General features: G+C 38.0%; 2 protein-coding genes across 2 annotated transcripts; one reads left to right on the top strand and one right to left on the bottom strand.

The window, feature by feature from the left end:
- Positions 1–2,553: 2,553 nt before the first annotated feature.
- On the top strand, positions 2,554–35,718 carry LOC139708025 (carbohydrate sulfotransferase 14-like). Its single transcript, XM_071620014.1, has 6 exons — positions 2,554–2,791; positions 3,634–3,877; positions 19,065–19,204; positions 20,818–20,912; positions 22,557–23,077; positions 35,334–35,718. The coding sequence occupies exons 1-6, from the start codon at positions 2,554–2,556 to the stop codon at positions 35,716–35,718; spliced, it is 1,623 nt and encodes a 540-aa protein (XP_071476115.1).
- Positions 35,719–42,817: 7,099 nt separating this feature from the next.
- Positions 42,818–53,531, bottom strand: LOC139708023 (serum paraoxonase/arylesterase 2-like). Its single transcript, XM_071620012.1, has 9 exons — positions 53,467–53,531; positions 51,846–51,916; positions 51,314–51,369; positions 50,199–50,370; positions 49,677–49,800; positions 46,896–47,096; positions 45,481–45,565; positions 44,369–44,509; positions 42,818–42,997 (listed from the first exon to the last, which is right to left on the bottom strand). The coding sequence occupies exons 1-9, from the start codon at positions 53,529–53,531 to the stop codon at positions 42,818–42,820; spliced, it is 1,095 nt and encodes a 364-aa protein (XP_071476113.1).
- Between the last annotated feature and the right edge of the window lie 6,345 nt (positions 53,532–59,876).

Here is a 59,876-nt window from a genome sequence, read left to right as displayed (position 1 = left end):
ACACACACAAATACATTCCCAAAACAAAAACAGGATATAAATGTTAGTGGCGACCACAATGAAGGGATAATCGGATTAAGTTTTCTTTATTTACCGTTTTTTTCTTTAATCGTTCAGCACATTATATTCATGAATGGCAACAACTTTTAATGCAGTATAGCGTCATCCTTTCTAGAGTTAAAGGAAAGAATATTTTTATTACGCAATGCGATGCCAGAATAGCGGACAACCTGGTTCTTTTTCGCTATGTATACTCCATGTACACTTTATACGTTCTATTCTTCTGTTTTCAGGCTACTGCATTTTCAAGGTATTTGCTTATCCGACAGAATGCTGCATTCAAATCCCAAAATACATTCTACCCAGTCTGATCATTGTTTGTTCCGTTATTCTGGATAGTTCCAAATCACCGAGTTTTTTTAATCGGTTATCCGTCTATTGTATACATTTAAATGTTATGCTATATTCGAATCTACTGACAGTAAGCCTTATATTGAGGTGAACGTTGAATGCAGAACATTCTGAATAAATTGAATTTGAACAAAAAAAACTATGAAATCGGAAAGCGTGTAAAAATTGAGGAGGGATCGCTGTATAGTATGCCTAATCACACTATAAAAAGTGTTCAAGACAAAAAAAAAAAAAAAAACAAACACCAACAACAACACCCCCATAATTTCCTATAAAACAGTTTCACGAACCGTCTTTAAAGTGTATGCCCAAAAGGAAACAAATCATACAGTAAGAGAGAGAGAGAGAGCAATATTTCTTTGTTTCTCCGATTGTGTATACACACTACTCGAGTGGGTTACAGCTCGTTATTCCGAAGGTTCGTTATTCCGAAGGCTCTTCAGTCCGAAGATTCGTTATTCCGAAGGTTCGTTATTCCGAAATTCATTTTCGGATTAACAAATCTTCGGAATAACGAACCTTCGGAATAACGCCACAAATGTTCGGATTAAGGAACCCTTTTTCATTTTCGGATTAACGAACCTCTAGGTATAGGGAATTTGTGTGTTTCGGATTAACGAACCTTCGGAATAACGAAACTTCGGAATAGCGAACCTTCGGAATAACGAACAGCACCCCTCGAGTATGTGCGTGCATATTTTATCATATTTCCTCTCAATAATGATTACAAGTCTAACAAATCATCACATCATTTATTTTGTTACCGTAAAATGCTGTGGCTGGTCTAGCTGGATTTCTTTTTAGTGGCACTTCTTTGAAGCCATGTTATTCTGAATTTCTTGAATGGTAGTTTTCCATTGTACAAGCTGTATGACATAGGCCTACCCATTGCACCTACTAATTCGTGGCCGTGTATTTTGCTTAAGCAAGCCTCTATGCCTTCTCGGGTTCCATGAACTTAGTGCAAGCGTAGCACCTTTAGACCTGTTTATCTAGCATGGTCGTCCTTATGCTACAATCACACACGGCCGGGTCACAAAACGGATTTGATCCGGGTGAAAATAAGCCGGATTAGTCCCGAAACGGAGGGTAATTTATGCGACAGTCACACACGGCCGGATTTCGAACCGGGTCCATTAGGAATTAAAACCGTATCGACCTGGTTCGAGGCGTAGAGACCCGTATTGACTGGTATCGAACCGTATAAAAATCCGCTTTAAATCCTTAAGTGAATACTTTTCGACCCCTATCGACTCGTCTCAACCCGCTTCGACCCGTACAGACCCGGATGTAAACCTTGTCATCATCCGTTGCATGAAGGCAATGCGGTATACGGCAAGGGTCCATACGGTTTTAATCTGCGGGTTGCAGCGGGTCGATGCGAGTCAATGCGGTTCGAACCGGATCAATTCGGATATCAATACGGAATTGAAATCCGTGAGACAATTTTGAACATGACCTAAAAATTTTCACAGCCGTATCGTAACCCCGGGAATCCATCAGGAATTGACACGGGTTACGATGCTGGTCAGTGCGGGTCTCTATGGCTCGAACCGGGTCGATACCGTTTTAATTCCTTATGGACCCGGATCGAAATCCGGCCGTGTGTGACTATAGCATGAGGTCACTATCATAGTGGTCCGACTTTTCCCTCTCCTTGAACTATGACCCGAAAGTTGCCACATAGAGTGTGAGGGAATTAGCAAATAAATCAGCCTGCCGCTCAGCGTCCTGGTTGTTTTCTCATGTATGTGTTTATGTGTGTCAAGCGCCATAACAGGCTGCTGACCTCTCTCCTCTTGCACATCTTTATCTGCTGCTTTGGGTCAACTTCTTCTGTTCATTTTGTTACCAAACTTTGTGATATACCACACTGACTTATCTGGACAAATTTCATTGGAAATTGTGACCTGGTTGCGCCACATTTTGTGAAACTGATTCTTGATCTTGGCCTTCTTGGGATTCTACTTGAAGTGGGAATCCATTCCCCACACACAACCCCTGCCTAGTCAACTGTGCAAAGGGAGCCTACAGAGACACCATCTTGACAATGGAAGTTGTGCCCTGAATGGACAATGGCTTCTATTTACGTTCTCCTGTTAATCCTTTGTCTCCTATTCATCAGTGATGGGCAGGCATGTCATGACTGCCCTGCCCATGGCTCTGCTGAATTCCACCATCATGCTGTCACTGGAAGGAAATATGTTGGCCGGAGAATACCTTACTATAGACAGGCAGAATGCACATTTCAGGTTGAACTATTGCTTTGTGGCGATATTCAACCAAATCCGGGTCCATCTTCAAATGCTGATCATGTCCACACATGCAATCCTCTCCATGACATTTTTCAACCAGGTGAAGGTTTCGAGAACAGATTTCGGTATGACAGTAGATCACTGCTTGTATTGAACAATTCCCATCACTGGGTGGACAGGCTTGTATGGCAAACAATCAACGAGCCTGGCATATCCTCAAAGCCTCGCACCAGAAGGGGGCGTAGGGGTGGAAAACCTCGTAAAGTGAAGCCAACCCCACAAGTTGTTATTAACTGTTATGATGCACAATCAAACTTTGCACTATGGAATGCAAGATCGATTAAGCCCAAGATTTCAATGTTATGTGATTTCATTGTTGATGATCATATCGACATTTTAGCCGTAACAGAAACCTGGCTTTCAGGTGTTGATCGGGATAATCCATCTGTGGCTGATTTGACATCTACTCTCCCAAACTACCAATGGCATCATATTCCACGCAAGGGTCGCCAAGGAAGTGGTGTTGGTGTGTGTATTAGGAAAGGTTTCAAAGTCCGTGTTTATCCCAGGTGAGGCGTGCTCTTCTTTCGAACATTTGGACCTACTGCTCACACAGCTCATCAGCATTTGCCTCTAGGATTAGTCGTAATCTATCGCCCACAGCGTACATGTACTGGGGAACTGACTGACTCCATTTTCTTCGATGAATTTTCTTCATTCTTGGAACAAGTAGTGACATTTAAACACCATGTCTTGATTGTGCGGGACTTCAACTTTCACGTTGATGATTCAACTGATCGAACTGCTGCCAGATTTATTGACCTCATCACTTCTTTTAACTTCAAGCAGCATGTGAATGTTCCTACCCACAGAGACGGACATACAATGGATCTCATATTATCTCGTGTAACTGATCAGTTTTTGAGTGAGATCACCACTACTCATTATCTGTCTTCTGACCATTCAGCGGTGAAATGTTCCCTACGAATCGGTCTGCCTGAACCTATAAAGAAGGAGATTAAGATGAGGAAACTACAGGAAATCAACATGGCATCTCTTCGTGGAGACATCATGCAGTCCGACTTACTTCTATCGCCTTCTACTGATGTAGACACCCTTCTAACTCAGTATGAAACTGTTCTTAGGAGTCTTCTGGATAAACATGCTCCGCTGGTGACTCACACTATCAGATGTCGGCCCAACTCACCATGGTACAATGATGAGCTCCATCATGCGAAAAAAGAGCTCCGCAGACTTGAACGAACTACATTCTCACGATCTGGTGAGTGCCTGGAGGTACATCGGCAAGCATTAGAAAGCAAACGTCATCAGTACAAGATAGCATTAGCATCCTCCTAAAATTAAGTACTATCGGGAACAGCTATTAAACTGGAATGCTCGTGAGCTGTTCCGGAAAGTAGATATGCTATCTCAACCACGGTTCTTAAAGCAACTTCCAGATAGCAGTGGACCATTCAATTCTCTCCCTGAGCGTTTTCAATAATTCTTTATTAATAAAGTGAAGACCATCACTAATACTCTACACTCGGAGTCCGGTGACACCAATTTTCCCGATTTCCCTGATCAAAGGCAGCTTAACTGTTTCTTCTTCAGCTTCAGACCTGTCACCGAGCTAGAAGTCACAAGGATGATAAGGAAATCACCTTCAACAACTTGCAGCCTTGATGCCGTTCCAACTAGTGTTCTGAAGCAATGTCTTGTAGAGCTTGTTCCGACCTTGACTCTTCTCATCAACCAATCCTTTCAATCGGGATATTTTCCAGGATTGAAACATTCTAACATCTCTCCTATCATTAAGAACCCCAAACTAGATAAAGATGATCACAATAATTATCGTCCGATTGCCAATCTCAAGTTTGTTGCCAAGACGGTCGAGAGAGCGGCTGTATCATAAGTCCAGAAGTATGTGTCTGAACATGATCATCTGCAAGAAAAAAGACAGTCTGCGTATCGTCCTTTCCTCAGCTGTGAGACAGCACTCCTGCGTGTGTCAAACGATATTCTAATGTCTCTAGATAAGGGCCAGGAGGTAATAGGGATTCTTCTCGACTATTCATCCGCGTTTGACACTATTAGTCATGACGCCATCATGCAGAGACTGCCTTAGTGGTTTGGAATCCGAGGTTGTGTACTTGAATGGTTTCGGTCATATCTTACATCTCGCAGACAGTCTGTCGTCATCAATAGGATCCAGTCATCACCCCACACACCAACCTGTGGGGTCCCACAAAGATCAGTTATTGGACCTTCAATCTTTACAATGTACACTGCTCCTTTGGAAAAGATTATTGAAGCACACGGTTTCTCTAAAATGTTCTATGCAGATGATACACAAACATAGTATCTGTCACTGCATCAGACATGTCAGAACTACTTCCCAGAGTAACAAACTGTATTAGAGTAGTTAAAGAGTGGTCACGGTTGAATGGTCTCATGTTGAATAGTAAGAAAACAGAAATTCTTCATATCACGTCCAGATTTCGTTCTCATACGTGTAGTTCCTTTCCACCCATTGATATTGATGGCTCACAGGTTCTCCCTGTAAAAAGGGCAAAAAATCTTTGGGTCGTGTTTGATAATCATTTCACGTTGCATGAGTATGTTACCTCTAGGTGCAGGTCAGCCTCATTTGCTTTGCGTAAGATCAACAAAATTCGACCATACATTGACAAAGGAATCACTGAAAGATTAGTTCATGCATTTGTAATGTGCTACATTGACTATTGTAACAGTCTTTTGTATGGCTTACCAGACAACCAACTCCAGAAACTACAAGTTATTCAGAACGCTGCTGCAAGGCTAGTGACAAAGACCAAGAAATATGAGTCAATATCACCTATCTTACGTGCCTTGCATTGGCTTTCTGTCAGATCACGTATTTATATGTCGTATCTGATAAAAGATAAAGAAATATCCTCAGCAAAGTCAAGGTCACATACAGGTGGAGCATGATGACTTTGACGGAGAACCAGTGGTTTGAGTTGGTTTGGTTTTATTTCTGTATTTTCTTTCTGCAAATACAATAACAAATGAAAACAAAGTGATACAGAGTATGCCAAAAATAAAGGGAGAGTATAACATACAAATGAATACAGGAATTGTCAATTCATAACAACATCAACCTTTAACAACATAATATAAATAAGCAACATATTAAAGGGATCTTGTAGTTTTGGTTGAGACCAGACTTCAGGTTTCTAACACGTTTGTTAAGATGATGAGAAACGTCTTACGAAAAATATGAATAAGCATGCAATTCCCAGAGGAATTCAACGTTTCTTTGATGAAAAATGGGTTTGAAATGGCTAAGATATCCAAAACATTCCAAAACCATTCCAAAGCCATACCAGAACCAATGTTCATCAAATAAACTTTAAATTGCTCTTAGAATGGAATGTTCTGTACTATTTTATAATTGGTTTCTTGGTATCTTACAAAAAGTTAAGAGTTAAAAACCCACTCCTCATCTCCACCAATACTATAGCATCCCTTTAAGGCATACTGTTTTCATATGTGAACAAAGGACAGGGGACCATCATTATAAACAAATCTTAACGCGGATGAGGCTCTATCTTATACGAATATAATTGATTGGTTGATTGATTGATTGATTAAAAGGTCTTTATTCAGAAAATCTGAGTGGGCGACTAAAAGTCGAATTACACAGATATACAAAAATTGTACATTAAAATAAACAGAATAATATCATAACCATAATAGGTACAAAGAAGGCATCTCATTAAAACATACTGTATACACAATTTATACGATTTTAACACTACAAATTACCATATAAATCCTGAGTACAAAAAGGGAAAAAAAATACATGTACATTTTGTATACAGCAAGGGTACAAACCTTCTTAAAATTTTTCAGAAAAAAAGAGAGAAAGAAGAAGAAAAGAAAAGACATAAACAAATAACCCACTCGGAGCTACACAACACATCACCAAAAAATTGTATTCATCTTCAACAGATAAAGGAGGATATGATACATCACCAATAAACTTACACAAAAAACATAATTCGGTAATCCGAAAATGAAATAAGGTTCGTGACTCGGAAGGTTCTTTAGTAAGCACCCTATTTACATTTTTTCTGAAATCTATGAACACCTTCAAAATCCCATAACTTTCTCACATTATGTCCGAATTAATGAAACTGCTGCGATTTGATATCATGATTTATTCATTTTTTTCCTTTGACTCTTTTCACAAAATTCAATTCAGCGTGAATTACCATTGCATTTGAATAATATGACCTAATGCAACAAAACGTTTCAAAAATTGAGCAAGCAATTAAGTGTAAAGTGATCTAAGAACCATTTGTCACATATACATATCGATTTTGAGTAATTATAATGCTTTTTAGTTCATTGAATGAAAATCCTCCTAACTTGCGATTTAGTATGTTGTTATCTTCGGTACATAATTGCTCTAAAGTCAGTCCAAACGATGGTCGCGAAAAGGGTCCAGTCAGAGGAGAGAGACTGAGCCACTGGAATCAAAGGTATGGGAGAGGCAATGGGTCAAATGTATTTCATTTCATTTCATTTATTTCCACATTAAAAACAACAATCATTACATTTCAAGTCATAGTATAAACATATTCATTGTGGGGGACGAATTAAAGCCTTCCAGGCTTGTTGGGAATAGGCCCCGAAGTAAATACAAGACTTTCTCAACTTACAATATATAGGTACAAAATATATAGAACACAAATGGTGCACAATCAAAGCAGGATGAAGAAGGAAAAAAGAAAGGAGCAAAATACAGGCAGAATATACAAAACCATGTTGCTATTACATACGGAAAGTGCGTCTAAAATTGTTTCTGAACTGCTGTAATGATTTGCAGTTTTTCAGTATTCTAACGTCTTAGTGGTGACTGCCATTAATATGGATCTAACAAAGTCCATCTCTAGTATAGCTTTCTCACTTCACTTGGTGCATTATTTCACTATATTTCACAGTTGCTGTTGTGTTTTTTTTTTCTGCCGTAATTGCTGATTTTATTCCATAACTACGACAGTCGATATATAGGGAGAACATGCATGCATTCCTATCATATATTTGAGCGAATAAAATTTTTCTTTCATTACCTCTATCTTCACGAGGCAACGATTTATTGTGGAACTAGACTACTAGGAAACGATTTCTTCCCGAAATGGCATTGGTGTGTCTGCTTGACAAGAAACCTATCTGTAGCAGTCTGCTGAAGAACCGAGTTTGTGCGCAGGTAATAGGATGCGCAGTTATTATCGCACGCGCAATGCGTGCATTTAAAAAGTACCGCACGGACAATGCGTGCGCTGCAAAGAGATTGAATGGCTTTGGTTCACCCACTGAGTATGGAAAGTATTTTGCTTCGCACGACAGCCACTCTGAAGATCCCATTCGTCACCATTGTCAGCCCCAAGACAAAAATAAGGATTTTACGCAGCGAACACTGGGTTTATTACTTGGCTGTAAAGATATTAAGAAACACCACGGATTGTTCCTTTGGCGACATGGCGACTCGCTTCTGCTCCCTTCGCGGCTTTCTGTACACATTTCGCCGGAGAACGCTTTTGCTCCTCTTTTTTACCACCTTATTTCTTGCTTCCTGGCGTTTACATCGTGAGTATAATCTTATCTGATTATAACGCTAGATTTTCCTCTTTTATCAAGACAGCTCTGTCGTGTGGAAATGAAAACGTTGACATGAAAACCCGAAGAACAATGAAGAGTCAATGTAGAGTAAACGGTAAATATTTCGTCACGTGGAGATTTTTGCGATGATTAGTTGAATTTTCTTCACTTTAAAGACTCATGCAGGTTACAATAAAATGCTTTTGTACATTTCAAATACACGGCACCTCTTCCATACAAGAATTTTGCCCCTCTGAATCTGTTAAAAAACCTGAAAGTGAAAATTGATTCTCTAGTCTCCTACCATGACTTGGTTAATAAACTTGATGCTCAGACACAAACAGAACAATTTTCCCTCGAATGGATTACTAACTTATCACAGTCATTTTAATTACTACCCAGATTGGTACTTCTACATTATGGAAATGAAGTGTAAAAAGAAAAGAAAAAGCAAAGGAAAAAGGGAAAAAAATTACCAAAAGTACGACTGATCAAATCTTGTCTGTTTATCTTAAAGGGATTAGATAGTTTTGAGTTTTGGTTGACACGGGGAATCAGCTTTAAGTTTTTATGAGATGTGAAACCACTTATGAAATATGAAAGGACATGCAATTCTACTTACGAGGAATTCAAAGTTTATTTGCTAAAAATTATTTTTGAGATGGCAAATATATCCATAAACTAAAGTAGAACAAAACAATCCTAACAGGGTCCCACCTTCTATTAGGATGGCCTTGTTTTGGATATCTCAGCCATTTCAAAACTTATTTTCATCAAATAAACTTTGAATTCCTCTTAGAATTGGATATGTTTTTTGTATAATTTATTAGAGGTTCTCACACACTCAAAAAGATGGAAACCTGAATCTCTTTCTCAACCAAAAACTGTAACATTCCTTTACTTTAAAGGGATGGTACAGCATTGGTGGGGATGAGAATTGAGCTTTTAACTTTTTGCGAGATACCAAGAAAACACTTTTGATATAATACAGAGCATACCATTTTTAGAGGAATTCAGAGTTTATTCGATGAAAATCGGGTTTGGAATGACTGAAACATCCAAAAACAAAGTAAAACAAAGCAATCGTAATGAAGTGTGGGTCCCACACTTTATTAGAATCGCTCTTTTTTGGATATCTCATTCATTTCAAAACCAATTTTCATCAAATAAACGTTGAATTCCCCATAGAATTTCATGATCTTTCATATTTCATAAGAGGTTTCTCATTATTTCATTAAAGAATATTAAAAACCTGAAAAAAAGGTCTCCACCAAAACTGTACGATCCCTTTAATCTGTGCATTAATAATTCTGAGTTGTAAGATTACACCCGATTTGAGGTTGCCATTTTGTCTTCCATGGTGCATCAACGTGACAATGTATGCAGTAGTATTTTACGGATATACTCAGTTGTTCTCAAAATCACGTCTTACTTTGTTGTATTCTTGCTGGTCCTTCCAGCAAATGAAACGACATCATACATGATACATCTTGGCATACAGAATTTGTGCGTTTCATAATAACAAACCTTCGGAATAACGTACATCACCCATCTTTATAAGAAAATCACTAAATAGAAGAACCCACCTCTGACCAGTCGTACGTCGTCCATTGTTGCACGAAGCGATTATTGTCTTGATTTATAATCTGGAAAGACATAACTAAGACATTATTTACGAATAATTCTCACAGAAGTACCCCTTGGTTAACTGCCTCCCTTATGGAATTGTTGGTTTGTTTTCTTACATATTTGATAGGATACATACGGAGGGCTGTAAATAACAGCAATTTAGTGATGCATGAACATAACACAGGAGCGGCGGAATGTGTATGTGTGTGTGTGTGTGTGTGTGTGTGTGTGTGTCCCCCCCCCCCCCCTCCACGAGAAGAACCTCCCGGCGGAACCCTCGTAGGTTTTATGAATTTTAGAGTTGTAGGTTTTATGCTTTTTTAAAAGTGATCCGAGAAGCTCTAGGTCTATTTAGGGTCTAAAATATAAGACATTGATTCAAACTTTTGGTACTGTTTAGGCAACACAACTTCTTGGCATTATTATCACCAAAAGCAGAGACAGTATCTACTGTGATAAGGTATAGAGGTTAAGTTCTCTTTTAAGTTGATATGTAATTTTCTACCCATGATCTGTAGAACATGCACTGTGTTCGGACGAACAACAATTAATTTAAGGTTGGCAATTGCATACTTTGCCAACGATATAGGATTCGCTTGATAAGAAGATAAGAGTATATAGTGTTCTTAAAAAGTGATACAAATTTCGATTTGAATATCAATTTATTTTTATATTTCTCAATGAAAAATACATCAAATGTAACAAAGTAAAATAATACATGATATTCAGGTTGGATGCACAATGAATTATTTTGCAAACATAAAGATCATTGTGGATAATCTAAGAAAGGTTGGATTTAAGTATAAATAGTATGGAAATAATCATGCTGGAACCTACTTAACTCGTTCCATACTGAATTTTGAAATCCCCATATACTTGAAACACAGGCCATCAGGTTCCCGTATGGGACGGATTTTAAGCAAGCTTGGACCGAGTGTAAAGATCAAGATAAGGAGCATTGATACGACTAAGACCAAAATATACAAAAAAGGAAAGACAAACACATGGATATAGCATATTCTTCTGGAATACAGATAAGGAAAATATAATATAAAATGTCATATACATCATTCATGTACTCACGGTCAGTTTAATTTTTACAGGACCCGTGTAAATCACACCTTTTCGGATATCAAAGGCGTAAGTTACCATTTGCAGATGAAACCAAAACCAAGCATTGGTGCTTTAGAATAGTTCTAAAATGTGAGTTAGGGATAGAAACAACCACTTAAAAAATGAATTAGTAAAATCAATGTAAAGTATTGCTAAATACACAAAATGTGAACAATTATTTATAACAAAAATGTTTCCTGACTAAACAGTGTACAGTTACGGTTTATTGAGATAAATACTGATATCTTCTTATTTTTCAAGCTTTCTCGCGAAAATTGTATATGGTAGGATGTTTTGTGGTACAACAGACCTACACATAATGCCTCAATGTGATATCTTAAACATTTTTGAACATCACTGCTCTCAAAGGTAAACGGGGCCTTTAGAGAAGAAAATGCTAACCGTCACTTCTATGGAGTTAGTAATCAGAAAGGAACGCCGGGATGTCTTAGTCACGAGTATAAGGATCAAGGGTTAGGTCTATGTGAATCATTAACAACATTTTTTTTTTCTGTTGTTTTTATGGTCATCAAATAGGCCAAAGCACAATACAAGATTTTAGTGTGGAATGTTATTGTTCATTATTTCGCCCCTAACGGAGTTTGATAAATATCATTGTGCTGTGTTCCCCAGCTCTACAACACATGCATGTGACAGATCCTCAAATTTTATTTGCCAAGGCACTTAAAATGACTGTAACTTGCCTTTTTGTTTTCCGCTTTTAAAACAAATCAGGATTAATTCAGCTAATCCTTTCAATCCGAGCATTAATTGCGCCAAAGCACCTCGGTCCAACGGGCAACACAAAAGGGATTTGTACAATCCCTATTCATTTTCCAGAAATTTTTTCTTCCGCTCCACCGACCGTTCCAATCTGTGAACTTATCATACCTTCTCCCAATATACCCTTTATAAGTGCATGCCTATACCGTAAGGAAGGGGGGGGGGGGGGGGGAGGGGTCATAAAAAAGAAAAAAGATGCCTGAAATACAAGCTGCACTAGAATCTCCTCTGTGTCTGCACGTATTGGTTTGAGTTTGAATTTATCTACTTAACCACGGTAAAAATCTTTCTTTCAGCTAAAAGCTGTTTTACAGCAAGGTCGTGAAAATGATAAAATCTAGAAATCGTACAATGAAGGGAATGCAAATAAAAACATGAAATAATCATTGCAAACGAACGCCAGAAAGGAAACAAAAAAATGAAAAAGTCACTAAGTATTCAAAGTGTGACATGAAAAGTATATACAATGAACAAAAGAAATCAAAATGAGCACTAAGGAAAATAATTATACAGAATTATACAAAGGTTTGAAAAATGGACAATCATACTATCAAGTGCAAACAGGTTTAGACGTTTCAAAAATAATGACAGACGAGCTTTTAGCGAGACGGTTTGGGGCGGGGGTGTCAAATGGTAGGGTTGGGTTGCCTTCTGACTCCAACTCTTCTTAGTTATCATTACATCTGTCAAGTGCTTCAAGTTAACAACACACTGAATGCTGCACATAATCGATGTGAATTATTATTGTCACACCATTTGGCTGTCGAAATTGTCCCCTTTAACCCATTTTATACCAATGAGTCAAATCTGCACAAAATGTCAAACATGTTCCTATGGACAAGAAATTAATGTGAATGTGACACTCAGAGCGTTAAACTTTAAGCAGTCCATCATACTTGCCGTTATTATTATACATTGTCCCTTCAGAGAGTCAAATCACCAGTAAAGATTCATCGTTTTCTCATCGACAATGGACTATGCAACATACGCTGGCTTTTCTTAGGAGGTTCATTACAATGCCGTGAGGACGCACGAGGTCCACTTATTTGTCATCTTTCAGGGTTAATAACATATCCACTTTTATCCAAGAAGATACTTACCTTGCTCTTACCGCACATATCTATAGCGTCGTTAGCACATAACAAGACTGCTTAGCTTGATGATTTTGCATTACGTCTAGAAGACAGAATGTTCAAAACCTTCGCCTTCCCCTTAAAAAAATATCAAAAGCAACCCCAATCTCCCAAAACAAAGGCTGAGTAAAATGAAAATCAAGTCAATGAATTAGAAAATGTATATATCATAATAAGCTTTTCGAATATACATTTGCGTGTCGCAACCATCGTTTGACTATTACATATTTAACGCCACATAGTCAGCCGGAGTAATTTCATGCAATTATTGAAATACGAACAATGAAGAGAGATTTTGAGTATTCGAATAATCAGAATTCAAAATAAATTTCTCACTTAAGTTTAAACAATGACTGCTCGAACGGGATTTGCTAGGTATGCAGAGTGGTTCAGATATTTCCCTGTATAAACATTACCCTATGACTGTATGGCATGGCTTTGATAATTGGGGCTGTGTCTGTTAACATCTGATTCTCAATAAGCGGCTTGGAGAAAGAATATAATAATCTGAACAACAGTTCAATGAATTCAAGTTACTACAAGTAATATCCTAGTCAGTAGAAACATGATTAACGTTCAACAGGGAAGAATCCAGGAATTCTGTAAAAAGGGGGCGCCTTTACAAAATTAAAGGGGATGCACGCACCCCTCCCCAATTTTTTTTTTAATTTCTTTTGATTTAACAGAAAAATAAAGGGGGGGGGGGTACGCGCTCGGTGCGCTCCCCTTGGATCTGCCACTGGTTCAATGCCGATATCTAAGGAGTACTGTTGAAGATCTCCTTTTACGAAGTGAGCAATTTTTCAAAAGTTGAAAAAAAGATACAGACATTATACCAATCCTTGCACCCTACTCAAACCACTGCTGATCGTTAGATTTGCAATGATCAGTATCAATGAGTTCTCATAATTCCGATTCTGTTTTTTCCAAAGTCATGAAATTCTTCCGTCGAGATGTTTTCACTGCAACTGATTGACAAATTGGCCTACATCGACGTAAATAAGCACTGAATTGATCAGTGTGTTAGTAGTAGCCATGATAAAAAATCATGGGCGTACATACTCGAGCAGGATTCGAACCCACGACCTCCTGATCACCGGACAGGCGTCATCTCCACTAGACCACCGAGCTTCCGTCCGACTGCATGCTAATAAGGATTAGAACCAACACTTGCTGTCGGGCGGATGCTCGGTGGTCTAGTGGAGATGACGTCTGTCCGATGATCAGGAGGTCGTAGGTTCGAATCCTGCTCAAGTATGTACGCCCATGATTTTTTATCATGGCTACTACTAAAACACTGATCAATTCAGTGCTTATTTACGTCGATCCGATTCTGTTTTATGGAAAAATTTTCACTGGCAACAGTGTTGGGTATTTCGGTGCTTGATAGTTTCCACTGTTAACATGTTGTTGCTTTTGCTGCTTGTTGCTCTATGCCGAGTGCATAACTGGAAATGACCTAGAAAAACTTTGTAGACTTTTATGTCACTTAAAGGGTGTATTGATATGTTGTGTATTAACAGGCGCACTTAAACATCCTTCTTTGCAACTGATGTGACAATGCTTCACGAAACCACAAAATGTCGCCAGACATGGATCTTATTTAAGGGCATAATCTGAAAGAACATACGCTACGCTTTAAAACGATGTATAACTCAGTACACGGTACAGGTGAATTTTCCTAATCTATCTAAACAATGGAAAGACAGAATACACACACACTGAAAAGAAAAATTCGGAAAAGAGGATTTCAAGGTAAGAGTGTATTGAAGCTCCTAATATATATATATTCAAGATAAAAGTCGTGCTTAGTGCAATGAATGGGACAAAAACAACAACGACAACAACAAGAAAACAAAAATCAAAAGATTAAGTAAATCTTCGGAAACCACAATGAAGGCATTATCAGATTGAATTTTTTTTGGGTGTTTTATTACTGTCATGGTATACCCTACTGTAAAGTCATGTAATGTCGTTGTGTTTCTACTGTCTTGTTCTGTCCTGTCTTTGTAAAAAAAAAAGTTAAATGTATTCACAAGAATCCTTTGAGTGGTTCACAATTTACAAGCATGCTTCTCAGTGAACCTCTCAGTTCTTTTTTTTTTCTCCAGACATAACTTTGTATTTTGCCGGTATGCATGTATATTTCGTATTTGTTAACCATTATCTACCATGTAAAGTCGAATACATGCCTATGTTATATCTTCTGATTCATTTCGTATTATGTTTGCCGAAAAAGAAAGAAGGAATGAAATAAATAAAATGAAATGAAATAAAATGAAATGAATTTTTGCACACTCCATTTAAACAACAGCACTTTCCTACCAAAACTTATTTGAGTTGAACGGAAAAGTGTATGTAAGGATATCGTAAGAAATGTAAAGGAGTCTGTAAGACACACCTATTCACTATGTTCCTAATGTTCTAAAAAACAGTGTTCTGGAAAAACTGCAACTGTATGTGTGTATGTGTGTGTGTCTGTGTTTGTGTGTTACTGTGTCATGAATACTGACGAAGAATATCGCAGGAGGCAAAGTTGTCTTGATATTAAGCTTTTAACATTAACTTTTTTTTTTTCAATTTGATTGATCAGATGAAGTAACAAGAAAAGCATGATGAAAAGTACGTTATATATAACATATTGAATAAAACAAAAAACTCTTATCAATAAATGTTGAGTTAGACAATGTGTAGAAAAATTGATTGAAGAGAGTATAATTGGAGTGGGAGTAATTTCAACATAACATTTTATCTAACATAGTTGAGGAATATAAAAAAAAAACTGACGGGGTAAAATAAGTAGACATGTATGACATGAAGACATGTATAACGGCATGGAGAACGCAACATGAAAGTGCGTGAGTAGGACTGGCGTCTCATTGGTGGGGATATCGGTTGACAGGGAAGGCTGACATCCGTTTTTTTGTACTTTCATTTAAACCTTCCTTTAATTGACATTCCATGTTTTTAACGAATGACTCCCATTCTCTATTCTTATACTTCATTCTCCATTCTCCTTTCTAATTTCAATTTCCATTTCAATTCTTCCCTTCCATTCTTTCTCCTTCTCTTCATCCTCCGTCCTTCTCTTCTATTCTAAATCTTTCCCTTACTTTCTCCATCATTCTTCTACATTTTCATTTTCAGTCACATTATCTATCTATCATTCCATTCTATTCAGAAAGGGGTTATAAATTGTATGGCTTGCCTACGGTCACGGAAGAAGTGTTTTGTCCCGTCCTGTCGTATATCATATTTGTCACAAGTGTTTGTAAATAAGTAATTCATAAGTTTTATGAGTGGTTCACAATTTACAAGCTTTGCTTTTTAGTGGATCTCTCTATTCTTTTCTCCTTTTTTTTCAACTGAAGCATGACTTTGTATTATTTTTTTTTGCCAGTATGCGCTCTTATGTTTATCGATATTATTTATTTATTGCAAAGGCAAATGTTTTTTGTTTATGATGTATAATACCTGATTTATATTGTGTTATGTTTTTGTTGAAAGAAAAAAAAAAGAAGAATGAAAATAAATGAATTGAATTGAATTGAATTGACGGCAACCTTCAAAAGGCTGAAAAGATATATTTCTAGTGGAAAACGATGTATTTACCTTTTTGCAACAGACATGACATTGTAAAATGATACGATTTGGAAAAAAAAACACAACACTGTTATCCACGAAATTGCTTTCTTTGGTGCTTGTATTATTATTTTTTGAAATCGCACAAGCGTTTAATAAAAGAGCTACACAACTTGAAGAAAGCACGCAGTTTCCTCACTCTTTTTTTAAGAGGACGGAGGGGGGGGGGGTGAGATGGAGGAAAGTAATGGCTGGCTCACGAGTTACATTGAAATATATGTTTTTATGTTTAAGATAAGAAGGTACACAGTCATGCATGATAACCCTTTTCTAAGAGTAGTAAGGTTCAGGGGATGTTATTCAGATAGTTATTTCAGTGTCACTAACCCTTCAAGGTTACTTAAGTTATCACTGATATGTCAAACATTTTTTTTTTTTTTTTTTTTTGGCGCATCATTTCAATTATGGATGGCCGGTCTATGATGTGGTCCCTAATACCTATCAGGTTCGAAAGAGAAGACAGGCATATAAGGTTCTATCCAAAACAATGAAAATATGATGGTCATGTGTTAATCATTTTCTGTTACATTTTTTTTTTACAGTCACTAAGAAGAAAACGCCTCCCCCCGCCCCCTATGGTAATTTTCGTGAAGTTCAATATATGCTGCATTTGCTTACTGACTTCAAAAATTCGAGCCTGTCACACGAAAGGGCTAGAATTCTGAGATGTGCCCATTCAACGAGTTTGCAGGGTTGAGGGTTAGATTTGAACTTCATCTACACCTGAATGAACTGTGTTAAAGGGATGGTACAGTATTGGTTAGGGTGAGGATTCACCTTTAAAGTTTTTGCGAGATACTCAGATACCACTATATGAAATATTAAGAAGCATACTATTTTCTAAGAGGAATTCAAAGTTTATATGATGAAAATTAGTTTGGAAATGGCTGAGACATCTACAAAACAAAATAAAACAAAGCAATCCTATTAACAAAAGGTGGGTCCCATCTTTACAATCAGGATCGCTTGGCTTTCGATATCTCAGCCCTTTCAAAACCTATCTCCATCAAATAAACTTTGCATTCCTCTTAGAATTATATATTTTTTATATTTCATGAGAGGTTTATTACTATCTTAAGAAATCACCATCAAAACTGTTGGAAACATGAAGCCCCCTCTCAATCAAGTTAAGCATACTAGGATATATATTTTATTCATTTTCATATCATTTCAACACGGTAATACAAGGCGAGCTTGCTCAGCCATAGGCTGTTATTCTGCAAATCCGTGCATGTATACAATATAACAGAACAAAAACATATATTCAGCAAATTTAGCGTAAAATAATAAGAAAAAAAAGAGAGAAAACACAACAACAGAGAGAAAAGAAAATATTATCTACATATAACAGCACATGAAAAAAATACAGACATTGACGAGAGATTGACATAAAGCAAATCTCAATGATACACATCGCTTAGTACAATAGGAAACTTTTATGATAATGATATGATTTGATATGATATATAATACAGTGAATATCAAACTACAACTGCTGCTGTTTTAAATGAAACCTGAAATCATCAAAACTCATAATCTTGATATTATCTGGAAAATTATTCCACACTCTACATCCCCTGTATTGTAAACTTCTACGTCAAGAATTAGTTGAAAATCTGCATAAGTCAAATTTTAACATGTTGCATCTGAAAAGAAAAGAAAAATTGTTTATGGAATCAACTCAAACAGACTTTGGGGATAAACCCTATGAGCAATTTTTTTCATGGCATGTAACATTCTGTGTCTCTGTCTTATTTCAATATCAAAAATACTTAATTGATCATAATTATATTAATTGTGTTGGATACCTCCAATTAACTTTCAGAAAGGTACGCAGTTCCTGAATTTATGAATTAATATTTTACTGCAATTTGACCACACCATATCACGGTAATCAAATCTTCCTTGTATCATACTCCTAAAGTATGTCAATGCTGTCTGTTGTGTTCGATAATGTCGTATCCGTTTCAATAAATATATTCTGCTTATTACTTCCTTTGGTGATTTTCCAATATGGTGATCCCAATTTACATGTTCCTCAATAATAACGCCAAGATATGTGATATGTGTTACTCGTTTAATTTTACGTGATTCAATATGCACATTAAAATGCTTTACACTTTTAAGTCGTTTTTTTTTTGGTACCAAGTAATAAACACCCACATTTATTTACATCAAGTACAAGTTTATTCTCTTTTAGCCAGTGATTTACTTCTCCCAAATCCTTGTTAAGAGTATCGACCACAGATTCAGCATACTTATGTGCAGTTTACATACAAGTGTCGTCAGCATACAAAGACCCGTTGCATTCATTACGGTATTCCGCTAGGTCGTTGACGTATATAACAAATAGCAAACGACCTAAGGTGTGATCCAGGAAAAGACAGCAACGCCGTGATTTTCCCATCGTTTGTCCAAACTCTCTTCCCTTTTGATTTCTGCTTGGCAGCGTTGATCAGTTCCCGTCGATGTTGAGTCAGGTCTTCTTGGATGAAGATTCTTGTACCAAGAAGTCTGGCCTTGGCGTCGAACACTGCTCGGTTGGTGTTGTAAGTGTTGAACTTGACAATGAGTGGTTTGGGAGCTTCAGTAGATCTCGCTCCCGGTCTCGACTTCGTTGTGATCCTGTGACTCCGTGCAATATCTGACGAGCCAAGCTCGATGTCGAGGTGCTCTTTCACAACACCATGAACTACTACATCTGTTTTCTCATTTGATTCCGTAGGTCCTAAGTGACTTTAGCCTGATGTACTATTCCTGCTCTTCCTGCATGTTTGGCACATCAGCAAGGGATTTCTCCAGAAGATTTTTCACCTTTTTCTTGAGTGCAGATCCTTCGTTCTCTTTTGCAGCTATATCATGGTTGAGAGCCTGGTAGATAATAACTTGCTCAATGATGGCGTCGGCTATGAGGGCGCCGAGGTTGTTAAGAATCGGCTCAGAGGAGATTACCTCTTTTACATATAAAAACAAACAAACAAACAACACATCGCATCCTATTACATTCATTCATAGCTTGAACTGAAAAGGGGGGGGGGGGGGGGGACACTGTCCATATTATAACGATCCGTTTCTAGTTACTCCTACTTATACTCTACATGCTAGTAACACATGATATTTGCATACTCAGTTGCCATAATCAATGTCGGACTTCTTATTCATTTGTTACGTCGGCGAACCACATGACAATAACCTCTTCTTCTAAATGTAATGTCACCCGTCATTTGCTTAACACAGCTTTCATATTTGTTGTACTCGTTCTTCTCATCTTCATACACTCGATTTTAATACTAGGACCTACCCTCGACAAGCCAGTTTGCTTCTAAGTAGATTCAATTATATTTCTTTAGCACTAATTCTCAGATTCCAACTTTCATAGAACGACCACTATGTTCTATATGTTTGCAATATTCTATTATGTCTCCTAGCTGGATATCATGCACTATTTTATTTTGCAATATATATATATATATATATATATATATACATATTAACATTGAGAAATTTCAAAGTAAACTGAGATTTGATTGAATTAAGTATTCGATTTAAGACAGTTCGTCATTACACAGGCACCGTGTATAAAATAGTCAAATTCACTCAGTCATTTCTCCGACCACAATTAGGTGCGGTCAGACTGGCAAAAGATCGAAAAGTTTAAGATCGCGAAGTCTTCCCGATCTTTTGTCATGCGGTCACACTGGCAGCCAAAATTGTCGATCCAAAGATCCCGAAGTTTGGCTGACATTTTGTGCACTTGTTTGTCTGGAACTAAATTCTGCTTCCAAATTGTGTCAGGGGCCACCAAGTACACTTAGTCCGTTGCAAGACACTCTTCACCTACATGATCTACATTGTATTTATTCTGTGTACGTCGACGACAAAATACCTTAATGGGGAAGTTCTTTTTTTTTTTTCAAAACTTCAAATTGAATATGTGATTAAGGAATGGTGAATACAATACATCTGTTCGATCTATTTTTTTTTTTTGTGTGTATACAATTTGTTTATGTAAGTGAACGTGACCGAATCATTTGATCGGTGACAGTGATACGGAAAAAAAAAGTAACACCAAGCGCAAAATACAATAAAATCGCGTTTGTGCTGCTTTGGGGTTTGGGTAGATGGAAAACGAGTAATTTATTTCACTTTCATAATGCTAAAATACTGTGATATACTTATGTGTTTTAATGTTTGATTTGCAGATTCCAACAATCATGTCGTGGTTAGGTTTGGAGTACCTGATGGGATGAACGGTGAATCGGATGAACAGACTGAACGGGAGAATTCATCAGATGCGGTAACAGTTTCTTCTATACAACTTTTGTACTAATTTAAGCATTGTCCTATGTTCAATGGTAAGATATGTAGGGGGTGAAGATTCAGGTGTGAGTTTCTTCAATTTGTCTCCCTCTACAAATCAAAATTTGTCCTACTGGTTCCTCCCCCCCCCCCCCCCCTCCCGCACATGTTTGTTAATTCATAGATCAGCAGTTGCGATCTTAATAAATTTCATTTGTAGAGGGAGACAAATTAAAAGTGAAGAAACTAACAACTGAAAACTGCACGCGCAAATCGGAACTTAGAGTGAGTTTTTCAGACCTTTTTATTTGGCTACCTTTTTCTGTTGTTGCAAAAAATGAAACTTATAGCCTTAACACTCGCAATTTTTCCTTCCATATGACAGCTTATTCGTGAAAATAAACGTCTGCTATAGAAAACTTAATTCAAAAATATGCTCCAATTTGATACGGAGTGATGGACAGTTAAAGGTACTTGTTTACCTTTAGGAGCAGTGATTTGAAGAATGTTCGAGTTACCACATTTGATGCATTGTCAGTCAGTGTCAGTTGTATCACAAAACATCCTACACCATAAAAAGATTTTGCAATAAAGCCTAAAATACAGGGAGATATCACTATCTTTATCACTAAACCGTACAGTAGACGGTTTTGAAATAGTCTAGAAATAAAGGTATCATAACTGACATTGTTTCCATTTTTTATATTTTACAATACTTAACATTGATTATACTGATTAACTTTTTTTTTTTACACAGGTTGTTTCTATCCCTGACTCACATTTCAGAACTATTTTGAAGCTCAAAAGCTGTTTTTTTTTGTTTCATATGCAAATGGTAAATAATGCCTTTAAATGAGAAACCATTTTACTAGCTCTCGCGACTTGGCAGATTAGAATGGCCTTCATGCTTCCATGCTTTTACACACACATGGGGGGGGGGGGGGGTAAAAGGGAATTCACTCGCGCAGATACTGAGCCCATTGTCTAGTGCTAAGTCGGGAAAGCTGAATGCTTGTTTTTCAAAAATCCGTCAAATGAGTAGAAATAAAGCATAATTTTATGAAACTCTTTCTTGAGCCTGCGTCATTCATGCTTAACTCTTAAGGTCTCAAGAGATTATGAAAGAAGGAAGTATGGATTTTGTTATGAATTTCGTTTTCGAAAAGATAGCGGTAAAAGTCTGGAAAACTCACCACTATGGTGGTACCACTTGGTAGCACCACTTTCCATTGTTCTACCTCAGTCATGCATGACTTATGGATACTGAGTTCTGCAAAGAGAGGCCTATCTTTCTTTTGATGTTGAACTCATGAAGCAATTACACTGATGTAGAAGGGGCTAAAAAAGGCTGCAAAACTACACCAAGGGTTTTTTTTTTTATTTGTTTGAGAACATTTCACCCGAATCTTGTCTGCGTATCGAGATAAATTCCAATTTCCTTCAGTTGAAAGCCTCAATAGGAAAAAATAGATTTGCGTCATTGATATCTAGGTCAAAGAGGAAGCGATTCAAACAAAATGAAAAAAAAAATCAAATTCGTCCGATGTTAACAGTGACGCGAAACCCCTTATGCCTATTACGGTTTTCCCTGTGTCAGTTCAGTCATCTTAATAAAATTTATTTTGTTTTATTTGATATGCAGATGTCTCCATCGGATTCTATTCTGGACCGTCAGTATCGACGAATTACACATCTACGTGAGACATGCACACGTCTTGGTTATACGAACACTACTTTCGAGACTAATAGTCTTAACAAACAGTCGCTGTCACGTATGGATCATATCTTCGTGCTCGATGAATTAAAGACACTTTTTTGCTATGTCCCTAAAGTTGGTTGTACTGGTTGGAAGCGGCTTTTCCTGCTTCTAAGAGGGGTAATAAATTCAACTGAATCCATCAGCCATAACAATGTTCATCTACTTGCTGAGAAACAATTACTTACACTGCGCAGGTTAGATGTAGAAGGGGCTAAAAAAAGGCTGCGAAACTACACCACGTTTTTATTTGTTCGAGAACCTTTCGCCCGAATCTTGTCTGCGTATCGAGATAAATTTCAATTTCCTGCAGTTGAAAACCTTCCTATGAAAAAGAAATTTGCGTCATTGATATCTCGGTCAAAGAGGAAGCCATTCCAACAAAATAAAAAAATACTCTCAAATTCGTCTGATGTTAAAAATAAAATGGAGTTCCTGTTAAGGTGCATTTCACCGAGTGAAACCATGATTCAAAGTATCAGGATATAACTGCTAGTCAGTATGATGCTTAGGGAGCATTATAACTCATGTTTGATTACTAGAACGTCAATTTAGATGAGAACTGCAGTAGTGACTCTCGCAAAATAACGGCTCGTTTAAACGGAAGGATTTGGTCTCGAGCGCATGATTCACAACGCCCCCTTGCGGTCCCGAGAAGAAAGTCGGTTTTCGGATACTACTGATACTATACTACTTACAGAAGTCTTGAGAGAGCTCTGTGATATACTACTGAAGTGTACTGTACACAAGCGCGACCGCATCCCAGAGGCTACGATCCGCGATCCGTTTATAGCAGAGCAAGCTGTCGACAACTGCGTACATTGTGTGTATAGCCACTGTGTGCGTTTTATGTCCGACGTCCAGTAGTGTACGATCGAACGATACCCCTGCTGTGCGGTGTATGTTGTGTGTACGTATCATGGGGGCATGGATGGGCCAACCGTATACTGTGCATGTGGGTGGCCATGAGCATGCTATCTAGTACCCATATTGTACACATGCCCCACGCGCTTTCCCCACTCTTTGCCTTCCACCAGGGAGGTGAGACCTCCCTGCTTCCACCAAAAAGTCGATACTCTTTGCTAGTCATGCTTCCACCAAAGAGTGGATTCAGTCCACTGAACAATGTAGTCCGTGGCGATATCGTACTGGCTTCCGTTCGCTATGACGATGCCAATCACTGTACTAGTGGATGGTACATGCGTGGCCATGGCAAGCGAGCTGGCTTCGTTCGTTCGCCCCGTTGCAAGCTACTACCGTATTACACGTATTATGTACTTGGGTACTGTTAGTATTCATACGACCAGCTGCGAGCTGCGTGTTAGTGGACTGTTCTGCAGATCTATATAGAGGCGGTCCGAAATGCATGTTCATTTGCCATGTTTTCATGCTATAATAAACAATAAGATTCTCTCGCCATATTATGTGTTGACAAGAACAGATAAAATAACTGAAACAAACAATCAAAGGTAGCCCTCCCATTTTTCTTGTTTTTGTTATTCTGTCGATAAATGAGCTTCCAAGTAAAAAAAAAAAAAGAGAGTAAACAATAGTGGGCCTGTACGTTTTGTGAAGGACATGTTTGTTGTTCGTCGGGTGATTTGTTGACAGGCCATGGACCTAATATAGGCCTACTAGTACAAGGACATTCATCGTACACATTTTTGCACACGCATAATACCTTCCCTACAGGATATACCTGTCCTCTACGATTACCGATCCTTTTTTTTTCCTTCTTTTTTTTTTGTGCTCTGGAATATGCTACGGAAAAGTGAAATATTGAGATCACAAGTGACAATCATTCTTCCATCATTTCTTTTAAAAACTGCCTGCTTTTCCCTAGCGAAAGTGTTTGCTTTGAGGTATGATTTCCTAACATACACCTCAAGACTGCACATTCACTTCATTTGATTTTTCTGCGTTATTTTCTTCTGCGCATATAGTTTTAGATTTATCGAATCTCCATCTTGTTCTTCTCCCGGCTTGCTTGCGGTGACAATCATGGGATCAAAGCAGTACCCTAAAGCATGCTAAAACTGTCTTTGAGACGCTTTTGAGATGTATAATAGGCCTACAGGTGGCCGTGCATGATTGACACAAAATTTCTCATGATCTCAGGTATTGCTGCTCCTCATCATCTGTATCTATTCAAAGACATTTCTGTCTGAAAAAGGCACATCTGCAAAACAAGACTGAAATGAGGGAAACGATCCTTTTGTTAGTGACGATACATGATCACACAATCAAGTAAAGAAAAAATGCCAAGTAAACCTAAGAAAGAACAACAGCTCTCATGTATTTATTACTGATGATCATCTACACAGCCAAAGTTGCCATGCAGTCGGTAGATGTTGACGCTTCCGCACGTACCACATGCTGTTCATTTCTAATCTTAATTTTTTTATTTATTTTTTTAGTTGCATAGGCCTGATTGTCAGAGAAAGACATAATCCGAAATCGAAAGGATTTTTGTTTTGCTTTTTTTCTGTTTTTTTTTTTTTTTTACTGATTGTTTGTAATTTTCAAATTAGTGGGGCCTATTGAGATACGTTTTGCGATTGTAGGACATGTTTGTTGTTGGTCAGGTGATTTGTCGAGAGAACTGACAACCAAATTTGCTAATCCTGTTTGTGTTGTTGTCGTTTTAGGGTTTTGTTTTTTTTTTGTTTTTTGATTTGTTTGTCCAGCATGGAAGGGCCTACCTGTGTTCTGTGCGTAGTTACTGCGGCCGGCGTGTAATGGCGACAGGGTCTTGTTCAATTTGCCATGGTTTTTACACTATATCATTTATGATGAAAGAAAAGCAATTCTCTCGCCGTAAGTGCTGACAAGCCAAATCAAAAAATCAATAACAATCTTTGCATCGTTTTTGCCAACTCTGTCCATAGCCTAAATGAGCTGTCCAATAAAAAAAAATGCACTAAATATCGTCAACTAAACCTACAGAAGTAAAAACAGCTTGATGATCTACACACGGTCAACGTTGCCATAGTTGACGCTTCAGCCTGTATATGCTGAGCATTTCTTTCTTAATTTCATTCCTTTTCTTCTTCTTTTTTTCTCAGCGTACTTTTACTGATTGTTTTTCAAATTAGTTGGGCCTATATGCGTTTTATGGAAGACGTGTTTAATTGTGTTTTTGTTTTGTTTTGTTTTGTTTTGTCAGGCGATCTGTTGACAGAATAATATTGATGACCACTAATCCTGTTTTGATTACTATTAATATTATTTTGGGTTTTGTTGTTTGAAATCAAAAATTGTCTGCACTTTTTTTCCTTTTTTTGGCCGATTATGTCGATAAATCAGCTGTCAAGTAAAAAAAGAAAACAATCGCCGACTAAACCTAACTAAAACATTAACAACAAACCAACAACAACAAAAACAAACCCAGCTCGGTTGTTACTGATGATCGTCTATACACTATACGTTGCCAGAGTTGGTGCAGTACACGACGCTTGGCACGAAGCATTAATTTTATTCAAATTCATGAAATTCTTCCGTCGAGATGTTTTCATTGCAGCTGATTGACAAATTGCCCTACATCGACGTATATCAGTTGCAACGTAGCATTTATGCTTGACATTTTTCCATTTGTCCATTTTTTCTTAGCGTAAATAGCATAGGTCTGAGTGTCAAAGAATTATATGGATTCCGAAAGGTTCGGGTTATTTATTTTGTTGTTGTTGTTTTACAGATTTAGTAGGGCCTATATGCGTTTTGTGCAGAACGCGACAATGTTTTTTGTTTGAGCAGATGATTTGTCGACAGATTGTACAGAAATGCTAATCCTGTTTAGATTATTATTGTTTTAGGGTTTTTGTTTTCGTTTTTGTTTGTTTTTGCTTCATTGCTCCATTCACGTGGTACCTGTGTACTGTGTGCAGTCAAAGAGTGTGTAATGGAACTGTGCTGCATGCAAGATGGTATACATGTAGCGTTCTTCTAGAATAATGTTCAATTGCCATGTTTATATGCTTATCGAAGAAAAACACTTCTCTCGACATATGTGCTGTCAGGTCAAGATTTAAACAAAAAAATGAAAGAAATTATTTTTAAAAAAAGTCTTCACAGCCTTTTTTTTTCTTTTGCTCATTCTGACAATGAATGGGCTGTCTAGTCAAAAAGAAAAAAAAATCGCTAACTAACATAATATAGAAAATCCGATTGTTAATGACGATTATCTACATGGTCAACGTTGCCATCAGAGTAGGCATAGGCCTATCATGGATATTGACGCTTGGCATGTAGCATTTTATGCCGGACATTTTTTTCTTATTTTTTTTTTTTTCGTAGCGTAGTATGCGCAGGCCTGATTGACCAAGAAAGACGTATTCCGAAATGTTATGTTTTCTAGTTGTTTTACTGACTGTTTGTTTTTACAATTAGTAGGGCCTAATATGCGTTTTATGTATAACATGTTTGCTTGTTGTTTGGGCAGGTGATTTGATGGAATTGATTACCACAGTCATGTGCTGGTTCTGTTTGTATTATTATCATTTTTTGTTGTTGTTGTTTTTGCTTAGCGGCCAATTTTGTGGAGAGAATTGGCAGAAAAAAATTAATGTGAAGAGGACTGGTTTGTTTGCTTATCAGGTGATTCTGTGAGACAATTTTGTCAACAACAACAACAACAAAGCAAATCAAAGACCTCTTCCATCTGTGATTGTGCGACCGTCTTTTCCCTTTTTTCATGATGACAAATGTCATGACAAGAGCATAATCTTATGCAATCTCTTTCACATAACACAATCCCAATGGAGATCGAGGGGGCTTCGTGTTATAGTAAGCTATAATCAGTAGTGATCGAGGTGGCTTCGTGTTCGACCGGTATAACAAGCAACGGTGGACAGCTCTACATGTATGCCATCAGGTATGTATATATATATATATATATATATATATATATATATATATATAAGATATATATATTGCATCCTTTCTTTTTTATTTCTTTCTGGTGCCCCACTCGGGATTAATCGGCTGAATAGGAAAAAAAGGCTCCCCCATGCATTTTTTCCCTTTCAGTTTCTCGTGCCACCAATGCCCCCTCGTTACGGGGTTGTTTCCTTCCTAAAAACAAATATCAAAAAATAATATACCCGTGGTCACTGCAGAACCTTGATGATATACATTTTAAAAGAAAAGAGAACTAACTATACCCTATAGGGGGCATGGGGGCAGTTTTCTTTCGTTATAACGAAGTTTCGTTATAACCGAACAAATACAATATTAAACGAAAACAAGGAAACCACGCATATAAATTATGATGTTCTGTTTGCTGAATACACTGGAAAGCTATGTAAAATGGAATGGGACCTTTTAAATTTCGTTTGAATATTACAATTAAAAGAGAGCATAAAGTTGTTTGTAATGTCCGAAGGTTCGTCGATCGGAAATTAAAATGATCAGGTTCGTCATTCCAAAGGTTTGTAATTTACTAACTGAGAAAGGATCACTATTCCGAAGGTTCGTTGTTGCGAAGGTTTTTTAATCCGAAAATGTAATAAAGTTTGTCATTCCGTAGAAGGTTTGTTAATTAAAAAAAAATGACACAGGTTACGTATTTCGAAGGTTCAGTTTTCTTATAAGACGGTTATAAGGTTTGCAATTCCTAAGATTTGTTAGTGGACTTACCTTTTATTTTCTGGATTAACGAAACGTTTTTTGTTTGTTTGTTTGTTTTTGGGGTTTTTTTTTTGTTTTGTTGTTGTTTTAGGTTGTTTTTTTTTAATGTTCCAATTAATGAATGTTTGGAATTCCTATCATTTTCGGACAAACGCACCGTCGTAATAAGAACCATTTTTTTTTTTCGGAATAACAAATCTTTGGAATAACGCCAAAATGTTCGTGAACAAACACTGTTTCATTTCCGAACTAACGGACATTTAGGTGTATCAGAATCTTTGTGTTTTGTAATAAGGAACCGTACTCAATTTCAGATTATTGTCAGATTGTTTAACAATAATGCAAGTTCTCCTCGAAAACTTGTGCGTGACACACGGATCGAAAACGCAGTATTGTGAAGCATTCGCCCACGCAGAGACGCTATAAATGCTTGTTCAGCTACGTATTTTCGGAAGCGATCCGCATTTCGTTATAACAGAGCACATTTCTTTTGTTTTTCTTTGTCAGTGGCGCTCGGAAAAGATTTCGTTATAACGAAAATTTCGCTATAAACGTGTTCGTTATAAGCGAATTTTTTTAACACAGACTTTAATGACGAACATTTTGGGAACAGAAGTTTTGCTTCGTTATTACCGTGTTCGTTGTAACGGGAGTGCAATGTATTGCAAATAAGCCATAAACATCACATCTCATTATTATTGTCATAAATTATGAGAGGATTGTAATTTCCTGTGCACATATCGTTATGTATGTTTTTTATATTGTTTTTAACAGATTGAACAACGCTCCGTAAAAACATGACATGCTGTCCCTATATAGCACCAGTAAATGAACGTCACTGGAAACACGTCCTGATGAACTTCAAGATGATGTCAAGTCAAGTCGCATCAATGATCATTGATGTACCGCAAAAAATGTGAATAACACATTATCCCTTCCCACACATTGTCATAATAGGAAATTAATCATGGTGACGTTATTTTGTTTTTCTTTAATCCGGAACAACAGAGAAAACGTAAACTTTTCACCTTTGTCACGCTGAGTGAAATAGGTCAGCTTCTAATTATCTTCAGCATCCAGAAATGTACGGTATGACATTAATTTTGGTGAATGTATGTTACTAAAATTTGTAGATTCTTTGCAAAATGGTAACATCAAGGCGATGGAAATGTCCGACCACTATACCCTTTATACCATTGGCTAATGTTTCTTTTGTGTCCATGAGTATATGTATGTATCAAAGAGAGGTCAATCTTTATGCTCCACTGACATTAATTCGCTCCGCGAGAATGTGCTCCACAACATCACCCCAACGACATCTGCTCCGTCGACAATGATTGCTCCGCCGACGACTGAACCACCAACACTTGCTCCGGTGATGTTTCCTTCGAAGACACCACACTGAATTGTCCCGCGCCCCGGCGACATTTTACTCCAAGGATACGGCAATAACATTGATCTACCATTAGTTCCAGTGGAAATGGCTGCATTTCATTTACCCAAATTCTGCTGGCATGTCCTCATGAACGAGATCCGAAGATATTTTATGACATCTGCTGAACTCAGCTCAATATTGAAATTGTTCTTATAACTCACAATCTCATGTTCGCATTATATCTTGCCACATTCAAAAAATATGCAGGAATTGTTTTGCACAAGACATATAGTTGTTTCTTGAAATACTTGAGGGGTGCTGCCGATTATTTATAGGCAATTATTAATTCGTTCAAATGTTTTATTGGTTATTTAGAAGGCCTAGCTAGTATACATATGCTACGATTGTTTTGGTTTATAGGTAATGTTTAGGCACTAATCTTCAACATATATCCGAAGAGTGTTCTTCGTAAAATAGCATTGCGTAAGCTTGTGATTCTAATTCATCGGAGTATCAAGCCTTTGTACTTCATTGTCGGATATCACCTTCGGAATAAACATTCTACATCCGGCACTGGTGGATGTTTCAGAAAATAATTGTCAGACGGGAGGGGAAATCTTAAAAGCAAAAATGAATGTCATTCTTCGTTTGATATGTTTCCCCTTGGGCAGTGGGAGATATTTGATTGTCTGTTAATAAATGATTCACCTTAAAGTCCCAAGGTAACAATGATACATTTCAACTGTAATAACATGGTATTATAACCAAAGGTAAACGTATGGATTGCCCTGCTCGCAACTCGGCATTCATGGTCGTGATGGTCTTCCGAGGAATCCAATTTGACATGAATAATTAAATTGATTGAAACTCCATTCAAAATGAAACTCTTATTATACGCACATAATCTACACATAACGAAATCATAATTATACAAAACAGTATTCGAATACCACCCACTCACAGCCCTCTTCATGTAACATAATCATTTACATTACGTCGGGATACCAGATCACATACATTTTCATAACATCCAGTGCAAAACATAATTATTAATTGCTTTCTTATATAGGAATTACACGATGGTGAGGGTGAGGATATCATCCAAGGTAACAGTATTGCATAGATGCCCCACGATAGGCGAACATGCGTTTATTCTGTTCTTGTTTATTTTGACGTTGTTCATTTCTTTTTCTTTTTCTTTATCGAGCAACGAGACACAGACCTATACTTCCGAAGTAGGAGCCTTAGTATTGACGGAAGGGGGAATTGGCGGGAAACTAATCTCCCTTTTTGACATCGTTGATTTCTTTGCACGGTATCCATTACTTTGGGGGATAAGTACACGTCATGTATAAGGTTCGTCAATCCGGGTCCCCAAATTCCTGTTCCAGATCCATTTGTTGCTCCGAATATGAAGGCGTTAGTTATAATCCGAACATTTTTATTCTGAAAACGAATTAGGTCCTATACGTGGTACGAAATGTATTTCCTTTCAGGATGAACGAACACCCGTGTTCGAATCAAGGAACCATAAAAATAACGAAAGTGTTTCTCTCTCAGAACAACGAACTTGCAGAGTGACGAACAGTAACATGATGTTCCCTTTTTACAATCAAGCACCTCTGAGTCACCGTCAGAAAAGAAAGAATAATGATAGAGAATCTTCCCCCTTTGGAGGGCAGTGGGATATATTTCAGGAAAGATATAAAGAAAATAGAAAAAATGACATTATTTTACGTCAATTGATTGAAAGAAATGTAGAATCAGGTAACGATTGCAATCCTGCCAGTGGTCTTCCCCGGAGTCTTCGACTTGAGCTCGCTTCGAAACATCCTTTTCATTCCCGCAGGCCCCAGACTGTTTATGACCTCAACAGGAATGCGCCACCGCGCGGATTTGTGGTTTACCCCCCGCCCTCCCCCCTCCCCCTCCCCCTCCCCCTCCCCCCTCTTTGCCAAGTCTGTGGCACCTTGCTATCGTGGGATTTTGCTCTTTTCTCTTTTCTCCGCCAACGAAGTGGCCGGAGGCATTGTTTTCGGGGCGTCCGTCCGTCCGTACGTCCGTCCGTACGTCCGTCCCGTTTTGTTTTTGTCAATATCTCAAGAACCGTGAGGTGGTTTTGCATCAAACTTGGTATGAGGGTATATCCTGGGGGATGATACTTTGTTTGGATTTTAGGGTCACGGGGTCAAAGGTCAAAGGTCACAGGTTATTTTGTGAAAAAAGGTTGAAATTTCATGTTTTTCTCCATATCTCGCAAATGGTTCAAGGTATCTTCATGGAACTTAGTATATATATGAACCGATGGGCAGTGATTATCTAGGGAAGTTGGGGGTCATGGGTCAAAGGTCAGGGGTCAAAGTTCAAGGTCAACTCCTCAAAATATCACTACTTTTCTTATATTTATGCAATGCCTGAAGGATTTTTTTAACTTGATGTATGCATGTATAACCCAATATATATTCTGCGGGAAGCTTCGTGCCAAAAGGTCAAAGGTCAAAAGGTCAAAGGTCAAGTGAAAGTGCTAAATTGCACTTCTTCCTCCATATCTCAAAAGTAACTCAAGGTATTATCATGAAACTTACATATTTATGCATGCTCTACCTAACAGTGATTCTCTTTGGAACTGTGAGGTCAAAGGTCAAAGGCCAGGTTTAGATAATACTATTTTACCATTTGATACAGAATTTACATTTTTTCTCAATACCTTGAAAATTACTCAATGCATAAACTTATAAAAGGGTCAAAAGTCCAGTAAAAATCATCAGTTCCCCCAAATACCTGCACTCTGACGTTTTAATCATTCATCCAATTGATAGTTCTAGGAAAGTGAACATTCAGCACATTTGTGGCAAACCTGTCATTTTAATATCTTGCCAATTGTGTGAAACTGTCATCACACATTGTCAAGACATTGTACTATAGACCTGCATTATTGCGGAGGCATACACCTGTCGCCGTAGCGACATTTCTAGTTTTTTTTGTTTGTTTTTTTTTAAAGAAGATGTTCGCACGCAGTGTCTTTTCCCCGTACCACTGCGCGTTCTGTTTCAATTCGTTTGGGTTGTAGGTTTTTTTTTTTCCCTTGAATTTTCACTATGCCCTATAAACACGTGGAACACGCACCAGCCATACACCACAGGTAGCTCACCGCAATTTTTGCAGCCAAATACTCGACTTTGTCAACACGAAATCCCCTAAAACAATAAAGAGATGATGGAGTACCTTGTATCGGTGCATAAACGAAATACCATTGATGGAGAATAAAATATTCTTTAAAAAAAATAATAAAATAGAGTTCAGCCAACATATGAGTTTGTCGTCCCACAAGTTTTACACGTGTTTTTCACAAATTTGATAACACTTATATAGTTAGAACATGCATGTCGCCAATTCTCGAGGATGTCGCACACAATGTTGCAGGCTTCTGTTGTGTCGCACAATATTATTACAGCGACATGCTCATACCCGTGGCTACACTGGCGTCGTAAATAGGTAGTTCATAACTACAATCAAACTGAAGCTTACTAAAGTACTAGTATACCACCCACAAGATCTTGCGATATTCCTCTGAAACTCACAGAACTTGGATTTACTTATGTTACCTCAACCTCGGTATGCGCAGCTTGATTTTCCTCCCTTTGGAGTTGAATGTGGAGGTTTTGTGTTTCTCTGAAGGAAGAAGAGCGTGTTCGAAAGAAAAAAATAATCCGGTAAGTCCATTTTCCTTGAAAATCAATCGATTAATGATTTACACTGTCAATCTGAATATAATCTGTATGTAAAAATAAAAAAAAAACAAACAAACACGTAACTCGGATTATTTTCAGTCTAAAATCATGTTTTGGGGCCAATAGGCCACTTATCATAGGCCTACTATAATGCACCATCTGCATAATGAAAACACCAACGTAACTTTGAAATACAAAAAAAATAAATAAATAAATGAATAAATTAGTGCAGGCCGAACTAAAGGCCAAAGAGTGACCTACATATCCTAAGCCCGCCGCACACTATTGGAATACGACTCACGACTATGACTGACCGACTTTGGATTTGAAAAAACAAAACAAAACAAAAAACAACTCGTTTATGCTGAAGCTGCTGTGACTTGTTCAGGATCCAAACTCTGTCAGTCCTATAGTCGTGAGTATGGGATGGGCTTTATTCCATCAAGGAGCTTCAAGCTCTGATTCCATCCTCGATCGACTGTAGCACTGTTCTCCACGATTGCGTCATAACGAGGCAGGTTTGTGAAAGTCTTTCCCTCTTCCTCTCTCTCTCTCTCTCTCTCTGCAATCTGATCACTCCATCTCTGGCGTGGTTTCTTCTTCCTCTTTTTTTGTGAGTCTGACCCGACTCAAGGTCAATAAACGTTCGATCTATTTCTGTACCCGTGTCAAGACAGGTGGACTGGAACACTCCCTGGTGTCAGTGTGCTTGTGAGTATGTGTGTGTGTGTGTGTGTGTGTACTGTGTGTGTATGTGAGTGTGTGTATGTGAGTGTGTGCGTGTGTGTGTGTTGCTGTTCCAAACGTAAACCAGCGCGAGCGGGTATTGCATTCATGCATGCATCTGGTCGGGCTGGGAGCTGGTTGAGGTGATGTCTTCCTTCATGTACAGTACTGAATGAATAGAGAGTTCCCGTCTCCCCGGTAAACGACCTCCCTGGTAAAACGATCGACTGCTGAACAGGGCATGCTAAGGCTGCTTACAAGATAGATGTCATCTATCTCAAAGCAAGTCCGCGTGATAGTCTAGCACTGTGGTGGAGCCTCTAAAATCACGAGAGTTTACCAACATATGAATTCAGACAATATTAAAAATATCTAACTACATTAAAATATCATGTAGGAACTACTGTCTTATTTGGCAGCACAGCAAGTCACTTCTCACCACCGCAGTGTTGTCAAGTTGTGTGCGCGTACAATCTGTATGTATAATCCGTGCTTCGCTGCATAGCGAGCCTCGATCTAACCAGGGTGGCCGGTGGTGAGTAAAACGCAGCGCCTAGTAGTATACAAAGTATCCTGATGCATATCTGATCGCCTCAAAGTTGCCGCAGCTATACTCGTCTTTTTTTCCCCTCCGGCAGGATTGACCACTGTTTATGGTCTTCGTATTTGTTTTTGTTTCCCTCCTGCAATGGCTGCTCTATGTCAAACCCGTCTTCGTGTACCATACTACTAGTCCTAGTACACACAAGTCGTACATCCTCGCCTCATGTACCATAATCTGTGATCACGCATTGTCGGCACTGTACATACCGCTCGCATGCATGCACGCATTACCGCATCGCACAAACAGCTTCAGAGGAGTGTTAGCGCTGCGGCACTGCCCGGATAACTGGCGGTCACAGAACTCTACACAAGTTCTGTGCTGGCGATCCGGTTCTCACGAGTTACACGCAGAATGATCGTTGAGGGAGCTATATAAAGATTCGAACGATTCGAACGAGCCGTTAGTATTTATTGACGTTGTACAGCGTCGATAATATCCGAAACCATTATTGCATGATTACTAAGACATGAGAGCACTTTGGGGCGAGTAAGTCTCACTGTGTTGGTTATATGAAAGGTACTTTAACCTGAAACACAAACTAAGACAAGGCAATCTCAGGGAAACTTTGTAAAGGTACCAAAACTTCATATTATCTTTAACAGTGACACGGTGACTTTCAGTGATTTTGTAGACTATGTAGGTAACTCTCGAAACACTCTTGGTCTTCCAGAAGAAGAACACTGGCGAGAAATGTTCCGCCTTTGTGCGCCGTGCGATATAAGGTATGATTTCATCGGTCATTTTGAAACGCTCCAGGAAGATTTCAGAATGATCCTCGACAGACTGAGCGTGAAGGAAGATATCAGATTTCCAGCTTCTTCGAACCCGACAAATAGTAGCGGCTCCTCTGTCCTCGACCAGTACTATGGGCAGCTTTCTACAGAACAGCTGGAGTCATTATACGGACGTTTGTCGACAGATATAGAATTGTTCGACTATCCGATTCCAGCAAGTATCAAGATGCGAGTAAACGCCTCATCTGCATGAAGGCCACCGCACACTACACGATTAGACTGGTCTTAAAGTCTTAAGACCAGTCGTACGACCGGACACCGCACACTATACGACCGAACCTTACGAGTAGGCCATAAGCGCGCGCATAAGCGCGCGCAGTGTGCACTGCGTGCGCTTGCATTTTACTGCATTGTGAATGGCTGAAAGCCTACGACAGGACGTAGAAATTCAACGTGTCAAATCTCTACGAGTGGCGCTAAGACCCAGTCGTACGACTAGAAAATGGCAAGACTGTGACGTCACACTTCTAGTCTTAAGGTCTTAAGACCGGTGAATCGGGGCAAAATCGTGTAGTGTGCGGCGGGCTTTAAACGACTATCCGGGCCAAAAAATGACATGTTTTGCTCAGTTTTCTTGGATGTATCATTTTGATCCGTTTCCATCGAAGGATTGGTTAACTCTGCTGTACATGTAACTTGCTCTGACTTTTCTATTATCGTATCAGGAGCTGCCGTGACAGTGCGGTTATCCTATTATGCCAATATTAGACCTCAGGCTTCCCCTAGTGCATGAGACCTCCGGTTCGAGCCCTCTAAAGCGAACCAAAGCGAACTGAACTAAAGCGTACCGTACCGTACCATGCAAGTTTTGGAGCGTTCGAGAGCTCTTTTGAGAAAGCGTACCTCATTCATCTGAGAGGTCAAGCATTTTTGTAGTAAGAATGTCATTCACCTGGCTCTTGAACTACTTGCACCTGTCCCGAACAAAGAGAATGATGTCCTTGCATTGTGATGTATGCGCATGAGACACGCATGCTTTACTGCGAACTTTTGGTACGCTTTTGGAGGACATCGGGAAGTGGTCCACTTTTGGCTCGGTACAGTACGGTACGGTACACTTTAGGAGCGTTCGAGCGCTCCTCTGGCACGGGTACTGTACGGTACGGTTCGCTTTAGGAGAGCGCTCGAACGCACCCCTAGTCCTATGTACAGCAGTATACCCTCTGGCAAGTATAAAGTCTTTCAGCTACCATAGGTTGACTTTTACTGCCTATAGAAGTTTGCCACAGAATAATTACAAGGTAAGAAAGGATTTTAATGTGTATTCTATACACCCTTGATATTTATGTGTACTTTATGCTTGTCCACTGGCATCATAGCTATGTCTGTTTTAGAATTTATTTCAAGGGATCTGGATACTACGTAATACGGACTGTTTCTAATGATCTTATTTCCTTACTTCTCTAAAACCATATCATGAGAAAATTGACTCGGGAGTAATGGAAAGATTAAAAGTAAGGGGTTACATATATGTACGTATAGTGGTGTGATTTATTTATTTATTTATCTATTTATTCATCGTTATTCATTATTTACTTATTCATTTATGTATTATTTTTTATTTATATATTGATCTTTTTAGTGGCAGGTTTGGCGCTCTTGGTATATGCCTCTTTGGTTATGTAGGACTACACTTTTGCATACCGTCGGTATGGATGTAAGTCGAACCAAATTTAAGTACATATAAGATTTTGGCATGTTTACCATACACAGGTATCATTCCTGCTCTTAAATGTACATCAGCGGAAAGAAAAAATATACTTCTCGAATGGAAACGCACGTTGAATACATTAGTACAGCTACACGCATTGATACGTTTGTGATACTATGGTGTCGACAGTATGTCGAAGAGTACGGATATTTCATTTCATTTCATTCCATTTATTAAGTTTCGACACAAATCATAGTGTTGTGTTTACAATTATCCATCCATGACAATGTATAGTTAGACATAAATTATAAGTTATAAGTTCAGTATATATGAAGAGCTTGCAACCAACAGGCGCTAAATCCATTGAAAAATGATGGATTTAGCGCCTTTTGGAAGCAAGTTCTTCATAATGGTATAGCATTTAAATAGCACAAAATCAATTGAAATCATTCTCAAGGGTACATTCATGACGGATAAACAAAATTGTGTGTGGAGGGAACCTACATAGAAACAGATGCTTGTGGGAGTAATATAGGTTCCCCGAAAGAAAATCAAACACATGCTGTTGCACTCACACACACACACTCTGCACGCACGCAAGTGCACCTGGACAAGCGTGCGTACACACACACACACACACACACACACAAACAACAAGGAGAAGAGAGTGCGAAAGAAGAAGAGAAATCACCAACTGACTATTGACCCATGACCCTTAAATTCCCTAGATAATCCCTGCCAGTCAGTACATGCGTATGTACCAAGTTCCTTGAAGATACATTGAACCATTTGCGAGAAAAGTGAAATTGTAACATTTTCACCTAACCTTTGACCTTTTGACCTTTGACCTTATGACATGAAACTCTCTCTGGAGAATCTTTATGCAGTAGTACATGTCTACACTAAGTTTCAAGAAAATACCTTCGGGCATTGCATGGATATGGGGGAAATAGCAACATTTTTAGCATTTGACCTTGACCTTTTGACCTTTGACCTCTTGCCAATGTCACTAAAATCTACTCAACTAATTGCCCCATCATACATCATCCTTGGACCAAGTTTGGTGAAAGCTGCTTCATCCAGTTTTGAGTTATCACGTAAACAGATAAATTTCAGGTTTTGACCTTGATCTTTGACCTTTGACCTCTGTCCGATTTTACTCACAAATTAATCAAGTAATTGTCATACCATACATCATCCTCGGACAAAGCTTGGTGAAATTTGCTTGATCCAGTCTTGAGTTATCGCGTAAAGAGATACAATTTCATGATTTGACCTTGACCTTTGACCTTTGGCCTTTGGCCTTTGGCCGATTTCATCCAAAATCTAATCAAGTAATTGCCCTATCACACTTTATACGTGGACCAAGTTTGGTAAAATTGTGTTCAATATTACTCAAGTTATCGCGTAAACGAACGCGGACGGACAACCCGAAAACATAATGCCTCCGGCACCACTTCGTGGCGGAGGCATAAAAATAAAACCATGTGGACCTTTTCTACAATCATGGCGAATAATCTATATCAGTGTTAATATTTTCAAATCATCTGCTACATCATATTAATTCATATTATCACCAGAGTATTGCAAAAGAATGTGTGGTCTTGAAGTGAAGTGAGTCTGTTTCTTTTTGGACAGCAAGCAAGCGGCCAGCTAGGGAAGATAGAGGTATCGGTAGCTGTTTGGGAAGTTTTCAGATTCTGGAGTTAGACCAGGAGGAAGAGACTCTTCCACCTTCCTGGTTGGAGTGAAGCGAGGACGTGGGACTTCATTCTTAGTCAGAAAGAGGACTTACGTTTATGATTATTATGTGCCATGGAAGTATGTGTGTTCCCACGGCGCCTTAGTAAAAGGAGAATCTGAACAGTTACCGGAGAAAATAGTGTGTTAAGAATGCTCCAGTTCAAGGGACCAGCTAATTGACCTGCCAACCTGATGTGTACTGTACGCTGTTAATGTTACCAGTAAAACTGGCGATAATCTGTTCACAATAAGGCATGGCAGAAAGGTGGTGGCTGTGACTGCCGTGTACAATAAACACCTGAAACCTGACCGGGAGTTGACGCTTGCGAACTTGTGTTGTTATTCCTTGGCTCATTACGAAACACACAAACACACACTCACATACATATCATAATGTGCGTATATATAATATTTATTTATGTATACATCAGGCCTACATATATATTACGATATAAATAAATAAATAAATAAATAAATAAATAAATAAATAAATAAATAAATAAATAAATAAATAAATAGATTAATTACAAATATATATATATATATATATATATATATATATATATATATATATCTCCATGTGCCCATCACACATCTCAAGGGATACGGAGACCGGGCATTTTCCTCTATTGCTCCTCGCCTATGGAACTCCCTCCCATCTTTCCTCCGTTAAATTGACAAACTGGATCACTTCAAAGCCTCACTCAAAACTCACATTTTTCACCGGACATTCAATTGCTAGCTGTCTTGGAGGAGTTTGCGCCTTTGAATGTTTCTATAACAGATATATGGCGCCATACAAATGCTGTAGATCATCATCATCATCATCATATACCTTTTTTATCAAACTCAGGATGTATGTTACAAATACAACACTATATAATTTGTATGAAAACTTGATAAATGGAATGAAATGATATGAAAAAAATAAATACGTCAAAATAAGTGGAGATTAGACTGTGATGTACATGTTAAAGGGACGCCGGTTTCCAACTACATTGTATATGCATATCGCATAGACAGGTACTGGCAACAGTGTTGAGTTGTCTATGTCTCACACTGTTCAAGTGTATATTGTTGGAAGAGGCTTCAGAAATTATCATGAGTATAGATATGCTAATGTTGCTTATATAATACTGGCGGTCACATGGGCAAGCTTTTTATAGTCTGACAGTACCACTACTCGCTACCGTTTCGGGTTTGCCTCAGTCCCACACAAACTGGTGCCTATCCATAGTTGTAATGTGTGTAGAATGTAACGTATTGGTCTTGAGTTATAATAAAGAAAGGGCAAAAAACGTACCGGTGTTTTTCACATCTTTGCTGGTATTATTCTCGAAAGTTACTACTGCGAACAGTTTCTTTTTTCCCTTGAATTCTTACTTCGGTTTAATATTCAACAGCTGCTCACGTCATGACCAGCTTCGTGCGCAGCCTCTTTAATCATCGAATATAATTTATAGATGATGGGTTTCGCAGAACAATGTATTCAACCAATATCCTAGTTTGTGTAATGTTTGTCATACAGGCAGATCGAATGAAAAGAGACTGTTGCCATGAATCTGTTAGCGTGTTTACGTGTCACCTTTAAAAGAAGAAAGAATGGTACACATATCAGTCGTGGTAAAACCCTTTATCAATGCTTAATGCTGGTCCTGAGGTATCTGTCATGGGGTTTGTATTATCCAAACGTTGCATCTGATTCAGTATCCTGCCATCGTGATGTAGGTTTTTGCCGGCCATTTCCTATCGAAAGGAACCATTATTAGGCTTATTGATTTGACGCTAAAATGCATTTATTTAAAAGGCATAAACAAACTAACAAACAAACAAACAACAACATCAACAACAACAAAACAAATACAGACAGAAGTGATATAATCAGTTCCAATAGTGAGCCGTCGTCTTGTGAATTTGTAAAGATGCGTCAAGTGATTGGATTAAGCGCTATCATGAAAGAAATAAAGAAAGAATTATAACTTGAAACTTTATTATCTCAGCTACAGTAATGTAAATTCCACCACAAAATTTGAAAATGAAAAATTCTGAAAAAAAGAAGACGAAATAGTAACTGTTCAACTTTTCCAATGTCATTTGTATTGTATTCAAGAACAAACATTACACAATTGATGATTGGAATAATTGATCGACATATTGCCCTATGTCGAAGTGGGACAGTTCTCTAATGAATAAGAAAAACAAAACAAAACAAAAACAAATACAACTACTCTCTGCAAGAACGGTGAATTTGAAAACACTATGATAATCGTACGATGATGATAATGATGATGAGGATGATGATAATGATAACAACAATACTTACTATTATACTTATAATGCGCCAATTCCACATGAATGTAATGTGCTTAAGGAAATAATGAAAAACAAAACTCATTACAAACAATAATGAATACGGATGTAGATGACAAATTATGAGGAAAATAGGAAAATTACATAATGTACAATTTTACTGGAAACACTTAAAAACAAATACAATTTTGAGGGCAAAATACATATACACATACACACATGATCCCTTTTCCGACCACCAGTTTATTGATAAGAGGGCATGTCAAGGACGCCGGAGGCCTATGTGGAAATTAAAAAATAGCCCAGAGTTGATCACATGCAGAGAGAGAGGGTGCTGTTCGTTATTCCGAAGGTTCGTTATTCCGAAGGGTCGTTAATCCGAAACACGCAAATTCCCTACACTTACAGGTTCGTTAATCCGAAAATGAAAAAGGGTTCGTTAATCCGAGAATTTGTGGCGTTATTCCGAAGGTTCGTTCATTCCGAAGATTGGTTAATCCGAAAATGAAATTCGGAACAATGAACCTTCGGAATGACGAATCTTAGGAATAAAGAGCCTTCGGAATAAGAAACCTTCGGAATAACGAGCTGTAACCGAGAGAGAGACGACCTAACGAGACGATGTGTTAAGAGTAAGGTACAGTGTATGTTTCTAGTATTCCCAAGGGTACAGCTAATAACTGTGAGGGTGGTATGGTTTTTTCTTTTCTTTTCGTTCATTCATTTCATTTCATTTTTCATTTCATTTATTTCATTTCCAACAACATTTTCATACACAAAATAACACAACATCAATATAATGTCGTAACAAAGAAAAATACGTGAAGTTAAAAATACTACGCATGAAAAAAGCAAGAGAATATTGAATTGAAACTAAAAATGCAGGAAATGGAGGAGACATGCTAAAAAGCTAAGCTTGTATTTTGCAGTCTCCTCGTGGACAAAAAGACTAAATAACATCAAAAGGCAATTAGCTGGACATAAACGGTGCACAACACATACAGTCCTATACAAATAAATAAATAAACAAACAAACAAACAAACAAACAAACAAACAGACGGACAAACAAACACAGGCAACCTCTCTTGTAAAGAGAAAGAGAGAGAAAAACAAAACAAATTCATTCATTCATTCATTCATTCGTCCATCCACTCATCCATTCATTCATTCCTTCATTCATTCATTCATTCATTCGTTCGTTCGTTCGTTCGTTCATTCATTCATTCATTCATTCATTCATTCATTCATTCATTCATATTTATTGGCCTATGTCAGACATAGAAATTTGGCTTCCATTGACATTAGATACACCTGTATTGTACTAAAATAATCCTGACAATACAAACACATCTCGCATCACAATTACATAATTATGTCTATGACAGGTACAGTGAATACAAAGAACACCCTACAAATATAAAGTATGACACAATTACAGATATATAATTCTTTATAACCCTATATAACCCAAGCTACTTTGACCCTTCCCAAACCCCAAAATTTATTTTTTTTTTTGTCTCGGAATGTCGGGGGGGGGGGGGGGGTACAACAATGCGGACATCGGTCATCAGTCATGAACATGTTACGTCACAGCGCGTCCAGTGTGCATCTCATCATGCGTTCGTGCAATGACCCGATGAGCAAGACATTCCCGTGGCGCACAGCTACTGTAGACATGGTGAGGTTACTCCCGTCCTCGCTGTACACTTCGTTTAGGGCGTAGTCCCGATAGGGGGCGTCCTTTGAGCCAAGTTTCACGCGAAGAACCTGTTAAAGAGTAATGGATTTAAACACCAATTAATTATATATTTGTTTGACAGATACTTTATTTTCTGCAAATCAATATACAAAAGTTACATAATCATGAACATGTGGGAAATATACAAAGTAAAGTTGAAACAGAGTCGTTTGACTTGCATAAACAACGATACAAAAGGAAGTTAATGATATAATATACAGTATGCATGTCTATGCAGCAGGGATTACAATAACAATTGCAGTTAAGAAGCGATTATGCAGAGGGCCGCCATTGTAAGCATTGCTTGAAAAGATGGCCTGCCCGAGGAAAAGGTAGGGACGTACTAGATTTGTAACAATACAAATTCTGCTGCGAAGATAGCAGGGGAAAATAAACTCTGATGGGTGATGGTGGTGAATGTGCGTGCAAGTGCTTGAAAGTGCACAAGGGCAGATAGGTTGGAATTTAGAATAATAGAATTAGTTTGCTGGAAGAGGGAACGATATGCGAAGTTGCTATCGGGAGACCAACATTAGTCATATAAATTATTTGTTTTTAGTTCGTATTTGAAGTATACTGTAATAAAATGCGCTTCTTTAAGTTTGCTTTAAATGAAAACAAGGAGGCACACTGTCTCAACTCCTCAGGAAGAGTGTTCCATGTATCCGGACCGTGATGTCTGATCGACTTTTGAGCAAGTAAAAGCTTTGGATTACTTAAATGAAAATCATGGGAACGACGGGCAGGGTATGAGTGAATATGGTCATTGGTTACTAGGGCATTATGAAAAAATGGTAATACATTTCGAGTGTGTTTATACATAAATATGGCAGCTATACGTATAAATGTATATAATGGGCCTTTAGAGTTTTTAGGCCCTATATATATATATTTTTTTCTTTTTCTTCAACATGCAAGAGTTTTCTGTCTAGTTCATGATATTCCTTTTCCATTTCGAAAAAGACCATGGCATGATCGTTGCCTTTGTTGACGCCAATATCGTTCTCCAAATAGTTCAGAAGATGGATTGTGATCTACCCTCTTAAACGTGCATGTTGAATATTATACGCCGAATGCAAACTCGGTTGTCGCTAATTTCTCTCTCTCGAGTCTTTATGAAGTATCTGGTTGAATAAATCTATGTGATATTGTCTCTATTTCTCTTTATAAACATGTTTTTTTTTTATATAATGTACGTAGTTTGCTCGTGTGAGTATTGTTTTAAACATGTGTGCATGCGTTATTGTTCTTTTATTGAATAGCAATACTAAAGTCATACACATGCACACGCCCCTCCCATCTCTCTATACACTATATATATATCTATCTCTCCTTTCACATCCTCAAATCTCCACTATGGTAGAGCAATAGGAAATGAACGAGAGAGATCGCATCAGTACCTGAGAAGGTACCCGAATCTCAGAGTGGTCCATGTACGTCATAGCGGTGTGGCCCACCGGTATGCACCCAATCCAGAGATCACCGTCCGCGTTCACGTAAATGTTGTCCGGCAATGACCACAGATCTATGGACTGGATTGCCTGCATCGGAGGTAATTGAGTATATGAATATAAGAACGACCCAAGTCCAATTTTTTGCCAAATTCAGTTTGACATGGGAAATTGTAGCTTATGCATGGACTCATCTTGTGTATAAATGATAAATCCTAATTACCCCCGGAAGTGCCTGAAATAAATGAGTTAAATCTTATATGAATGTAAGAATGAAGGACTTGGGTCATTCTTACATTCATATTATAGCGCCCTCTCTCGTCCTTCCCTCATCTCTATAGCAGAATATCATGGATATGAATCAAAGAATGACCCAAGTCCATATGAATCAAAGAACGACCCAAGTCCACCACACAAAATGGCCTCTCCACAATTAATGTTAATGTTAATTGTCATAATAATATATGTTCTAATTTGCATATACAATGTTGCCTTCCCATCACAGTTAAATAGAATATTATTGGACAAACAAAAAAGATATGAATTTTTTTTTAGTTTAGTCGAAATGGTCTTCCATGGACTTGGGTCGTTCTTATATTCATATACTTAATTTTGAAACGTTGATGATGGAGGATGTTGGGAGTTGGCAATCAACTCAGCCTTCATCTAACACGCCGTGGAAGAAAGAAATATAATTTGACGAAGAATGTAATGGGCTTCCATTCTACGCAGGCCTGGTACAAAACCCACGAGGCCTCGAAAACAGCAATGCACCCGCGCAACAAAGATAAACTTGCTGATTGCTATTGGTAAACTCGAAAGCTTCGTACGTGCTCCTCGGTTGCTCATACGTCTTATCGATGCCATGTCAGCTTGATACAAACATGACATACGAGGTTTACATAAATCTCTATGGTTTTGTGAAAAAGTGCCTTCTCGTGCTCACGAATTGAACGATTTGAAAGGAATTTCCTTGCAGACCAAAACAAAAAAAAACAAAAAAAAACAAAAACAAAAAACAAAACAAAACAACAACAACAAACAAACAAACCTTGACTTACCTGGTTCTCTTTGAGACTGTTGTCCTCCTTATTTCTTTCGTATACTTGAACTTTCCTGTCAAACAGTAGATCGACGTAGAGATACCTGAGAAGAACAAAAATATTACAAGTGCTAAAAATCTTACTTGGCAAACTTTGAGTTGACAAATTGTCAACTCTGACCGTTTCATTTAATCTCTGCGATAGGAGACAGAGAAGTCCTTTCGTGAGATCACACTAATGAAAAGTTAGAGGCACAGAGACCCAGGACTCAAGAGGGCGCTGTTGCACGACGTGCTGATTGCTGCTATCCCCTGAAATGTCGTAGGTAACTGACGATCACAAGTATCATTTTACACGCAATTTGTCGCTGCTATTGATGGCAAGCAAACTTTGTCTTTGAAGAATTCGTATGTAGTAGGTGGAACCAGCCGGGAGTAACATCCGAAACAACATACGAGCTATATGCTGACATTAAGCCGATCATTTTCAGCATTATACGTCGTACGAATCCGTTTTACTCGTACGTTTGGAACATCATAGCTGCGTGGGCATTGGCCCATGCAACAGGGCAATCGCAAATCCTGTGTTCGTTTCCATTTACAGAAAAACTTGTTGATAAAGCTGCGTGGTAACAGCAGCTCGGTGTTTCCATAAACTCAGACAGCCGTATCTGTGGTAATATGAGATACATTGTATATATCGACAGACTCTGGCAGACCGGAATAAAAATAACGTTTCTTTATCTGAAAATTTATCTCCAGTTATCACAGTATTGCGTGGTGTTATGGCGTACAAAACAAAATAATTATTACAATCATCATAATTATGCAGTTTACAAACATTTTATCAGTAAAATGTGAACACTTCTTGTCGTCCCAACATCAAATTTGATCCATGTTATAAAAGAAGACGAAGCACCTTGGGTGATCCGTAAGTTTAATACTACAGGTGGGACGTTACTTTGCTTCGGATTTAAATGAATGTTACATTCTATTTAGTTATATTTTGTAATTTGCAACATTAATCCAGACCTATAAAATGCTCGTGGAAAAAGCATTACTTTTTGCACAACGGACGCATGAAGAGTACTCACCTAGGGGCCAGCATTCTACAAACTAGGCTTTTTAGCAGTCCCTTCCATTTCCGATTTTTTTCTCTGTTAGGATGGAGTTACAGTTTGCCCATGCATTTCTTTATGTGAAATTATGTTTTGTTTCATTGAAAAAAAATTGACGTGCACTTAAATCTCATTTGAATATGCACAAGTCACGTTTTTCTTTACTTTATTTCATATGCAAATGTCATATTGTATGCTTTCGTCGGAAATGAAATAGAATGAAATGTAATGAAATGGTGTCCTTAATGGGAACAAGAGCGTCATGACATGATAATTACGGTATATCAAATATAACATAACAAATATTCATATGCACCTTCCGTCAGGAGACAGGTCAATTCCGTTCGGTTCAAGCAACTCCTCGGACACCTGTCGGCAGGAAGTGACGTCACAGAAGAGAACACAGCCGGTCTTGACCAGCAGGAAAACTTTGGCCAATCTCCAGATCTCATGCAAACTGTTCGCCTCATTCGTGACGTAAAACGAGTCTGGGCCTATCGCCACGAGATTATTCAAGCTGATTTTTTTCCCCCGAAAATGAAATGATGGAATATGAAAACAGTGCATGAATGCGGTAAATAAAATACGATTAAGAGACATTGTCTTGGTGTAGCGAATGTTGATCAAGTGCTTATCAGCTAGTATTTAATATGTTCCACTTTTTAATACTACCATTCTTACAATAAACAACAAAATATGTTTTTTTTTGTGTGTCTGAATGTAGTCATTTTTTTCAGGATACATGTGACTTAGAATTTATTGTCCTAACAGAAGGTTTGCCATTTTTATTCTTTATTTATCATCATTTATTTTTTCTTTTAAGATGGAGCAGACTATTTTGAGTTTAAATTTGATGCTTGCTAATAATGTTTACACGTCATCTAGTGTTGACCAGATTTAGCAATGATAGACGTGTCTTAGCCACGTAACGTTACCATGGTTACCAATATTATAGTCAACAAAAAACATTGTGTTCTATAAGAGGAAACAAAAGAAGAAAAATTGATACTGATTAACGACGCTAATATAGCGGGAAAAAAATCCACATGATACAAAAATGACTCTACATCCAAAACCAACAAATAACTCCATATATGGACAGTGATGGATTTTTAAGTAAGATCAGATTCTGAAAGCGTAGACTTGAGGCTTTAAAATGGTATATTACTCATTTCAAATAGTCTCTCCTAACCTATCAAAAAGAAGATAGGTTTTGAAACGCTAACGAAGTGATTATCAGATTAAATTGAAATTAAGCATGCTCATTAAACATATTCCATCCATAATTAATACCAACATTCAAAGCAGTGACATTAATTTTCTTTCCAAAAGTTGTTAGAGTTGAAAATGAAGTGTGTGTGTGTGTGTGAAGGATTTTTAAAAAAGAATTATAAAGTTGTCTCTAAAACCTACCTATTATTATCACACTATTCTAAAATAAAGTTTAAGAAAAACTGTATAAAAACACATTTTCCAATGCGTTTTATGATCCTAAAATTTAGAATAATATGAAAGAAGAATGTCTCTTTCAGATGATATCATCTACAAGGTGAGCAGGACGTGCAACATTTTATTGGTTTTTGTGACGGTCACAAATGTCCTTTGCCCTCAAAGGATATCGTTGAGATGTTCGTCATTGTTATACTTTTTAAAGTAACTGCTTTTGATCAGCTATATCAACAAAGATATGCCAATTTTTCCTAGACATTCTTGTCAAAACAGCATGTAAATTTGGTAATGGAAAAAGTATCACTGAAAATAATTTTGCTTTACCATTTTTAACCAAGGTAATCAAGAACGATAATTATCAGCTATATCATTAGAGACATACCAGTTTTTCTAAGACATCCTTGTCGAAACAGCACGTAAATTTGGTAATGGAAAAAGTATCATTGTAAATCCTTTTTGCTCCACTATTTTTGACCAAGGTAATCAAGAACGATAACGATGTATGACTGATAACCAAAGAACATTACGTATGCTTCTTTTTTTCCAGGGACACGGAAAAACCTAATAGACAATGAAAATGACAATTCTTTCATTAAAACGAAAAAGAGAGAGGCTTTTTAAATCTCGACATATCCGAGAAGTACGGTCATGTCAAAGGCCTGCCTGACTCATCTGTCATTGTAAGGTTGTTTTGAAATACTAAAGTTATTTAAGATGGATAAAGTACAAGATCAACAATACGACGACGTTTCCGTGCAAAGGATGAAGGTTTATCGGATCTCGACAGACATTACGCACACGGGTCCTTTCTCCTGTGTACATATCACATCCATTGCTATAAGTGTATATGGATCCTAATAGATATCTGCTTTTATATACACTATACAATCAGTTATTCGTTTCTTTAATATAAAGAGTACTGACATGAATCCCTCTGCATACTTTTAAGTGAGGAAGGCTTTGGTCTCGCAAGGCTGTAAAGATTCACATTCACTTTCCCTTTTTTTTTCTTGTTTTGGTTTAAGACTAGGGGGTATAGATCCTACAAATGTTGGTGTTCTTCTCGAGTTGTTTTCGTTGCAACTGATAGACAATTACCTTTCATCGACGTAAATAAGCGCCGATATTTTCAGTGCTTTAGGAGAAGCTATGATAACAAATCATGAGCTAAAATACTCGGATTTTACTCGAACCCAAGGATCTCCTGATTATGATAGGCAAGTGCCTTATGCAATAGACTACCGAGCTTTCGCCCGACAACCACTGCTGGTTCTTATAGCAGCGAGTACTGCGTCTTTTATATATGGATAATTATTGCTTGATTATTCTTTTTATTGAGATTTATTCACAAAAACACTGCATGATGCTCGCGAAATATCTCTTTAAATCATGGCTACCACTAAAATACTAGACTTATCGGTTCTTATTTACGTCGATGAAGGGTAATTTCTCAATCAGCTGCAAAATGTGGATTATTGACTTATTACGGGATGGTAAAAATGACGATGTATCTTACAAAGAAAAGGAAAAAGAGCACTCCGTGATAACATTTTGTATCACAGACATAGGAAGGAATAATATCGACATTGAAAAGGGGCAGATGATTACAAAATATATATTTACAACACCGTATATGTATGAATTTCACCTTATCATTAAAGGATCTCGCCTGGACTTCACGAAAGACAACGACATCGAACTGCGATGGAATTCGAAGATGTCGACGGCATCGTACCCGACGAGGTGGTTGATGACAAATACAAATGTTTTGCCTATATATATCAGGAATAATGTGATAAACTTTGACATTTTCAAACTAACGCTAGAAGAGAATATAAAGGAATGAAAAGAAAATAATCCTACAGAACGAACACAAAAGTATACTACTGTTTTCATAGGAAAACACTTGATTTGGGCTAGATATTCATGTCAGCCATTAATCAATGATTCTACATTAACAAAAACCCAACACTACTTTTGTTTTCCATCTCACTCATACGAGTTTACAACAGGGCTGGCAAGTTACGATACTATAAATGTATGTATTTTGTATATATTCGAGTTAGGTGTTGTAAAAGAACGAAATTAGGAATTTGGCTTTCTGCTTCATTTCCCACGACACTTTCGTTTGTGACACTTTCTTTAAACAAGGGAAGCTGCAAAAACTCACCCGATTTCGAGTCTTCGTAAGCACTGATTCCGTGAGGATGTAGCCGAGTGGCGACATCGTAGTCGCCCTTAATCGACAGCTCTTTGGCCCCGTCGTCGTGACGGCTGATGTCGTAAGCGTACATGTGTCCGGCAGGTGCACCGTCAACGCGATCTTTTGGTAGCAGGCACCCCTATAAGATGGGAAAACGCGTGTTTCCTTTTGAAGTAGGGAAACACGGATCTATGCACCATAAACACAAAATAATTACTTATAATAATGTCCACCTTTATTTTCTCCTTGTCTGTTCTTTCTTTGTTTGTCTTTTTCACCCCTCCAGTTTGTATGGTGACCCATTTTCCACATCTCCTCTATTGTCCAAAGCTGTTTACTGGTTCCCCTTCTCTCTCTAAGCAAAGAATCGACAAATACATCTGTTATCGCAAACCTATATTGAATAGGAGTCCCATCCCACCATATATTCCCCCCCCCCCCAATTCTAATGCCTTTCATTTCATGTCTTCAATGTTAGAATTAACTATACACAGCCCAGCCGCTGCAAAAACGCGACAGAAGCCGTGCGGTGTTGATTCTACAGTTGAATGTGTAACTTGATATTCAACTAGATGTCCAATTGTCACGTTTATTATGTTATGTAAATTTATGTTACCATGCAGAAACATTAAATCGAGTCATATCAAACCAATATTATCAATATTATTAGAATCGTTATTGTGACTAGTCTTACACAGGACAGGCAGTGGTGCATAATCTTCGTTGCTGCCCTACATGCCGATTTGCATAACGGACAGTACAGGCTGTATTAAAATAAGTAAGTAATTAAGAAATTAATTGATTAAGTAAGTAGTGTAAGTGAGTAAGTAAATAAATAAGTGAGAGAGTAAGTAAGTAAGTGAGAAGAAAATAATTGGAAAGGTTGCACTAAATTTGGTCATTGTTGTTTTAGTTTGGCCACTCTGCAGACACATTGATAAGTAAAGCAGCGGACAAGTCTAAGATTTTCTCCGAGATTTCAAAGTAAAGCCGGCACAACACTATTCATTACTTTGATACATAAATACACACACACATTGTTATACAAGCATGTACTTAAAGTGTTTTTAATATTAACTTACGGCTGATATAAGCACGATTCCATCCGACAAAACTTCTAAGTCTTCTGAGCCAACACCTGAAGTGAAAATAACATTAAAGAAAACGATTAAACGAACACAACAAATAAATTAAAAGAACAAGATAGACACTGAGTAACCCAATACGAAAACGTTTTGAATATTCTTTCGCGTAAATTTCTCTCCATGTTAGAGATTGGCAGGAGTAACATACGAAAAAAAAGACGAAATAAAACACAGGCTTACAAACATATTTATTAGTTTCAATTTTATGCATGCCTTGACAATAAACTTTATATTATCTGAAGACAAAAATGCTCGTCAGCTCGGGTTAGGCTCTCTTCCGGCCATGAATAACAACCACAATCGCAGATTTTAAAATACTGAGGACAGATAAGCTTTTATCATATGGCGTGATTTATATTGGAATCATAAAACCAAGATGACTTTTTTTGGTGTATTTGTATGTTGTATTGATTTTTAGGATTACAAACAATACAAATTACACAGTAATTATGAAACCAAGATGACTTACTGATCCCTGGCACAAATTGACATCTTCCTGGGGCGTGATTGTAAATTGTCTTGTGGTATCCCATGATTTTCCTGCGGAAAAGAGTGAGGAAAAAGCGTCTTTGAGCCAAAGACGTTAGAAGGTGACCGTGAATGATATCAACTTCGAGTTTAACGTATTTATGAGACACGGGCGTGTGAGTGTGTCAGCTGTGTGTGTGTGTGTGTGTGTGTGTGTGTGTGTGTGTGTGTGTGTGTGAATCTGAGGATGTGCCAGTTTCCCGTTAAAGGACAAGTCCACCTTCATATACATAAGGATTGAGAGAGTGCAGCAATATTAGTAGAACACATCAGTGAAAGTTTGAGGAAAATTGGACAATCTGCATGTTCAAAAGTTATGAATATTTTAAGTATATGCACAGTCACTGCTGGAAGAGAAGACTGCTACTGTGTATGATGTCACATGCGTACAACTATATAAGGAAAATAAAATGAGAATTTCACAAAACTTTACCTTTTGAATAAAGTGCACGTTTCTTTGACTTGCTACTGATGTATGTTAAAGGTAATATTATTCCCCCTGCCTTCTGAAAGAGAGAAGTCGAGTGTTCTTTTGTTATGCGAGAAAAATGGAAATATGTTGAATTTTCTTTATTCTTGCTTTATATCGTTGTACTCATGTGTCATCACAAGCTATAGTAGTCTTTTCATCCAGCCGTGACTGAGCAGAAGCTTCAAAAATTCATAACATTTTAACGGATTGTCCGATTTTGCTCAAACTCTCACTAATGTGTTCTACTAATATTGCTGCATTCACTCAACCCACATGTCTATGAAGGTGAAATTGTCCTTTAATAGATAGATCATAATGAACCCGTCCATTTGTGGGTCAGTGTTCATCAATTTTCTTAATGACTCAAGCGATTAAATTATGACGCTATAGTTTACCAACCAATCCCTCTGTTGGGAGAGGCATTCTCTGTTCACTAATTAAATCTTGATCATTTCTCGATTCTCTTTCGTCTCCCTTTAATATAAAGTCGTAGATTGCCATTTTCCCCCCAAGTATAGATACAATACAAATAATTGGCTGCTCATAAATACATTACATCAAAAACTATATGAATTGTCTCGTAAAGGAGCATAGTGGAATTTGTCATTCTACCAGCTCGAAGTGTGATTGTGATGAAACCTCTTCAAACTTGTTTATTTAATGTTATCAATAAATGCAAATTGAACATGGTCAAAAATTACACTTTAATAAAGTGGGCTTGATGTATAATGTCCCAGATTCGACACATAGCCGACTCTGCGATAGTTTAAGGGCCTATAGTCAGAAAAAGAAGGAGAAGAAGAAAACAAAAACAAAAACAACGAGAACTTCTCCTAAATTTAACGACAGTTAATGAGAAGTCGTTTCCTTCTTCCTCTTCTTGGCTTTCTCCTCCTCGTCATCATCACCATCATCATCATCTTCTTATTCTTATTCTTCTTCTTGTGTAGTCTGTGCCCTTCAACCTTGAAAATTCTCGCAGATTTGATTCCTTAAGTTTCACAGAGGTTTTACTCTTTTGGCATACTGTATGCCACAGTTCAAAACTACGGAAAAAGGAAGGGAAAAATTCTCTGTTTCTAATACTCACACCAGGTTGAACACATAGCGAGTGGAAAAGGCAACAAGTAGAACGACAATGACCTTCACCCACATTATGTTACAACATATATTTGAAATTGTGCTGGTTTCCAAGCGAGTATACGTGCAGTTTGTACTATGGCGATGCTCCCGTACACGCCAACCAAGGTCTGCAACGATAATGCGGGTCACAACCGTTATGTTCTGCTGTAAGACAGCCCAGCACTATAGAATTAGAAGGCTCAGGCTTGTACTCTCTCGTTCCTGTTCCAGTACAGGCCAGGTACAACTAGACAAAAAAAAGAAGAAATAGCAAAAAGTATCTCTGAAGCGAACTGGGGTTAAAGGCAAACGATACGTGAATAACGTTTCCTGCAAACATAGGGCCTAAAGATCGGAGAGCGACTGAGTGTCGGAGTCTATTATGTACATCTCATTGAAGGCCAGGTTCAGAACAAGTTCACGTATTTGACATGCCCTCTCCGCACTTCGCTTGTAATTTGAGCCAACGAAGAGCGATGATTTTCAACACGCCAACAAAACATTACAGCACGCTTTACAAACTGTGAAGAGTACATGTCGATATCAAATTGCATTTACGACATTATCCTGTGTGTATGTGTGTTTGTGTGTGTGCATGTGGGTGGGTGTGCGTGGTTATCTATTCTACACTCCATGGGCCACAAAGAGCACTGTACGGCTGTTCCCGACGCACAGAGGGCCAGAGAGATACCAAAGTGCGCCAAAAGTCACTTTGGGCACTTGGGATTTTTTAATTTTTGACATGCGCTCTTGAGAGACAATACATTGAAGAATATATCATTGAAATATTTAAATCAAGTATGTACATTAAAGGGGTATATTTCCCACCTGAAGTAGCAAAATACAATATTTTAAGAGTTTCAAAGCAAATTGTAACCTCTTTAATAAATAAGTAATTTCAACATGTAGTTTTTGAGATATCAACCTGTAATTTCTACCACATATTTCTCAGAGTTCATTTTACGTTATGAATGCCATAAAAATGCAAAGAAACTTAATGTTCATGAATATTTTACGTAAAATATCCTGGAAAAGAGGCTAATTATTTGTGTTTTTAATATACCCTAATGAAAAGTTTATATTGCCACGGATTTCCAACTAAATTCTATTACCACCACATTCCCTGATGTCTCAGCTTTAAGCTGATACCAGATTTGGCTGTCACCTTTTGCCACTTTTTGTGTTAGAGCCGATTTTCCGCGACACATTACGCCTATTTTGGACCTTGCAGCCGCTTAGGAATGCTGTTATATCATACGGGGCCGCATGAGGGCGGCATTTTTTTATTAATTATTTTTTTCTCGCACGTTAAAGGCACAGAAACATGAATAACACTGAATAAGAGGCAAACAGAGTTATAAAATACATGTATAGGGCTAGTCCGGCACCTAAAAGACCCCTCCTCCGAAGATAAAAGAGTACATAATTGCACATAGCCAAGGCCATATAGCCATATTGTCCATAATTGTCATAGCCACTACTGTAAACATAGCTATTCCCACTGCGATACATATTGTATGGACACCTAAATACATGTACTTCGATCCTACTCTTGACATATGCAGATAGAACGTTAAACACCAAAACACAGAGATTTTATTCTCATCGGCTACTCGTTGGAAGCAAAGTCTGTTGCTTTCCGGCCGCTCAGCAAAGTGTATAGGATCGCAGTTTGTGAATCCGATTGCAGGTCAATGTCAGACATTGCTCGCGTGATCCTCATCGGACGATCTTGCCTCATCGAATCATGCCTGACATGTCTGACATTGACCTGATAGGCGACCAATACAAGTCGGATTCATCAGACTGTGATCCCATACACTTTGTGGGTTGTCGGAAGCAAAAGAAAACTTTGCTTCCGACGACTGATGAGAAAAAAAAATCACTGTGGAACGTGGATGAATTTATAATTTCATATGATAGTGATTTCGATAAATTTTTCATTATAAAAAAAAAAAATCTTATTATTTTAGCTTTTCCAAGTAAACTTTCATACACGGCAAACTCATTCTTAGCTGCTAAGTCATAACCTTTCATTTTCCTGATTACTGACTTCACAATTTGTTATCTTTCCATTAAAATTAGACAAAATAGTTTTTGCGCTTGTATGAATTGATATGGCATAGGCCTAAGGTTATATATGAAATAGAGAGATAAGAACTATATCGGAGATTGATTTTATATCGCGCATTTATGTCCTGCTATAGAATAAAGTGAATAAATTCACCCAAACGTACAGCATACATCATAAACTTATATTCTAACTAGTTTACACGGACAACAGTATCATTTTGCAGTACGTGTGTAACATGGAACTTTCAGCATAAATTCGATTCTTTTAACGAAACCCGAATGTTTATACACTTTCTATGACAATAAGCATCGTGTATTCAATGGTAGTAGATAAGCAGTGTCAGTGAAGGTGAAAAGATAAATTAATCTTTAAAGAAAAAAAAATAACAGCCTAAGATTTGCATTGCTTTATTCGTCATTACAGGCAGATTTTTGGTAGCCAATGAAAAAACAGCATCACAGTGACGTCATATGAGTTTGAAATTATGTTCAATCAATTCTACGCCCCCAATTACCCTTAGACACCAAATTTGGGTAAAAAGAAACCACGGAATATAATTTTGGCGCACTTTGAGCTCATTCTGGCCCACTGTGCGACGTCTGTTGCGGAGTGGAACGGCTCCCGATTCCGCCATGAAAGCCGCGACTCTCGCAAAACAGTTTGTACTCTACGTAGTGGGAAGCGTCGACGGTTGACTAATTATCATTTCTCAATGTTCCTTGTTCACTTTTTTAAAGAACTAGATTGGCTTGCATAAATTTCTCGTTGATATTACCATATTCTGCGTAGAGGGCTGCAATAAAACAGCGGATATCCATATTCACATTACTGACAACTTATATAGACCTTATGCATTGACTGGATGTCATCACTCGCTTGACAACCTCTCGCGACGCCATCTTAGAGGGCAAGCGAAGTCCTTGACAATGCACGCGTGCAGCTAGCTATGTGCTTTTCTTACGCGCGCTAGCGGCGATCGCCTCACTCGCCGCTAGTCCCCAGGCCAGTGGCAGTTTTTTTTTTTTTTTTACCATCAAACAAGTTTGACATGACATGACACATTATGCAGCAATATTTGGGTAATTTTCTCACATTGTGCGATCGAAATACTCACAGTAACTAGAGAATTCCTAGGTTATATCGCAGAAATTTCTATCCATAGCGCAACATCGCCGTTCGCTGGATGTATGTCGCCATTTTGAATTTCATCAGCCAATCACATGCGAGGTACGTGTTTCAGTAAAAAAACACGTAGAAATCTACCTCGCATGTGATTGGCTAACGGAATCGTAGGTTGATGAGCTGTTACGACAGCTGGTAGTTCCATCTTTTTTCATGAAAATTGTGCCAAAATGTTGGATATATCATTAACCTGGTGAGTGCAATGCATACCTCAAATGTCGATTTTGCTATACAAGCTTAAATTTCCCGATCAAGGGCTGTGGATTACATGCAATAGAAAAGACAGTAAAAGAAACACCGATGTTGTGTGTAAATATACGGCACTGGGTAAGACCGTATGACGTCATCTCATGGTCGGACATCCGGGTATTTTGCGTGTCACGGGGTCATGGATAGCGTTGGAGTGAAAACAAACCATAGTCTATAGTCGCGTGAGCCTGGAGTGGTATTCTGTACGTGTTTTCTGCCTGGGCGCCCCGCGAGCATAGCGCTAGCGCAGGCTGGTACTGCAGCTGTGCGGGCGGCAGGATTAGACCCTAGGCCTACTCTAAATTAGACGCTACCCTAAGCACTACAGTACTAACGTTAGGCCTAATACTAGACCTATACCTGAAGTTTCTATGAGGTACTAAGTAAGCGTAGATATCGGGGTAGGGCCTACTCAAAGAGGTTCTACTGCACATCTGGCCATTTTGTCGGTTCGTTGATCCAGAGTCCTGCCGCGATTTCATACGGGCACAGGTCCAGTCCGGCATGCCTTCCGGCTTAGCAAAATACCGGGACCGATCGATCGACAGGATCCAGATTTTTAGAATATTGCTGGCAAGACATGATGCATGTATCTCATGAATGATGGCACAAATGACAAAATGAATAATGAAAAACAGTCCCCATGTCTGCGTAGAGTTGCACATGAATTATACGCGTCGCACGTGCACAGCATGCAGTATGCGCATTAATATGCAGGCTTAGCGCTTGCAAGCTGTTTGTTTTCACTCCAGTCAACCGGAAGTGACGTGTAGCCGACCGCAAGAATTGTATGTGGTGCTGGAGGAACATTTATATGGCATCTTACAGGCTAGCTTTTACACGTAGTTGTATACAGAAATCGTCGTATGGTGTAGAGACTAAAGCTAGGATTTTGTCGTGTTTATTCTAAATAGATTGCACAGGAATTGTTTGGCAGAGTGTCTTAAAGGTATTAGCCCACATTTGCAAACCTGCAGCAATTGGTCTCATAGTTAGCATGGAGTTTGGGTATGATTGCAGTAACACCTGTGGAAACTTTCGTTCCAATTAGTCCATTACTTTCATAAAAATAAATGAAAATGCACCGTATGCATGCGTATAAAAACGCTCGCTAGGGCTCCGGTCCACGCACGTACTACATGCATGCGATACATGACATTGTGTAAGTTAATGTACGTAGCTAGCCCGCGCTCGTAATTCGATTTTGGGTCGGGTTGACCCGGTTTGAAAATTGATTTTAAAACGATGATTTTCTCTCTTTTATCGAATGGTATAGACAAAGAGCAACAGGTGAGGTATGTTACTGACATTATAACTTGTACTTAAAGTCATATTGGACCTGTTTTATGCAGTTTTGATTTTCGTGGGTTTGCAAATGTGGGCTAATACCTTTAAGTTGCTGTCTCATTTAATTCTGGATATTCATTCGTGCGAGATATTTTTGATTCAGAAAATGGGTGGATTTATCAATTTTTTTTTTATAGATAATATTGAGATTAGCGTATGTTCGGATTTCTTTTTTATGACTTTTTCCCTGGAATTTATCTTGGCATTTCACTTATTCTATTCTGACCGTCTTTTCTACTCAGTGCAAGCCAACATGTGGAATCGCGCACTTAATAGTAGATAATCAATCATAGCGTACTATGTCAGACCAATAGATGTTTTCATTTTAAGTTTTCTGAAGCACAATTTGTGCTAGCGTTCATATGATTGTATTTGTATGTTTATTTAGATGTTTGATTTTTTTTTTGGCTTGTTATGCATGGATATCGAATTCCAGTTTCATGAAAGTCAATCAGTACCAGTATGCGTGCGCAAGTGAGGCTGCAGTTCGTGTCTGAACTGGTACCTTTAAATACGTATAGATACTCGCATATAGCTACAATGTGAAAAAAGAACATTACAATCATGATACACGATGTTCTTTGTGTGTATTAAGCATCTGTTCTCGTCACCATCTCATGCTTTTCAGCATTGTCATTTCATGAGCTTGCTATTATTGCTATTTCCATACGCGGATACCAAGGTCATTTGTAACACATGTAATGCTGTCTATAGCTGTTCAGCATGGTTGCAAATCATGTGATTGAAATGCTGCAACCCATGCTGTTGGGGAAAATAGGTACCTGCAAAACATATCAACGTTACAGGCCAATGAGCATGTAAATCCTGGACTTGGTATCTCTAGCATTAGCGTCTATGGCAATTCATTGATTTCCTTTCAAAGGTATTGCTATGTTGACATACAGTGTATAATAATGGTAAACCACATTTTCACCAAATACCATAAAAACGTAAAAATGACGAAATGACAAAAAAAAAAAAATGGATGTTTCCATACTCACGCTACGTTGAACACTATTAACTGGCAGAGCGACAATATCAACGTCGATGGCAACATTTAGGTTACTCAAAATATGGTGTCAACGCAAGCGTAGATTGAATGCACTATAGCGACACTGTCTCTCATTTATAAAGATGTGACTTGCTGCAGTTGTAGATTTATTTTGTAGTATATGTTCCTCACACTGCTCACTTGTATAGTTTGGTAATTCACCAGAGATGATTATTAGCCGCAATAGTGCTGATAGCGGTAAACGGGAGGTGGCATGGGCAGGCTTTAAACGTAGCACAGGCACTTTGTACCCGCTGTTGTATTATTAACCTTTCTATGAATGTTTGCTCTGAACAGTTAAAGGGGCAATCCCATTCCAGGCAATTTTCATAATCTCACATCATATGTACACTGTAAAAACATCGGTGTTAGATTTAACACCACGGGTGTTAAATCTAACACCGATCAAACTTCAATAAAGGACCACACCCACAGGTGTTAAAAATGCACTGTGATGGTGTTGAAAAGTGTTCAC

Source organism: Diadema antillarum, unplaced genomic scaffold (genome assembly GCF_040938485.1).
Source record: "Diadema antillarum isolate AM-2024a unplaced genomic scaffold, OU_Dant_1.0 seq00001294_RagTag, whole genome shotgun sequence".
Classification (NCBI taxonomy): Eukaryota; Metazoa; Echinodermata; class Echinoidea; order Diadematoida; family Diadematidae; genus Diadema; species Diadema antillarum.
The sequence above is the reverse complement of the archived record's forward strand: the minus strand, read 5'-3'. Positions and strand labels throughout refer to the sequence as shown.

Excerpts from the sequence above, each read along its gene's own strand:
- LOC139708023 (XM_071620012.1), bottom strand. The coding sequence starts at position 53,531 with ATGTGGGTGAAGGTCATTGTCGTTCTACTTGTTGCCTTTTCCACTCGC. Across the intron at positions 50,371-51,313 it reads GAATCGTGCTTATATCAGCC|GGGTGCCTGCTACCAAAAGA; the intron begins GTAAGTTAATAT and ends CCCATCTTATAG. Across the intron at positions 44,510-45,480 it reads ACAGTCTCAAAGAGAACCAG|GCAATCCAGTCCATAGATCT; the intron begins GTAAGTCAAGGT and ends CCTCCGATGCAG.
- LOC139708025 (XM_071620014.1), top strand. The coding sequence starts at position 2,554 with ATGACTGCCCTGCCCATGGCTCTGCTGAATTCCACCATCATGCTGTCA. Across the intron at positions 19,205-20,817 it reads TGAGTGGTTTGGGAGCTTCA|ATTCCAACAATCATGTCGTG; the intron begins GTAGATCTCGCT and ends TTTGATTTGCAG. Across the intron at positions 20,913-22,556 it reads GGGAGAATTCATCAGATGCG|ATGTCTCCATCGGATTCTAT; the intron begins GTAACAGTTTCT and ends TTTGATATGCAG.